Source organism: Streptopelia decaocto (genome assembly GCF_964273445.1).
Source record: "Streptopelia decaocto genome assembly, chromosome: 8".
Lineage (NCBI taxonomy): Eukaryota > Metazoa > Chordata > Aves > Columbiformes > Columbidae > Streptopelia > Streptopelia decaocto.
Window position 1 is genome coordinate 6904063 of NC_138662.1, and position 71630 is coordinate 6975692.

General features: G+C 41.7%; 1 protein-coding gene across 4 annotated transcripts; it reads left to right on the top strand.

The window, feature by feature from the left end:
- Window positions 1-2621: 2621 nt before the first annotated feature.
- Window positions 2622-51474, top strand: MAPKAPK3 (MAPK activated protein kinase 3). 4 transcript variants are annotated; one of them, XM_082059902.1, is made up of 12 exons: window positions 2622-2804; window positions 3625-3975; window positions 37179-37318; window positions 38157-38221; window positions 40351-40430; window positions 42101-42227; window positions 43725-43800; window positions 43978-44102; window positions 46170-46255; window positions 48861-48941; window positions 49455-49569; window positions 50439-50614. In XM_082059902.1, the coding sequence occupies exons 2-12, from the start codon at window positions 3751-3753 to the stop codon at window positions 50480-50482; spliced, it is 1164 nt and encodes a 387-aa protein (XP_081916028.1). In that variant the 5' UTR covers window positions 2622-2804; window positions 3625-3750; the 3' UTR covers window positions 50483-50614. The 4 variants fall into 4 exon arrangements, with proteins under 4 accessions (XP_081916028.1, XP_081916026.1, XP_081916027.1 ...); XM_082059900.1 differs by lacking the exon at window positions 49455-49569 and having other exon boundaries at window positions 50439-51474; XM_082059901.1 differs by lacking the exon at window positions 49455-49569 and having other exon boundaries at window positions 2622-2800; window positions 50439-51474.
- The last annotated feature ends 20156 nt before the right edge of the window (window positions 51475-71630 follow it).

Below are 71630 nucleotides of genomic sequence, written 5' to 3' on the forward strand. Positions count from 1 at the left end.
GGAAATAGTCCCAGGGGGCTGACTGCAGCCAGGGTGACCATGTTTGCCTTTAGGATGTCAGAGGTGTTGGCGTTACATGGTTAACCCAGCTGTTAGCTTCCAGATGTGTGCCTGGCCCCAACATACTTGTCCCTCCCCCAGAGCTTAACAGAGAAATTATAAAACCTTAAGCAGCTTAAAAGAAGGATATTGCACAAATTAATGTTCTTGGCTCTGTACAAACTGCATGTGGATCGCAAAGGCTGGGATTTACAAGTGCGGGCACTTCAGAGCGAGGACCCAACACAGTCCCCTAGGACACCGCACCAGGTCACTAGAGCAGTGATTTCACCTGTGCAGCACCCAAACAACAGTGCTGTGGGGCTGCCCAGCATGGGCGGAATAACACTGAATAAAAAGCATCAGCTAAACAAAATCAGGAGAGATGTCCGGTGGAAGAGACTGACAAATACAAGAGCACGGGATACTTCTGGCTGTTACTTACAGAATCAGATTGCCACCTTGTTACTTCTAAAAATCTTTGTTGCAGAGACTTTTAGATATTGAGGAATAGTGTCTTTGTCACTGGTTTTAAAGATTTTCTGCACATGATATTTGTGTTTTGCCTGGGGTAGAGATACACTTTGTGCTTGGACAGCCTATCTAAGACAAAAAATGAAGACAAAGAGCAAGGGAATATATTTATCGGCTTTTTGGTCCTCAGCCCTGGTCATCCTTGTGTGCAGTGAAGCTATTTGATACTCGGGCTGGTGCTGGAAAGGCTTTTTTGAGTTTATGGTGGGTGAAATGAGCAGAGGGTTGGTGTAAGGCCTTATTAATAATGATTCACTCTGGATTTTTAAAGTCTTTGCCCTGTTTAAACTTATTAAGGTTGCTGGTAAAACGGTAAACTTTGCTACAAGCATATATAGATAATATCAAGTAGTGAACCTGAGCAAGCATAGCTTTCAGAAAGATCTCATTTCAATCACTGGCTTGAAAAATGTCTTTTGTATTGTACTTGTTGAATTGTTCTCAGTGGGAGACTGTTCGTAAATGAGATGCGTAGAACCAACTAACTTCAAACAGAAGAATCTGCCTTATTCCCTTGTCTATCCTTTCTTTCCACGCAGAGGTTATTTAGTAGAAGCTCATTCTTGTAATAGTTAGAGTCATAATTTCTTAATGAAATTCCTTGCTTCTGACACAGTCTGTAAAAAATAGCAGTAGACATCTGTTTGGAATTTTTGCAACATTTAATATTTCCCAGAATAGTGCCATGAATTGCCTTCTGCTAGCTTTAATGTGCTAGCCGCTGTGGCAACTGCTTGCTTTGGTCAGGCATGGACTGTTGTGTTAGAGTTACATTAAAAGATCAGAAGTGGCGCTGGGGATGGAAGCTACAGATCCGTGGGAAGGAGTGTATTTCTCAAATTATAAATTACAGAAGAGAACTGAAAGCATCAGAAGTTTTCTTAGGGGTCTGGCCCGCAGTGACTGTGAGCTGGGAAGAGGAGTATAGTTACCTGTTGTGAGGGAGAAGGAAATTACCATCCAGGACAAATAAAAGAGCAAATACAGGCAGAAGCTGTGGGAAGGAAAGTAAGAGCAAGCTGCTGACTACAGAACAGTGTCACTGAGGGGCTGCTACCTGGGAGCTCAGTTACGTGTACGTTTCCCTGAGATTGCCGCAGCAGGAGGTGGTGCAGAGCCTAAGAAGGCGGGAAGCCAAACCTGAGAAGGAAAGGCTGGAAATAGCTGTGTTCCTCTGGGATTTGATTAGCCCAGAATAGGCAAACTGAATCAGGGGACCAGGCCCTTCAGCAACTGAACTGCTGGAAGCCCGGAAGGGAAACCTGAGGCAGAATAGCTGTAGTGTCACATCACACGGCAATATCCTGCAGACCTGCATCCCGCTAAGCTGAACTACTTTTTATCCCTTGGAGAAAGGACTCATTAGCCCTTTTAATTATTTTCCTAACCACTAGAACTCCAGATGCCATTATTTTATGTAAAATGACAAATGTATTTTTAACTTGAAAGCACGTGAACTTTAAGCTCTTTCCAGTGATACAAACACAGCTCCATTTCAAGGCATGACTCATCCTCATATGTAGGGAAAACTCAGCATTTCACATCCCTGTAACTACACTCTGTGCACCAGCGATGAGCGACAGTTGCTGTGGGAACCATCACTTTTAATACCCTGACTGTGCATACAGAAATGCAACGAAATACCGACTGTTTATGTGGCAGAAAAGGTCGCCTTTAACATCAGCACCGACTATTTTGATAGCTGTAGCGCCTGTAGCAGCCTGTCCGGTATCGAGTCCCAAATGCCCTGCTCCACAGCAATAGCCTGATTGTTTCAAACAGAGCGAACGTGTCGCTCCGTCACCCCCGAATCGGCGGCCGATCGTCCCCCGCCACCGCGCGGGCGCGCTGCGGCACAGCCCGCTCCCCACCGCCCCTCCAGCGGGGCCGCTTACCCCCATACATTAACGTGGCTGGTGCCTTAAAAACACCGCCCTGCGCAGGGGATGTTCCCCACCACCCGCGCGTCCTTGCTCGGGGCACCGCCTGCTCTGCCCCACGTAGCCGCAGGGGGGGATGAGGCAGCTCCGGCCGGGGCTTCCCGCTCCCCGTTCAGCCCATGCGGGGGTCGAGCCGGGCCGGGCCGGAGCCCGCCGCGGGCGGCTTCCCCTCGGCGCGGCAGGGGGAGGCGGCGCGCACCTGCCCAGGGCGGCGGGGCGGGCTCAGGCAGACGCCGCCTTCCGGGACTCCGCACCGGGAAGCCTCGGCTGGGGCCGCGCCGCCACAGGCAGGTAACCGTCCTCCGCCGGGGGAGCCCCCTGCTACCACCCCGGCCGTCCCCCCGCTGCCGTCACCCCTGCGGCCCGCCTCGCCTCGCCGCGCCTCACCGCGGGGTTTTCCCGCCTCGGGGCTTCCCCGCCCGCTGCCTCGCCTCGCGGCGGGGGGCTGAGGAAGCCGCCCCGCTCCCCTCGCTGAGGGGGCTGCGCCCTCGCCTGGGGCGGCTGCCGGCGGGGCCGGGCTCGGGCCTGGCGGCGTCCCCCGGCCTGAGGAGCGGCCCTCGGCCTCCCCGCGGCGCTTCGCCCGCTCGTGGCTCAGTGTGTTATCGGGTTCGGAGGCCCCGGGGCAGTTTGGTAAGCGCTGGCCCAGCGTCAGGTCCGATGCCCGCCCAGGCAATGCCCTCTGCGGTCTAATCCAAATGTGCGTGGTTCTCTTGTGTAACCTGGAGTGTCAGGATGAGGCAGGGAAAGGTGGAGACTTCTACATAAAACGTTGAGGCAACAAGTTGTTGATGGGGGTTTATAAGGTTCTTGAAGCAGAGTCTATCTCTGTTCTGCTGGACAGAGCTTAGATGAGTAAGACTTTAGTCCAAGACTCAACACAGGCACTTGTTGCAATAAAAGCAATAATTTAGAACTGCGGTCTGATAGCTATGTACATTGAAACTGTGGTGACTGGTGTGTAACACGAAACAAAATGTGCTTTCCTGAGCACCTCATCCCCTTTTGGCCTCTCCAGGGCCTGGTCATCTTGTTAAGAAAGGGAGAAAAGTGTTTAGGGGGGAGGACGATTAGTTCACATCAATTACTAATACTCGTTTACATTTTTACTCAGGACTAAATGGCAAGCAAATGGACTGTTTGAAGCACTGGGTTTGATCGCCTAAGAGGAGGGACTTTGCAGAGGATACCCCACAGGGAATCTCTTGGGTGTCTCTCTCCTCTCAGACCCTTCCCTGATATGGAACAAGGTGAAGGTGAACAGGAATCGCAGCCAGAGAGTCACGAGGATAGCAAGAGCAGCGTGAAATCCTTGCCTGGAGGAGCAGCCCATGTCAAACTAGAGATAAAAAAACACGCAGTTACAGATGACTACAAGCTCTCCAAACGGGTGCTAGGGTTAGGAATCAACGGCAAAGTGCTGGAGTGTTTCAACAAGCAGACAGGCCAGAAATGTGCTTTGAAGGTATGCAGGCTTTTTTTTTTTCCCTCCTTATTTATAGTTTGGAGGCCAGAGTTCGTTTCCAAAGTCCTGTAAAAGCTACTTGTTCTGTTGCTTATGTTTCACAAAGAGTGCTGCATGAAGAATTTGAATATGTGGAAATGTTTGCTGTTACTTACAACACTGTAGTCCAAACATGATTCTTTTCCAGAATATTCTGCATGACTTTCCAAAAGAATGTTACCAGCTGTGAAATTCTCGTGTTCACATTTAAAAGACAAAAAAGCAGGGGAGAGAACAGTGTTTTGATGTGTTCTGTGAGAAATCTTGCTAGATTTTGAATGAACATATTATGCAATAATTGGGAAGGAAGCCGTTTTGGTTTTTGCACAATGAAATGGGCCTAAACTGGGAACTGTTTAAGTGTTCATTGGTCTTGAGGCTTTCCTCCCTTTGAAAACTTTCCTTAAGGGGCATTTCTAGTTGTTTACTCACTTATTCTCCTATTTATTTTTGCAATCCATTTACTGAAGGGTATTACCTCGGAAAGCACTGATTACACCACTATTGGCAAGTAAGTTTAGTAGATATTTATGGTTATAAGTGCCACTTAAATAGATGGAGCAATAACCATTCATTAGAGAACATAAAGATTACCTGTCTTTTGCTCTGCAGCTTTTAAACGTGAAGATTTCCCTGATGCTTTTAAACAACATTGTTAGAGAAAAGCAGCTCAAATGAGAACCAGGATGGTTCTGTATGGTAAGACTGGAAATCAGCTGAAGTAATTGTCATGAGAATTACTTAAGAAAGTTACTGAGTCCTTGCTGATGTTAATCTGATTAGTTGGGATGTCTAGAGGGCTTTCAGGTACCCTTCCTTTTCTTATACCTCACACTCCACATTTGCTGACAGCAGGACAAATCTGCTTGTGGTCAGCTGGAAGGTCTGCCAAGTTCTGGATGTGGTCTCACCAAACTAGAACTGCTGTCCCCAGCAAAGCCTTTGTGTTTTGATAGAGCAGACTGGAAATATCTGGTAACTTCGTGTATTGAAAAGATTTTTAATAGAGAAACTAGAAAAGCCTATCATATAATAACATGCCAATTAATTCACGTTTCCAGTGCTCTCATTTTCTTTATCACACTGTTTTTTTTTGTATTAACTTCATGTAGCTGACTCACAGAAGTCTATCCTGGGGAAAGTGGAGGTTTTGGCAGACAGACTGGAAGCACTGGGGTTTTGCGCATGCACAGGGCAGGGTTAGGTTTTTGTAACTCTGAGGTGATTCATTAATTAGATCCTTCTGAAGTGCTATCAACATCAATTTCTATTGTATTGTGCTGAAGGATAACAGTTAATACTGAAGCTGCTCTGCTGGTTCTGAAGAGTTCAGCAGCATTGTTGCTGATTGTATACCGTTCATACTTCAAAGGTTTCACAGTTGTAAGGGCTGGAAGCATTTTAAAATTGAAGCTGCTGTTCCAGAGCACAATCCAGTGACAACAAGTGTGTTTCAAAGCAAATTTTGTAGCTCTGGATTCAGATAGGAGATACATTCTTATGGGTACTAACATCTGTAGGATATTTTTTAAATTCAGCGCTCAGAGTTGGGGAAAGGGAGAAGAGAGAGAAAGTCGCTGTGTCCTGACAGAAGGTCCTTGGCCTGATGAGGAGGAGGAACCTATACTAAATCCTCTAATACCAGTTTCTGTTTAGCACTGGTTGATTTGCCTGATTTTCTCAGAACTTTTTTATTAATGACCAAAGCACTACCTTCCTTCCCAAGGTGGAGTTTTATCAGTAATGGCTAATGTATCACTGAAATTACATTATATATGTGTTTGTCATCTTCTGCCCTTCTTTCCTCCCCCAGCTGTGGAATGTGTGTACTTTTCTTCTGAAAGGGACAGAAATATTAAGATGTTTATGAGTTCTCTAGGGAGTCTAAATGGCAGATAATAGTTTGCTGCTTGCGTGTATGTATTTCTCATCATTATTAGTTTAAGTGCGGAATAAAAAGTTAAATCTGCAATTAAGTAAAACTAGCAGCAGCCCAGAGAGAATCCTCTGTTCTCTCCAAAGATGGTCTAATGAGAAGATTACCCAACAAGGAAGTGTAAAAATGGTGTTTGGTTAATTGGCAGGAATAGAAAGGTCTTTCCCTAGCCCTGAAGATATTTGCAAGGATTAAAATATTCAGAGGAAGGTTTTTCTGCTTGCTCTTCTGAAACCTGAACTGGGCCATGCAAGTCTCAAACCTGCTCCAGATGAGACTTCGGAACAAACCATCCCGTCAAAACAGGGAAAATGGACAAGAAACCTGGGGGAAAAGCTGTTGATAAACAGCTTCAGTGCAGCATTCTCTATGTAGGGACAACAGGGCCTTGGTATTTCTGCTTTGCCACTGCTCATACTTCCCAGGTGTGATGGCAGGGTTACCAGTCACTTTGAGGAATAGAAAGTGGAGGCTGATGAAGCTGTCACAGAAAAAGCAACTGGTCTGACAGGTAAAGAGAAATGTGAAGACTTAATTGCAAGTTGAACAGGAAAAAAGGAATGGTGGAGTATTTTTGTTTGTGTGGGGGTTTTCTTTTGTTTTTTGGTGGGGGTTGTGGTTTTGGTGTTTGTGTGGGGGTTTTTTTGTTTGTGTTTGGTTTTGTTTTGTTTTGTTTTTTTCTGTTTTTTCCTCGGGGTTGCTTGTGCGGAATAAATTGAGATCTATGTGTATTTGTGGACAAATACTTCAGGCATGAGTGTGCTCACTGTAACCTACTTCTGGGAAAGGTATAACATCACTCCTGCTGCTGAAGATAAAGCATAATAGTCTGTTCCCCTTCACACCAAACTTGCCCATTAAAGCAGCTTCTGACTTGGCAGATGGCACTGCTTTCTGCCTGCAGGTTTTCTTTTATATGGGAACAACGCCAGCACAGCCAGGATCTGGATAGAAATTACTCAATGGAAGGAATTTTAACTGAGGTACTCAAAAGGGCTCAAACAGGCAGAAACATTCATCCCCAGAGCCATGTGTCAGTCAAGCACTACATACAGTAATTGGGAGGTCCCCCTTTTCGTCTTTAGTCTGTATCTGTAATTGGCACTGGTTAGAATTTCACTAATCATTTTACAGTGGGAAAACAGAAGACATTCTCTCAGAGATACTGCAGAACTTCGGTTATTTTCTTGAAGTATGATGTGGCTTAGTTTACTCCGTTTGGCACGGCGATTTGCTGCGGCGTGCTGTCAGCTTTGTTCCTGTTAGATTGAAATGCCACACGTGTTGCTGTCCTGCTCCAGAAAATTTAATCTGGTTACTCGCTTAGACACATAATGATGTTTTGGCCTGGACAGCACCGTTTCCAAATAGTCAGAATGCAGGAATTTAGAAAAGCAGAAGCATAAACGAAACTGCTGTGCAGGACTGTTCCCTTCTAGAAGACAACTATGTTTTGGTCTCTGCCTTGCAAACAGGAAACCTTCTCAGATCTCTTTGATCCAGAAATAGCAGTCAAGTGAAGTCTAGTCACTCTTCTATTTTTATCTCTTCTTTGCCAGCCTGCCCCCTTCTGTTTGCTTTACCTTTTGGGGCTAAAATATCTTTAACATTGTCATCAGTCCGAGTGTTCTCTACTGTTTTTCACAGTCCTCCAATTTTTTTTTAGGGAGAGGAGGAGAGCAAAATAGCTGACTATCCGTGAGGATAAATGTAGACTCTTGGGACTTGCTTCCCATTAAAAAAAATCCCATATACATTTCCTTGTTTTTTCTTCCTTTTTTTTTTTTTTTTTTTATTTTTGGCACAAATTCGCAGTAAATGTTGTCAAAATAATGTTTCAGTGCATTTGATGACCTACTTTATTTTTATGAAAGATGATAAAAAGAGCTCAGAGTTGGGATCAAGAAAAGAGTGCTAGAGAGCATCCTCCTGGGGTATTGGGACTCGTCTACCTCTGCAGCTTCAGGATTTTGGTGGATATTTCAGATGTAAAAACAGTGTTACATGTTGTTGGCATACTATTCACCTTCAGTAAACATATGTTGCTTCTTTCCAGGAGAAGAAAAGGAAGGACAATTCAGGCATAGCAGCAAAGCAAAGACCCTTGGCACTTCAGTAAAGCAAAGTACATTGATTATGAGTGTATTGGTAGTTTTGCTGTGAAAACCCTCCTGAATAACAGAGCAGCAGTTGCAAAGTGCTGCTCCCCTGAGCACTGTGCACCTGAGCCCTGTACTGCAGCTGCCCTCCTGTCATCTGGAACTTCTAGGTTAAGGCCGAGTGTGTGTGAATGGACCTGCTAGTTCGTAGGTCTTACCATGTAGAATAAAAAGGGAGTTAAGCCATGACGCGCCTCATGGAAAATGTCCTGTGCTGCCAAGTGCCAACAATGAGTGTTCATGACTTGCTGATTTGAAGACAAATAGGTGAAGCCTGGAAGTTAAATAAAGCAAAAAGCAAACACAAAAATGAACAGGCTCCTTGCCTTTTAGATTTAAGGAACTTTTGGTGAATGATATAAAAACTGTAGAGTAGGAGGCTCTACTGTTATCCATAAGAGTATTAGTATAATTTTGTGCTCAGAAGGAAGGAAAGCAGCTAATGGAGAAAGAAACTTTGCAAAAAAGTCGTTTTTGAAATGGTTCTTTGAAACCACGCATAGGGCTGTATAGGCAGCGTTGTTCTGCTTTCTGAAGTGGAGTTGCTGTGGAGAAAGATAGTCATTCTGCATCACCTTAATTTCATTTAGTCTTGAGCTACATTTCTGATTACATTTAATAGTACATCTCATAAGCTAATTGCTGGGTAGTCTGTTTTGAGTTAGTATACCCTGAAGTCAGGTTGTGATTGCTCACAAACAGGAGGCTGTACAGTCCAAAGTATTTGTTTTGAAAGTTACTTAAATAGCTGGTACTTGAAAAATACCATATTTATTGCCTGAAATAAGATGATGATCAAGGAAAAAAATGCAGCAGTGGAGAAGGCAATGCATACAGTGCAAGTATGGCTATTTTCAGCTGATGATTGATCACAGAATAGGAAACTTTAATAAGCCTCTTAGATGCTATAGATTGTGATTTTAGAAGAGAATAAAATGCCAGATTAGGAGTGAAACATTTCAATATTTTTAGAATAAGAAGGAATAATGTTGTACTAAGCTAGAACTGTGGTGGGAATTCAGGGGGACTAAGTGTAATTGTTGGTTATGTTTTGTGCAGGATGAAGGAGCTCTTGCTTTACTGCAGTGATTGTACGCTTCAGGAGGAAATAAGCACTTTCTAGTGAAGTATTCTGTAGTTCCCTCTTACCTAGCTATTTATACTAGTTTATCTCATGCTACAGTAAATTTGGTGTCAGTAACACAGCTGAGTATGAGTAATAAAGCAATGTGTTGCAGATCAAAGCCAGATACAGCGTAGAATGAATATGAGTTCAGAAAAGTTCTGGCAGCCCCCAGTGTATGGAGAAGTACCTAAAATATGGATAGCATGAGACTGGTCCTTGAATTTTATCCTTCAGTACCAATCTTGGTAAGTATTACGTAAATATGCATAAAATACCTAAAATAACATTCAGTCGATTAAAAAGTGGGTCGTTTCTACTGCTTCAAGAATTGTTTTTAGACCAGTGAGTCATTCAAGACCTCAGTCTTTCAGCAATTCATACATATGTGGGCCAGAATGGCACCTTCCGGAGTGTCGGTTGGACTACTTAATTTACAAAAGGTGGAATTTATCAATTTACTTTGAAGGTCTGACATTCTTAACTGGTCTGCTCCCTACAATACAGCAGGACACAGGACCTGCTCCTTAAATACAGCAAATAAAAGAAGGGGGAGGTGGTTGGTCCAAAATAATAAAACCACGTGTAGTAAATTTTTACTAGTTTCAGTGGCAGTTTGTTAAGGCTATAAAGTTCAAACAGTATGGCAAATGCGATTACCCATTAAGTCATCTTGAAAAAAAACACAAAACTACGTTGATGCTGCTTCGCACCTTCCGTGTTCTCTTCCAGTCTACTAGCAAGCTGGCACAAGCCGTTTCCCTGCCTTGTGTAGCAGCAAAGTTCAGGAAGATCAAAGTTCCCCTGCCCTCACCTAGGTTCAAAGTTCTGAGAAAGTATAACAGATACATGTCTTATTTCAACTGTGAGGAAGGTACTTAAAGGGAGAGCACGTGTGCGTGTTGGTCAGACATGACTAATCACTCGACACCCTCTTTGGACCAGAAGACCCTTCTCTTTGTCTCTCCCTCTTCCCTTTAGAGTTTAAATCCTTTTATTAAAGTAAAACCTTGCTGATTCATGCTAGCTGGGAGTCTCATTACAGATAACTGGATTTTGCAAATCAGCGTTAGTGCAAGGGAATTGCAAGCAAGAATTTTAAAGTTCATTTACAAGACATTTACCTCATTTACCTATGGTAATACCATCTAGAGCAGGGCTGTCAAACTCATTTTCAGCGGGGACCACATCAGCCTCGTGGTTGCCGTCAAAGGGGCGAATGCAATTTTAGGCCTATATAAATGTAGGAGTAGTTACATTCGCCCCTTTGAAGGCAACCACGAGGCTGATGTGGCCCCCGCTGAAAATGAGTTTGACAGCCCTGCTCTAGGGAGATGCCCAAACCGGAAAAACCTAATGACATGTTCTATGATTCGAGAAGAATCAGGGCCACACCTGATTCTTGGCTTACATGTGTCTTTTTTTCCTTAGTGTATTTTTCCTTGTCTGTGGTAGCTCCCTGTGTAAGAACAGCCTGGTCTGAGAATAAACGACTTTTTGTGATAGCTTGCTGCCAGTTAAGTCTCAACAGAAAAAGGTATTATCTTCATACTGTGATAAATTGGTGGGAAGCATAGAGAAGGAAGATGTCACTGTCATTAGGAGAAAGAGCCAAAGTGAATTTGCAAAAGTTAACAGATGAATCTCTTGCAGATGAAGTCTGCTTTGTGTATACAGTGATTTTTTTTTTTTTTAAAGATGCAATCACTGATTTATTTATGTAATCATATGTAGCATTTTGCAGACCTAAATGTTTTTGCAGTTGCTAATTGCTTGACCCTCAAAAAGTTCTAATTTATCATATGATGTGTGCGTATTTCCTTGTTATGGAATTTTTCCACATTAAATATGCCTTTAGAATGCCAGACTTGTAGGATGGTGTGTAATATTCTAATAGCAACAGTACAGCTTTCTGCACAGCTATCCCCAGTTCTTTGGGTACCGTGAAGTTTGAACTATTTGCATTATGGCTCTTAAACTGTAGAAGGACATGGTGACATTCATGAAATGGAAGATGGCAGAGATGTGGCCAGCATTGGAGCTGGAGAGTAAATGACCTGTTTAATTAATTAGAAAACTATGAGAACTTCTTTCCATTATCACCAGTGAAAGCTGCTGGTGTGGTCTGTCCGGATTAGAGTCTATAGACTGCGTGGATTGTGATATTTTACACAGGCTTCCTAAGTACTTAAGATGATTCAAAGCTCCGTAAATGAGATTAAGCTGTAATGCTCCAGAATTTTAATACTTCAGGAGTGATGGGGGAGAGGATTCTTGTTCAGCATGTAAATCACGCGTGGCCTCCTAGTTCCTGAGTCTTTGTAGTATATGGCATTTTGCACTGAAGCTTTCATGGCCTGTTTTAAGAGAAAAAGCAAATACTAAATTTGTGTAAAATTAACTTTTCCTCTAGAAAAGTTTACTTGCTGAACTTTTAAAATAATCCTGAATGTGCCATCTTTACAAGTAATTTCAGATGTTTTGGCTAAGGAGCCGGTCTTATTAAAGTTGCACCATTCACAAATCTTACGTCTTGCCAGTTCAGACTCTGTCTCATCTCCATGGGCTTTTTCTCAGGATTATTTATTTTTTCTTGAATACTCTGTTAAGTATGCTGGTGTTCCAAGTGACAGCCCCTAAGGCAGCTCCTGGGATCTGAGTCAGCCAGGGCTGAGCACAGATTTATTAAGCCCATTGTAAGGGGAGAGCTCAGAAAAACTTTTTGTGTTTGTTTTTTTTGGACAGCACTTCTAAAATATATAAACTGGAAATGGCAGGGTGTGGAGTGACTCATGTTCTTCATCCACAGAACTTTCTTGTGTGGTGAAATTTTGGCTGGGGTGAGTAGTTTGCCTAGGTGTGAATCAGCCACAAGCCTTTATGAAAGCACTTGAGCAGTGATTTGTAACTGCAGTTGGTTTCTGTTATGCTGTGGGGTTGATTTGGGTTTTGTTTTCGAAGGAGAGCAGTTGAAAACTAGATAGGGAGCAGCCGCCTCACACACCTGTGTCCTGTGTGGGACTCCTGTGTACTCCTTAGCACCAAATCTACCACATATTTCAGGGATGAAGAGTCCTTAAAATGCCATTTGTAGTGCCACAAGGCCTGATGTTTGGTCCTGCCGTAGCTCTAATGACAAGAAATACTCTCCTTTGCTTGCTTCGTTTTTAACCAAAAATGTATGTATGTATTTTTCTCGTAAAGGATTAATTTCTCTCAGGGCCCTATTCCATTTTCCCACATGTTGCTTTTAGTCAATGTGGCATTGTCAGAAGCAGACTGGTTTCCACAGCAACGGAGTTGTGAACACCAAAGATGTCAGCGCTCCAAGGTAGGGAGGGGAGGGGGCTGCATTTTCTGGCTCAGCTGCCTCCCCATGGTAGAGGCCCTTGCTGCAGCCACTACAGTACAATGACTCCATTGTCTTTGTGAAGAGTAAAAGCCTTCCATTTTGTTCTACTCTTTGCTTTCCAATTAATGTACAGTCAAAATTTGACACTTGGGCGGGCAACGAGACTTGATGGTTCCTTGATGCTTAGAAGCTTCCTGTTCTTCCAAGCCCTGTGTTCTGAAAGGTGCTGCCCTGGTGTCTGTTTTTTAAAGATCATTTCTGTGAACAGAATAGCACTTGTATACATGCAAAACCTGTAGCAGTGAGTTTGCGATAAAGGAGAGTAGAGCACTATTCTTTTTGACTCGTGTTCAGTGTCTGCTTATGGATGAGAACATGAAAAATGATCAGTCCTTTTACCTTGTCCAGTAATGTGAAACTTGCTCCAATTAAACTGCTAGCATGGGTTTTCTGAGGCACTCATCCCCTTAGGGTGGGAAATAAGCCTTGCTCCTACTGACCTTGGAAAATTGCATTATTTTAAAGTATTTTCTAATACATAGTTAACCTGTGAAATTCATTTGCCTCAGGAGGTGCCTGGTACTGATGCTGAGAAGATCTTGAGAGGAAAAAAGTGCTTCTCTGTGCATCGAAGGTGTGAAGAAACACTCTAGTTTCGATATACAACACGAATTTGGCTGTGGTCTTCTATAGGCTGTTGTTACAACTTATAATTACAAAACTGTCAGAATAAGTAATTAAACTTTGAGCTTCAATAGGCATCTTATTGCTTGTGTTAAGTGTATTGCTGGTGCAGGTGTAGAAGGAGAGGGAGGTGGAGCTTCGGTCTCAGCTTTGCAGCTGGTTGTGGCTCTGGGTAATGCCCACCACTTGCATAATAGCTTCATGTAAAAATGTGTCATCCTGGGCAAGTTGTTCTTGTCTAAACTAGGGTGTAAACTTAAAGTGAAATTGATTTTTCGGAAGGGCTATTTATATATATATATATTTTTCCTTGTCTCTTACGAAGGGCAGGGCAGAAAAGCCCTTTTACCAGACTTGGCCCATGGAAATGCAAACAGTGCAATGTTGTTGAAACTTCAGGCACCTTCTGCTGCTTATTTTCACCTTTAATACAAATTATGTTAAAAAGCAGCTGCTGGAGGCACTTAAAAGCAGAAGCTGAAGCTTTAGAGAGAAAAAAAAAAAGCTCAAAATCTCTGAAAGGCAGAGTGTTGTCTACTGGAATTAGGTGTTTTGTTGGGTTTACCAAATTTAGTTGGGTGTTTTTTCAGTTGATTTTCTTGGTTTGGAAACCTACAGAGTATCGTCTCACAGGATTTCCAGCACCAGAGTACAGGGAAACAGACTGACAAAGTGAGAGTGGTGAATGAGGAGAGGTCAATTAATTTAGAAACAGTCTCACTTCTGGTGGATTGGTATCAAGTGGAATTTTCCTCCAGTCTCTCAGCTCTGTAATAGCTTTTTCCTGTTGCTGAGATGCTGTGATTAAAGGCCTCTTGAGGGCAGAGGGAGTGTGAGAGTGACTTTTAGTTCCAGTTGCATTTCAGAAATCCTGATTGCCAGGCACACCTCTGTGTTGGCAGGTGAGTGTGAGTGTCTTGACTTGGGCAGTTACTGTTGAGAAATGGGATATGACACTCAAGATCTACAAAATCCAACCTCTTACTGCAGTAGGAAGGAGGAGAAAACAGTGATGTACATTATTGATAAATGACTTTATACAAAAGCAATTAATTCTGAGTCTTTGCCACCTCTCTGCTGTCTGAATCACTGTTGTGGAGGTGTGAGGGAGGGTGAATGATTGCAGTGTTGTGTGTTTGTGCACAAAAGCCAAGTCTCATGGGGGAAATATGGAGAAAGGTGTCACAATTGTTGGTTCAATAAAACATCCAACACAGCAATAATAAATTTTTGTTAAATCAAAATACCCCAGATTGGTCGTTGGTATCTGTGACAGTCTTGATTTTTGTCACTATGAGCCAATAACTGTGTAGGACTGTGTAATTTAAAAACTAGAGCACCGTGCATCCTACAGGCAAAGAAGTGTTTGCAGGAGGGCAGTTTCGGAGAAGAAGAGTGGTTTGAGCTGGGAGCCTGGGCGGTCAGTGTGAGCAGGGGCGGTGGGATGGGAGAGCACCTGGGACACTACTGGATGGGGAGTTTCTCGTATCATCTGTCCCATCTATCCCAAGCATTAAAAGTTCTGAGGAGGCTGGTGTTCCCTGGTTTTGTTTATGTAAGCCTTTGAACATCTGAGCCCATTCAGTGTGCTATGACTTGGTATTGTGTCCTGAACAACTGTTTTCTTAGGCAAGTCATGTGTGTTCCAGATCTGATTTCTTCATTTCTGCTTTTGGAGGGTGCTCTGACTCTGCAAACCGAAACAGTAATTTCTGTCTTAAAATTGATCTACTGAGCTGTGTTTGAGCAAGTTAAAATAGAGATGACTTGGTAGGGGACGGTATTGTTGATATCACAGCTGGTCACCAAGTTCTCATGTGTACAACACACCACCTACATCACTGAGGAACATTGCACCGTTTCATATTAAAAATGAATAACGCTTATGTGTTCCATCTTCACTGGTTTCCTGCTGTGTAGGGGATTACCAGGAGACAACTGCCTGTCATTTCTCCCTGCTTTATGTGCACAAGAGCATTAAATGCTCATTCTCTTTGGTTGAGATTAGCACTGTTAGTATATTATTTAAATGAATCAAGGTTCCGTTTTATGATTGCTTCTTATTACCCAAAGGTTATTCACCTTCTCTGAAGAACAACATCTTTCACAGCTCCCTGGAACCTCAGTTTTTTCATAAGAGTTCACCAGGGTAGAGCTCCCTCAGTTTCAACTATGTAACTTGAAACAATTCAGAGGAAGAATGACTTTTCTAAGGTGGTGACCCTGTTGAGAAATCAGGCTGAACTGAGTTGTCTTAAGCTGTCCAAGCTTTCAAATAATACTTTAACTTTAATTAAAAAATAAATTAACTTTAATCAAGATAGCTTACACTGTCATAGCACATTTGATCTAAATCTGCAAGTTATTCATCTAAATACCCTATACTTTTGGACTGTAGTGAGTCTTTAGATTCCTATGCATGTTTTGTTGCATGGTCATATAGAAGTCTTGGCGGATGTTTTGCGTCTCAGCTTGCATCTGCATGGAGTGATTGGTGTTCCTGCTACAAAACTCATGGGGATTTTCTTCTTTTCTATTTGCTTTTTAAAAACGGGTTAATTAAATTTATAAAGCATTTTCCTAAACAAATAAATAGAATCCTATGCAGATTCTGAGCTGTGTGTGTTAGTATGTATTAGTCACTAATTACTGCCACTGAGACATCAGGAATAATGATCTCCTTTCCAGTTCAGTATGACTGATTACCATTAATGGTTTGTAGCTGACTGCTTGTTTTGTAGGGAATATTTCTAGGGAGTCCACAATCGGTATTCCTGGGACCTCTGACATCCTCCTCCATGCTTGGGAGAACTTCATCTGCAAACACTCATGGTTTTGTGCTTTCCGTCAGTTTATTCCACGCTTTTTAACTTTTTTCTTCTGTGTAATCAGGGCAGAAGTCGATTCTCTTCTCTTCCACCCCCACCTTTTTCTGCTATTCATTCTCTGGAAGGATTACATTTTAACTGCTAAATGTCAGTAAATGTCATTTTTTTCTTCCACCCCAAAACTTCCATTTTATTATTAAAAATTATATGAGGGGAAAGTAATCCAAGACCTAACTTTTTGAAATTTTTCCCCTTTTCTTCTCTGGGATCCGTTTAGCATTGCATAAAGAAAATATAGAAACTATACTTCTGATATTTCTGCAGTATGATTAAATGTGTTGTTAATCTTTCTCCAAAATACTAAACTTGGAGTTTTCAGTGTCTAATTTTTCATTTAATAAGGCATACCATTTAAGAAGGTGAAAGTGAAATTTCTTTAATAGTTGAAATGTTCCCCCATTAGTTTTTATCGATTCCTAATTTATTTCTTTTTTTGCTAGTTATATAGAAATAGAAGCTCTGGTATATGATTTGCATGTTTTTCTGAAATCATAGTGCTTGTTAGCTCAAAATAAAATACATTGTTTTGCCCTTTGCATGTTTGTATATGTCTTTGCTTGAGAACATGAGAGGCAAAATTTATATTTTTTAGAAAAAGGGGAACAAATAAACATTAATTACTTGGAACTGTAGCTCACTAGAGGCTTGTTAGCAACCACAAATATACAACCAAATCAAACTTGTAGGATGAGTAACTAAAACAAAAACATTAGATTCCTTTCTGCCTTTTTATCTGAAAAGTCTGTTGGAGTTTGGCTTGAATTAAGAATTGAGTTTTGGCCTTATATTTGTTTTCTCACTGACTGTGAAAATAGAAGTCAGTAAGCATTGCCATTTTCAGGAAATATTCAGGCTTCCATGCATGATAGAAATCAAGGATGTAGAAAAAAGTAGCCCCAAAATAGATGGCATGATACTTCTACAGTTCAATATAACTGCACTGTAACTGTGCTTCTGGTGACCCTACAGTAACCCAAGTTTCTGTAATTTAACATCAGGCCCGTGAAGTCTGTGTTCCGATTTCAACACTTGCATTTTCCTGTCTGCGCACTCAGGATCATAATTTGCATCTTAAAATCTGCCAGATGTGTGAGGAGAAAAATTTGGATGTATGAGGATTTAACTCAGCAGAATATACCAAATTTTACCTAGTTACTTTGATTTAAGCGCTCCTATGGGAGACTTGGAGAAGCTATGAGGTGTGTTTACCCTATACTTATACTATTTGGCCAAAGTACCATTTGCATGCAATTGTTACTTTTACATGCAATTTTAAAAGGCCTTTAAAAGGCTGTCCCCTGTGCCCGCTCCCTGGGGGCTGCAGGACAGTGTGTGTGTCACACAGAGCTGGCCTGGGCTCAGCGGCACAGTCCCTGCCCCAGAACACCTCCTGGGAACGACAGGCTTTGGTTACATCAGCACACTCCGGATGTGTGTGTCTGCTCTCCCAATGCACGTTTTCCTTCATACACAGTCAGATAAATCTTCCAGGGTGGCATCTCCTCTGCCACCTCCCAAATGGCTTCTCTGGTGAGGTGACCCAGGTACAAGGGCAGGAACAGGGAAGTTGATAAGGGTGATATGGGATGATGACCCCACAGATAAGGATGTGCCCGAGTCAAGCTCTTAGTGTGAGGCTTGTGACCTCCAGATGAATACAGGCCTCACAGACTGTAGTCTTCTGTAACCTGAAGTTACAGCATCACATTCTGTGCCAGCACTAAGGATTTATGTAGTGTCTGTAGCTGATGGGGAAAACATGAGCCAACTGTTAGCAGTGCCTTCCAGAAAGCCTGGCTGCTCCAAGAGCTGCTTCTGTGTGTTGTACATCAGCCTGCATCCCCATTCTTGCTGTTGCTGTTGAATTGGGGTCTCTCTGCTGGAGGAAGAAATACAAGCATTAAAAAAACCTAGCACAGAATTGGCCAAATACTCTCAGACTTCTTTAGCTTGACTGTGTTTATTTAAAAGTCTGTTCCATTCTTAAAATGTAATTTGTTGTTAGTTGCTCCAAAAGTAAGGAAGATTGAAATAAGTATCTCCTAACTTCAGCCATTTTATTGTTAGTTTGAAATGGGCGAATAGGAGGCAGCAAATTACTTATCCATAGACTTTGTACAGTAGAGCAGTAAGGCATGCAAGTGATCCAGTACAGCCCAGTGGAACTGAGGAAAATAAAAACAACTAATAAGTATACAGAGGTTGAAACACACGAGATAATGACCATTGCAGAAAGAGGAGAGCAATTGGATAAATGAGTCTAAGAATTATTTATTTTATGATTTTAATTAAAATAAACAAAGATCAGAATGGTAGAAATTTATTTTTTTTTTCTTTTTAAAGTGGCACAATTTTGTGCAGTATAACACTGAAATAAAGATGATGCCAAGTTTTGGTCATTGAATTCAGTAGGCATTAATAAAGTTAGTCTTTTATTCAAGTCTTTAGTTCTTTGCTATTCCCAGTCATCTTAGAAAAATGAGGCTGAATTTGAACAGAGCAAATGATGAAGTTAAAGATGCTGATGGTTGTGTTAAGTTTTTGATTCCTCTGGTTTCATAAATGATTTTCAAGTAGAGGTAAAATTTGCAGAATAATATCAGAGTGAACTAATCAATATGATGTTACAAAATCAGAATGAAGTGGAAGATGTAGCTCTCCAGAAGCAGACAGAAGTAAAATGTTGAGAATGATGCAGACTTACACTTACACTTGAGTACAAGTTTATTCCTTTTGGGGCTTAATTAATGACAGCATAGCAGCATATAAACAAACATGCAGCTGCACTGGGAGACCCTCAGTTACATTTGGTGCATCAGGTTTCATCTGATTTGCTACAATAGTGCTGGTGTGTGAAGTGCGTAGTGTGGATGGGACTGCTGCTTGCACCCTGCAAGTTTCAGCATCGTGACAGATCCTGCTTATTAAGAAAGACAGGGAAACATCAACTATCTGAATTGTTCCAAGCGTAGATCATTCTGGATAAATGGGAGTTTGCAAGGGTGAGCAATGATGAAAGCTGAACATATATGATCTGAAGACAGCATCAGGAAAAGGCATCTCGGATAAAATACTGATTACATTTTTTGATGTAATTAGTTTTTCAGGCAGTATCAGAGTTAATTGCGGAGAGAAACAAAAATAACCACCGAAGTCCTTATCCTTGCTCAGGCAACATATCTGTTAAGAGAGCTGTTTATCTTAGTGAAGACATCAGGACTGTGACTAATGTGATCAATCTCGTGTAAAAAGGAAAAAATAGCTGTCAGGAAAAATGATGCTATTGTGAGGTCAATGCTGTGCGTGCTCTTAGCAGGGAACTCTTCTGTGCCTCTGGAAAGACCCGGCACTGGGCTGGAGACAGCCCTGGCCTGCGGGCTGCGCTGGTGGCTCAGCGTCCTGCTGGGGTTGCCTTGATCTGCACGGCCTCTCTCATCTTCATATTCCAGCAGACTTGAGGGATGGTATTTCCTATGCTGAACAGAAGTAGTTTTGCAAGAGTCATTTCGGCAGAAAATTTTCAACCCTTTCCAGTAATAAGACTAGAGGAAACAATTGTTTTGCCCTCATAAAATATAAATTATGTTTCTAGTGATTTGACTGTTACTTGGATTTTATTGAGGGGTGATTTTCTTTTTTTTTTCCCTAGGAATGCCTTGCCCTGTCACCCTAAAAATCATCCCAAGTTCAGCCTAATTCTAAGTCTTTAATGGACAGTAGAGTTGTGTTCAGTTTTAGCAGTTGACTTTCCCAAAGGTGTGTTTGCACTGGGCATGCCACAGACTGCAGCAGAGCCGGGATTTTCCAGGGTTTGAGTCGCTGTGCTACTGAAATCTATCCCAGGTCTGGACACAGGTACTAAGAGAAGCAATCTCTAGTGTGGCCTTTGGCTCTCTCACTGTCTCCAAAAGCACAGCGGAACAGAGATCTGCTGGGTACCAGCAAAGAGAACGGGGAGCAGAGAAAGTGGGGCCTGGATGTGGTAGAGAAGGAGATCTGAGGAGGCATTGCTGGAGGAGCAGCCCGGGACAGGCTGGATGCAGAGACAGGAGCAGTAAGATGATGGATGGGGAGCAGAGGGTCAAGGCTGAGTTTGAACGAGGGGCCCCAACAGGCAGAGACAGGGAGCTGCGGGTTGGAGAATGGGGAGAGGAAAGAAAAGTAGCTGGAGTCTGGAATTTGGGGTAAAGAAATGGAAGACCACAAGAACCAAGGAGGAGCTAACTCTGGTGTGCTATAAGAGTTTCAAGGGGTTGGAAAATAATTTGTTGGCCCATGAGGCTTGGGATGGGACAGGATGAAGGCAAAGGGTCAGAGGTGGAGATAGGACCAGCAGGAGGGTTTGTTTTTGCAGGAGATAAATAGAAAGCTGTCTAGCACAGTGCTTACCCCTCCAGGCAGGACTGCATCCCAGAATCTCCTAGTTTCCTTGTTTCTCTCCAGGCATCGAGTAGCTGTAAAACTCATTGGTATAAACGTTTTACACCCTCTTGTTTATCTACAGTTGTTATATTCTATGTTATTGTCAGTTACTACTTCTTTAGCTAACTGGCAGAGGTCTGTGCAGTACATGGTGTGCTGTTACCCTGCAGATAAGTCATGAGGGATATCAGTATGAAGATGTGTAAGGGGATTTGTTATTTTCAGGGTTGTTTTGCTATTGTTGAAAAAAAAAAGCACACCACAAAAACTAGACAATGTCACATACACACAACTTCTTTCTAAAGTAGCAGTTTTGAATTGGAAAATTGAGCATTCACATATAGTAAATGTCAGGATCCTTGCTATGTATACGTTCTGACTATCTTGCACTCGGTATTTGCTGCTGTACATCAGCCTTTTTTAGTGCACAGGCAAAATTATTTGATTGCTACATGATTGGTTTCAGTAGCGGTTTCGTTGTCATTGTTCAGCACATGGATCATGCTTCTTTACATCAGGTTATTCTAGACCTACTCTGAAAACAGGCTTTTTCATTTCTTCCTGGTTGTGATTTGTGGTGTCTTCACTGTAATGCCTGGATCACTGTTACTTTCACAATATTGCTTTAAATAAATTTTTATTGTCCCTACTCCACATATGGGGAGGAGAGGAATAAGGTAGCCTTTTGAGAGTCAAGTTATCCACTGAATTATGGGATCTCCATTTGAAATATCTGGGATGAGGGTGGTTTGTTTTTTGGATCCCTCTCTGCTATTCCTCAATGTACTTAGTAGCAGATTGCACTTGGAATTTAAGCCAAGCTTTTTAAACCCAAGCTCTGTTACAGCTGGGGATACCCAGCAGTTTTGCAAATGAGACCGCAGTTCTGGCTTGTAAGAAAGGAGGTACAGGCAGTTAGTGGCTACTGGTTTGGCTCAGTGGGCTTCCCGAGCATTGCAGAAGACATCAGAAAGGGACAAAAGTAGAATCCAGATTTTTGAGAGTGGTGTTCAGCTGTGGTAACCACAAGACCATTCCTACGTTACATTTTCTAGTTTATATGTAAAATGCAGAGGAGGTGGGAGAGGCTACAGATAGCAGTTCCTGTAACTTTGCCATCCTGATGTCCATCCCAGTCAGGTTCAGGTTGTGCTCTGACTGTTCTAAGCATGAAATTGAAGAGAGAGGAATAGTGTATAATAATATTGTGTTTAATACATTACATAGGAAGAGAGCAATATTCAGTTACTCAGGCACCTTAATCATGGAATTAAATAATGTTAGAAGGACTGAAATGGCAAGTTTAGTTGTATTATGAAATCTGTATTTTGTTTTTGTTAATTACCACAGAGGCCTGTTGATAGCAGGAAGAAGATAGGCTAATGTTTTGTTGTTGTTTTTTTTTATCTGCAACATTTGATTTATTACGTATTTATTGAGGAGGTATTAAATGGTTCAGAGAAAACAATTTAGAGAAACAACAGAATGATGAAATTGCTAAGTTATGCTATATGCACAGAATTTATATTATCAGGATTTATCACAGCCTCTGTCATCTCTTTGTTGGAGATTCTCAAGCAGTTTGTGCCAAAAGCCCCCTGTTGCAGTAAAATAGGAGGAAAGTGACATCCAGAGAGAGTTTTTGTCCAAAGAGAAGTGTCTGACCTAGAAAAGGATCAGAGATCCCCCAGCACAGTCCCTTAATGGCAGGAGCATAGCATCTTAAGCATGCCATAGCAGTTCATATAGGCAATGCGTATGTAAATTATTCTGTCAGAAAAATCTGTAGTGTAACCTTACAGGCACTTTCCAGGGCCATAAGCTGCAGCAAACTTGCAGTCTGTGCAACTTGTAAAGACTGTATCACACAGCAGCTCTCAATAAACACTTCTTGGAAATTCAGCTGCTAGTAGGGTTATTTTTACTTCTACTATCAATCACTTCCAATAAAGCATCACTATTCTTCCTCGCTTTCACTGAAGTCTTTTCAGTGAAAACTGTAACCTGGGCCTTGCCTGCTTTACTGCTGATTTTTTTTTGGTCAGGAATGTGCAAAGAGGAGGATTCAGCTTTCATTTCTTTTTCTTCACTTTGTTTTACAAAAGTTACCTCATTTGCCTAAACTGGATCAGAACTTCTTTTCCAGGTGCTTCGAGCAGTTAAAACCAACATTGCAAATGGTCCTGGTAGGAAAATAAGCTATATAGGGTGCATTTTCCCTTGGAATTTTTAGTGGCATGGCTTTGACAGTTTAGCCATGTAGGAGAATATTAATGTATCTGCAAAATCCAAGCATCGCTTGGAGTTTTGAAACCTACAGCCCTGTGTGTTCCGAGCAGTGAAAACAGTCCGTATAAGGGTATTACAGGAGAGACAGGAGGCTTGACAGAGGGAGGGAAGACACAGGATCGTTGTGCATGTGATGTCTGCTTTCTTTCATGTCTTAAATTGGTAGGACTACCACAGCGAGCTTCTGTGCTAACTCAACCCAGATAATGTAAACTTGAATACAGGATGTCTGAGCTAAAGGTACAATAAATAATAAACACACACTGAACATAATAGATTATTGATAATACGGAAATCTATGGCAACAGTATTTACAGGCTAACAGCACAGAGATTGCCAAAGATAGGAAGAGAAGTGTGACTGTACACTGGCTGTCCTGAATTTTGGGACAGGCAATAACAAATGTTTTTCAGAAGGTTTGTGTAGTCAAAGGAAAAGATGTTATCAGATGTGGACTAGATAAAATCTGGACTGAGGAGTAGCGCAAGAATCTACAACACTGTATTTATAATCTGTAAATCTCTAATCTTTAAATTTGATAGTATCTTTGCAGAATGTAACCTTCAAAGTTCACCTTTGAAGTGCCAGAGAACACTGCTGGATCCTGGGATTTAAATATCTTTCTCTCTTTGGCTTCTGCCAGGTATTTGGTGCATTTTGTGCCTTTTGAAAGGTATGTAAGAAACCTGGATGGCTGCATCTATGACCGAGCAAAGCTGTTGCACGTCTTGCAAAACAACAGATTCCTGGCCAAGGCCTGTGGGGTTGTCAAGGGGAACAGAGCTCAAAGTGAGGTAGCATTTATTGACAAGCTTCCAAAGACATGGAGACTTTGCAGCTTTAAAAGTTGCAGTCAGGTCTTTTTTGGACAGACCAAGAGGTGGGATCATGGGTTGTGGCTGAATGTCACAATTCCAAGTTGCCAAATATGTCTCTAAAGGAGGATGGTGAGCTCTGTTGGTCGCTTCGTTTGATGTACATTCTTGGATTGTTTTTTGTTCAGTTTAGCTTCCTTAAATATTTGTTTAATTAAAATCTGAAGTTGTATGCTTTGTAACATTTAATCAGGTTTGTAACTGCTGAGTGAGTATGGGTCTCTCTTCAGCTATCTTTTAGGTTGGTTGCCTTATTCTTTTTTTCTTTTTGACTATTGTGGTGTAGCCAGAATTGAGGTCACCAAAAATATGCATGTGCTTAGTCATTTGAGTAAGCATCCAGACTTCAGTCGTGTTTCTGCAGCCGAGCCTTATTCCATCTTTCTCAAAAGGCAAGAGAATTTTTCTTTCTGATGCAGAGGCTGAAACCGCCTTTATTAGAAATTGCCTTGGTAAGCTTGTTGCAGAGTTATGAAAAGGCTTCACTTTCGTATTCCAAGTCCCAAGTTCTCGTGGTCTTTTCACCTAAGGCTCACAGGGATAAATGAGTGAGACAGGCATAGGTATTTATGGAACAGTCCTTTGGGAAATGAGCAATAATATTTTTCCAGTAGTGCTTGCTGTGTCCGTGTATGTTCTGGAAATGAGGTGCAGCTATCACATGGCATCCCCAGAGACCCTGTGGGAGTCCTGGTGTGCAGCTCTCCAGTTCTGCCAGCATTTCTGAAACTTGTCTTGGGGGTGTCTTGTTTTCTCAGACTCTTCTGAATCCCCCTTGTGCTGCATGTAATGAGTGCATGTACCCCTGAGCAGGTTTCCTGGCTAAGGCTCACCTTTTCCTTTCTTTTGTGATAATTCTTTTCAGAAATACTTCCCTTAAAACTGAACAGGAAATGGTATTTTGACTGCATGAAAACTTTATCAAATACAAAAATGTGTATTCCCCGCATTTAGAAACACCCAGGAACCTTTAAAACTCTTATGAGAAGTGAGAATAGCCAAACCCATCCCAAAATAGACAGTGGTTCCCACTCAGATGGGATCTGAGAAATTCAGGGGCTTGTCCCTGCTTTGCTAACTTGTGTTGCAGTAGTGGAAGCAACAGTGGAAGACATAGCACAATGTAGGCAAGTAGAGGGTTCTCTGTAAGAGCTCACATCATGAAGTGGAAGACCCTGATCTACTTCAGGCAGAGCGAGGATCTGGAAGTAGATTTCTGCACCCAAATGTAATAGGCAAATCAGCTGTTGGTTATCTGATAGGTAACTGCAGGGTCTCTCCATGGTTTTGAATGGTGATTTTGTCCAGGACCTAAGAATGCTTTTCTACCCATCTGTTGTATATTTTCATGTGGAAACTTTTCATTTTGACTAAAATAGTTCTAATCTTGCAGTTGGGAGATACAGCTAGTGATGGATTGTGAGTTCTGGTAGAGCACATTCAAAATACCACAGCTTCTTAGTTTAGAATAGTCAACTGCTAAGAAGAAACCGAAACTTTGGGAGCTTTAAGGTTGGATGCGTTAATGTTTGAAAAGTCACCAGATTCTGCAGTAGTTGGTGTCATCATTTAGTATTAAGAAGTGTTTTGAAAGTGATCGCATTTGACCCGGTTGGGCTTGTAATGCATAGTTGTGTGATGAGAACGATATATCACTGTCTGGATGTTCTTTCACCAGACCTTCAGGGAATTCTCCTTCACCCAGAATGGGAGTCAAGAAGCTTGTGGTGGTGGGGATGCTGGGGTGCTCTTTTGAGCTGGGCTCTTGCTGGTTGTGAGCAGCCCTTTTAACTTCCATTGGTAACTAATGGGAGGCAGGATGACTGCAACTGTGCCTGTGAATTTGGACAAATAACCCCCTGCTTCATCTTATGACTCATGATTATCAAATGGTAAAGACAAACCAAGAGATGGTTTCTAAATGTTTTCAAAGTGGCCACTGCTTGGAAAAGTGTTATGTGACCATATAGAAATAAATACACAAGCATTTTTGATGATAAGGGAAGGATTAACCCCTGAAAGTTGAAATCGCCACCGCCTGACAGGTCTTGGACAGAACCCTGCATATTAAGCACGTATCATCTAGGTTTTATGGAGTGCTGCACGATATTCAAAATCTGCAAATTTCTCTTACCCTTCCTGTCTCCACTTGGGGATCTGTCTTCCCAGCTGATGGGAAGAGCGTCACAGCTGAGCGCCTTCTCCCCTGCTCTGCTGAGAGACCAGCCGCTGCACAGCTCGCTCAAGCTGTTTCTCTGTTAACCTGGCTTTAGTGCGGGTATATCTTCCCGATTCCCTGATGTGTCATGTCTAGGAGAATTACACCGGATGGCACATTGCTTCTGTGAAATCATCACCTCAGAAGTCATTAACACCTTTGTGGGGCAACTGTTTCCATGGTACTAACGTTAGTTGGAATCTGGCAGGTGACTTCAGGCCAGAAAGACCTTCTGAGTCCCTTTTCTCTGGTGCCCCAGCTTTCTCACTCCCCCCTCCCCTTTGCTCAAGGCTGGAGTTCTCTCTTTCAAGCACACAGACTTGTGGAAATGAGCCAACATTGCAGTGTAGCACAAGCAGATACCGCTGCAGGGAGAGGACGGGAAAGGACAGTGTCTTACGAGAGGGAAACAGATGCGTGTTTCAGCTGGGAAAGATGAAAAGGATTGAAATTCTTGGAATCTTTTTTTTTTTTCTTCCAGCAGTGCTTTTGCTACCTCTCATTTTTCTGGCCCCTCTGCAGTCCTCAGCATGGTGCTGCTTTAGCCGAGACATACAACCATTAGACTTCAGATATTATTGGGATCCTCTTTTGCGTGTGTAGTCATGTGCATGTGCAGCCATCACAACACAGGAGCAGAGAGGAAATCTATTCAGGAATGTGAAACAAATGCTCTTAATTTTGGCAAAAAGAATCCTCTCATTTGAGCTGCTCTGTTATATATACCTTTGTGGTGTCTGACTGCTTTCTCATCTGCTTGCAGGCAATGTGAAGCAGTTGTATCTAATATCTGTCAAAGAAATGGAACATGGATGTTGGGGGGGGAGCCCTCTGCTCCCACCCCTCACTCCACAGCATGTCCTCATACAGGGAAGATCTCTAAAGGGAGGCTAGGTGGCTAAAACTGAAATAAAGTGGGCAGCAAAATGGAAGGATGTTCCCTGCTATCTGGAGCCTAGGGGAAATACAGTTTGCTGCCTGGAGTAGCTGGGAGCCCTGACTCGTCAGGGCAGAAATTCTCAGCTGTTGATGGAGCCCCCAGGAGTCTGGTGCTCGACCAGACAGGATGACAGTCTGGATGGGCTGGGCAAATAACAGGTTTGGATGAAGAAGGGGAGCTGTGGCTCAGTAGGGTTTTAGATTAGAAGAGTGGGGCATTTATGTGGCATGGGGACCTTCCTTTAAAGGCAGCTTGCATGGTTTCTCTTGCAGGTTTCTGAAAGGGAAGGACTGTTAGGCTGTGCGGGAACTGGCAGCTCCCAGTTGTGTTCTAGGAAATGCGTGTTTTCCAGCATCCTGGATATTACAGAGCGATTAATCAAGTACTGAGCACTGTAAGGCATTAGCTGCTCCAGGAGTGTGCTGTGGGGCTCCGGAGAAAAGTCATGTTTTTGATTGTTAGATTCTGATGCTGTTTTGGCCAAACCAAGCTGTAACCCTGGGTGGCTAAGCTAGTGCACCAGCAAAATGAATCAATGAGAATTGCAACATAAATAACAGTTTTACTGCCCTGTCACTTGCTTATGTTGACTCCATCTGTTGAATTCCCACTTCCCCCAGTTTATTTCTTTGCTTTCCTTTCCTATGTAATAGTTCAGTTGGCTTTAGAATATATATTCAGACAAAATAAGCACAAGAAGTCTTGGGAAAGCAATTTACTTTCCTCTTTCTCTTAATGGCTCCCATTGCATTTCTAGCCTTTGCTGAATGCTGCATGGTTTTGTTTCCATTCAGAGTCACACCGTCCCTGTCATATCTTTGCTGTATACAGTAAGCAGTTCCAAGGATCTTCATGCCTGATGGACCTTTAAACCATCAGCCACTGAGCTATCTACTGAGTTGTGACTTAGATACAGATCTTTGCTTGAAAATACCAACAGCAGAGCTTGTACAAACATGAATGTGAAAACATATATAGCAGTGATTTGAAGCACTAGAGAAATCTTACAGATGCCGTTGCTGAAGGTTTTAGGCCTTTGTTTTATTTTTGGAAAACAAGTCAAGTTCCCACAGGTGACAGCTTTCAGGAATGAATGTTTGTCGTTGCGGTGGTCAGAGTCACTACAGTTAGAGTCCCAAGAACTTGGTGAAATCTCAGTGTGTCTTCTGTGAGGAACATGAGGTACAGTTGGTGACAGTGCCACTGATGTCTGGGACTTAGCAAGTCTCCCCTTAAAGTATTGTGTAAAAGAAGGAGATGAGCCCTTGGGAGTGGGAGAAGGAAGATTTGAGAGTTCTTGGTTTATTTCTGGGTTCTTGTGTTTGGATGATGTAGTAACACGAGATAGATGGTGCAACAGAAGAGGGAGATGATGTGACAGAAAGCACTAGTGTGGGTGTAGAGAAAGGAAATGTGGAAGAAGAGGAAGAACAGCAGTATATGAGAAAGAACTGTCCTGGAGTGGCACAGTGCCAAGCTCTGCGTGCATGGATGACAATCTCAAATTCATTTGGAAGGGGAGGGGGAGTCAGCTAAAAGGGAGTTTAAGTATGTGGGCAGTGATATGAGAGGACAATATCTTCATTCTGAATTCTGCTGCCAAATGGTGGGGCCATAGAGGAGCACACGGCTGCAGTTGTGAGGAGAAGCTCATTGAGGTATTAACTGTCAAAAAGTGGGGCTGGGGTGCAGAGCAGTGTGAAAACACAGGTGCCTACAGCATGAATCCAGCATGTGCCCTGAAGAGCCTCTCTGTGTTGGGGAAGGATGTCAAACCCTTCCTGGGAGTTCTTGAGTGATTTAATCCTTATGACTCTAGTCACACATGCAAGAAATATAAAGAAATGCTGGGGGGGCAGCACAAGTTCCTCTTGGAGCTTCTGTTATCTGAGGTTAATGAGATTAAATGTGTTGCTAATTTTTTCTTCTGCCTTGTTCAGTATTATCACTTCTGTGTTAATTCTGATATTGCTTATTAGCTGAAGACTAGGAAAGGGAACACCAGACAGATCTTCTCAGTATTTCTTTTTTCTGGCCTGTGCCTTCTGCAGCACCCTGTTCCAGCAGAAGTGTGCCATGCCTCCCTGGTCTCGGTACCATTGTCCTGCTGTCCCACACAGCTGTACAGGTGGGTTTCATTTCAGTTAGCACTGAAATGGACATTTAGGACTCTGAATAACATCTGTGATGTTTGCTCTTTCCCCTTTTTCCTGTGGAAAATATGTGTAGAGTGCAATGACCATTTCTACCAGAGTAACTAGGTATGTTGTTGGGGGGGGGGTTTGTGTTTTTTGTTTTGTTTTTAAAGAAAAACAAGAGTGTAAGTCTATATATATAACAAGAATCTATATTATTGGGAAGAGGATTGTTGGGGTGGCTAGGATTGAACTTGGCAACTGTGACTGTCAATATTGGGAAGCATGTGAGAGGGTTGCATCCTGGCAGTCACACGTTCCATCCCATTTCGTGGCCATGAAAAGTGCTAGTCCATTTTTTAGATGAATTGCTGCATCACAGTCACTGCACAGGAGAAAGGCAAAGGCAAGGAAATACAACTGACATTTGTAAAAACAACTGGGAGAGTTTTTTGTGATGGCGATAGTTCTTGTGGAAATCTGTGTCTCAGAGCAGCCCCCGGACAGCTCTGACTCCTGTGCAGACAAGGTGGATCCTCAGTGGTGGAAATTTCACTATGGCAGGGGTAGCAAAACTGTTGGCTGTAGTGTATATCCTAGAGCTTTAAGTGATCTTTTGTATGTTTTGATTCAAGCATGGAAAGGTGTTAGACACTTAGAAGATTAAGATTATGGTCTTGGATCTGTTTTAGTGTTGTGTGAGTAGCTGAAGTCGAAGCAGAGAGACAGTTTGGGCTCCTGATCTGAGGACATGCTATGGCGTTTTTTGTACTGCTGGAATTTTCTTAAACAGCAAAGTTTCACAAGCAAGCTCTATTACTTTTGACAAGCCAAGGATGGAGATATATGAATTACTGAAGCCAAGTCACCTGAATCCTTGTTATCAGAATTTATGAACTCATAGCTGGCAGGAGTGAAGTTTTTGACTTTTTTTTTTTCCTCCCTCTCTTTTTCTTTTCCTTTTCAGAGGCAAACTTCATATCAGGCACTAGAGTGCAACTGTAAAGTTAAAAGTGTCATAATTTTCAGCTAGAATTCTAGATTTCCTTTTCTCAACTCAGAAATTTAGGAATAGTAAAAATAGCGGTAGAGCTATAGATTAATTTAATCAGAATCCCAGTGTATTGTAGGTATTTATGCCATATGAGGTTTTGGGAAATTTGGCATTCTGCTGGTAACCTGAAGAGGCTCTAGGCAGAGCAATGTTGGCATGTCAGGCTGAACATCCTGCGGTTTAGGTGCTGCAGCTGCCGGGTGTCCTGTGCTGTGTGCACAGGGGCGTTACAGTCAAAATCCTGCTCCGAGGAAGGAGACCGTGGTTTTGGTGGTGAAGAGCATCTCCACTCAGAGCGAAGCCGCATCAAGGTCAGACAGAGCAATGACCAGCATTGAAAGAGCGTGAACACAAATTGCCTGTTCATCCTGCATTTCTGGCAAACCCTGCAGAGAGAGGAGGTTTTACAGTGAAGGGGTGGAGACACCTCGACAGCACTTCCCAATTTTTCATCTCAGATGGTCATAATATGCATATTAAAGAACCAAGGGAAGAAAGGATATTTGGTAGTGTCTGGGGTGTCCCCAGTTGCTGAATATTGACTGCAGCGAGTGAATGCAGTTGTCAGTGCTGGCGACACAGCAGGGTTGTGGCAGAAGTTGTCAGAAGGCAGAGAGAGGAGCTGATCTCCAGCTCTGCTTGTATAAACAAACATTTGAGGATGTTCCTGTCTAGTAACAGCATGTTAGTAGCTGTTGGTGATTTATATTTTATTTTAAAATACAGTTGCAATATTTTGAATAAAATAGAAGCTGCATGTAGCTGGTTTGTAGCCTGTCGTAACTGAGTATAACTGGAATCTTGAGGTGCTGGTATGAATTATTTTTCCATCCACACAGCATAGCAAGCACAGTATTAATATGCAAAGTAATATTATGGTTGTAGCAAAATGCACAGCGTGCTTTTTATTTAAATCTGTATATAGCCCATAGTGTTGAATGTACAGTCACGTACTTTTGGTACCACCATTCAATTAGATTAATGTAATATTATCAGAGGGTTTATCAGGAGAGTAGCTTTTCTTCATGGTCATTTTTTGCTCATTTTTGTGCCTGCCTTTTATGTTAACCCTGCCTGTGCAAGGGGATACCTTTGAAATGTATCCTGGCCTAACGCTTTGCCATTTCAGTTGTATTTGCTGTATCTGCACTAACACTTATAAACAATGACAGTTGACCTTTGAAGAGTCAATGGCTAGATGCATGTGTAATTAGAGAATTAATAGTGGTATGTCTCATTTATTTACCTCAGGTTGTAAAGTCATATTGAGTGCTTGGCGGTGATTTGAATACTGCTACAAAAATGAAATTCAGAACTACAGCAAAGTTATTTTTGAGAGACCTAGTTGATTCACTGCAGTAGAGAGGCTTGGAGCAAAATAATATTAATGTGGTGTACACTCTCTGGGAATGGAGAAGCAGGAGTGCTCGGAGAGCTAACTACTTCAAATTTGCTGTATGTCCAGTGTGCAAACTCTTACAAAAGAGCACATCTCTCTGTTAACCTGTTCTTTTTATCTTTGTCCATTCTACTCTTTCTCCTGTTTTACCTTTAAAATGTGTGCTTAAGAAATCTGAAGCCTCGTGTGTCAGCAGGAAATCGGTTTCAGAGTGTGACTCTGACACCAGACGCAGGCAGTGCTCTCTGAGTCCTCTTCCTTCTCATTTACACTGACAAGATACCAAAGATCTGTTGTAGCTTTTGCCATTTCAGAGGGTAAGCTGAGTAGAGATTGGAAGACTGGAGAGAAGTGGATAGAGAAGGGCCCCTCAGTGTGGACAGTAAAACCCTGTAGGTTTAGTGAAAGGATGAGATGGCACAGGCGGGAGTGTTGCAGAATCGTGCTGCTTGGCTGGTATTAGCTCAGGGCTGGCTGTCTACCTGAGACTGATGGAGGTGCCAGTTAACACCAGCTGTGGGAGCAGCTTGGACAGCTCTGCAGGAACCGAGATGACAGTTTGTTTCAATGAAGCCTCCAAGCAGATTTAATTTCTAGTAGCCTAAGCTGGATTTGAAATAAAAGCAGAAAAGTGAAACAATTAGTGATGACCCACCTGTGCCTACCCTGGTTTTATCGCTTCTCTATAGACTGAGTACTAAATAATTAGTGCAGAAATGTGTTCTATATTTTAAGGAAAAAGTTCAGTGCTTTCTTTGAGATTCGCATGTGTGGGTTTCCCTGTTTGCTGGGCTGCCATTGCAAAAAGACACATGGTGCTTGCTGCAGCCTGACTGGCGGCGCTGATGCGTGAAGAAGAAAACCTCGATAATTTCAATTCCTTCAGCGTTCTGACACGAAGGATGGCTTTATCCCTCATGAAGAGATCTGAAAACAGATAGAGATTGTTAACATCGAATTAATAGATGTAGTGCAAATAATCAGGATGTAATAAAAGACAAAATGTCCAAAGTCATAGTGATAGCTCTTTTTTCTTTTTTCCTCCTCTTCTTTTTTGTAGCATAGGGCAAGGAGGAGATGAAAGAAACATTATCCAAGCCTCCTTTTGCCATCAACCCCTCTTGAATAAAGAAAAGAGTGACTGGAAGAGTTGCTCTGGTGTTAGTTTCCGTGCATCAGCGTGAATTTAGATTCCAAGGCTTATTTCTAGGATTCAGCATTTTTGTAATGGCTACGTGCAGAGGAAAGAAAGCAAAAGAAGTTAGACATTTACCCACTCATGCCTGAACGGAGACTATTTTTCCCAGCTAGAAAAATAAATAAGGCTATATTTAAATGCCTGTATATCAGTATTATATGTTGAGGACCCTTAGGACTGAAAGTTTATGCTGGTCCCATTTCTGTTTTAATAGTGGGAAGCCCTCCTGTGAGGAAGATAGTATAGAGATTATAAAACTGATTGTTTATTGAAGGAAAGCTCAGGTTCTGGAATTGGCGCAAATAAGTAATAGGTGCTTGCAGTGTCGGATGCTGCTTTACTGTGACGTGCAGTAGGTGAGAACTGAGCCTGTAACAGGTCTAATCTAAGCACAACTGTTTGGAACTGGGAGGAATTGCTGAAGTTTAAAATAAAGAAAAAAGCATATGTGGGGGTCTTAATCCCATATGTAGGGAACAGACAGCAGGTGTAGTAGTAATCTGTGTCATCTGCTCGTGCATATTAAAGAGGTCACAATGAAGTCATTGCTTCCTGTCCGCAGCATGTTTCATACCCCTGCCCATGGATAACTTCTCTCTCTGTTATTACAGTTTCAGAGTCCAGAAAATCACTTGATGCTCCCTGGAGTCCTTAGAAGGCTCTTTCCTGTATAGATCAGACCATTAAGGTCTGAGGGTTCCAGCTGCCCTTCCTTCTTTACACACGACTGAATCAATGGAAAAGCAGTTACAAGATACTGTGTCACTTTTTAGTCTCCTTTTTTTTTTTCTTTTCTATTAAGAGATTCTACACAAGGAGAAATTTCCCAGAGCTGGCCTTCCAGGATGGAGTTTAGAATATGTTTTGTTTTGCAGGCGCTTGCTAACCTGAGTTACGCCGTTACCCAGAATTTCGAGGTCAGGCCTCGCTGCACCGCCAGGCGCTGAGTGAGCAGGGTGTCCCAGAGGGTCTCCTGACATCTGCCCTGTCGTTCCTCCGAAACAGGCCGAGTACAGCCTGTGATGCAGCTCCCTTCTCCCTCTGGCTTTTTCAGATATTGAGAAGAGTGTGAATCACTGGGTGTTAAGGCTCAAGAGCTCTTGTACTTTCTTGCTGTCCATTGCCCATTTTTGGTTATCTCCCTGTGAAGAGCTGTTAGTATTTGCTTCATCTGCTTCTTTCAAGCAGTGGTTTGGTAATGCTGAGCTCCAGCAAAGATACAGTTTTCTACTGTGCAGCTCCTGTTCTAAACTGTGGTGCCCAACCACACACATGAGCATCCCCTCACTGATATGCAAAGGCTGCTGTGCATTGTGCATTGGATCACTGATTTGTCTTCATGAAAAATTGGGAGATGGGTCATTTTTCTTGGGTTTGCCTTGTTTTGGAGTTCGGTTGGTTCATGATCCTGCCCACAGCCCATCGTGACAAGCTGTCACTCAGCTGGACTGTGTGGGAGCTCTAGGGGGCGGACGGGAGGCTCCTTGGGCTGATACTGTGTGACAAAGCTGCTTTTTCCTCAAACCAGTGCGAGCCAGCAGTGCTGGAAAACTTACCCGAAACTCTGGGTTTATTCACAGCTACCTCTGCGCTTTGATAGAATGTTAGGGGAACCTGTCACAGTCTTATCAAAGCTTTTGCAGCAATAGAAGCACAGTCTCTCTTCAGACTCAGGAAGATGGCAGAATGTCCATTTATGTTTTTTTCAAGTAGGCTTAGATTTTCAGTCTGTGCTTCTAAATCATCACCTGAATTTTTTAGAGGTTGGTGCTTTCAACCCTGCCTGGCTTTCATTTTACAGTTGTCTGCATCTCTAAGGTGTCTTAAAAGATATAGTTATGGCTTCCAGTTTTAGATAAAACGAAAAGATTCAGAAGGAGAAATCCAAAGGTTAACAGTTGGTAGATAGATGTAGCTTGGTATGTGTATCTGCTCTTTATTTTTGCATTTCCTTTTCTCTGCTTCTCCAGGTGTCATCTTGACATGAGTACATCTAAGCTTGGCACTAAAAACTATTTGAAACTTGCTTGTAGGGATGAAGAAAAGAAGCTACAGCGTTCTTGTGTGTATCAAAATGCCTTGTAAAAGCTCTTTAGAGACTGAGAATTCAATTCTGTGAAACAATTTTCATAAGTACTTGGTACAAACATGAAAAATAACATATCTGCACACTGTGCAAGCACAAGAGACACAGTTTATAGTGCAGTTAACATTAGTAAATAGAATGGTTATGTCTAATTAGTAGCGCAGGATAGGTTTTTGAAGGGTCCTGCTAAGAATTGGCATTAAACCAGTAACATCCAAGCAGTAAAGCTGTAACGCTTTTCTAAATGGCCTGGTTAGTCCTAAGGGTGTTTGGGCTTTATTGTTGCACACATAGTTTAATGAACTTTGAAGAGACCTCTAGGCAACAGCCCAAACTCAGAAGGGCAGAGGGGAAAATGCTGATAGACAGTCCTACTGAGCTGGAACACAGTGGCTGTGAAGGAAAAGGCGCTGAATGGGCTGATGGCTGAAAGAAGTAAAGCAACTGCACTTGGACTCGCTAATGGGCTTTTTGTCCAAATTGGAGCCATCTCTTTCTTTAGGAAGTTATTTGTGTTGGAAATCAGGCCATAGCCAGGCTGCAGCAGGAAGGAAGAGGCGGATGGTTAGTGATCTCACAAGGGTGTGCTCAGGGTGCAGAACGGCAGCTGTGGAAGAAGTAGGTTGGCTGCAAGGGCATTGAACTTGGCAAGAAAGCGTCTTCAGCTCCTTGCACTGCTGAAAATCTGGTGTCACACTGCAGCCTTTGGAGCAGAGCTGAGGGAGCCTGCAGGGTGGTCACGGCGGTGCGGCTCGCTGCCCGCTCCGCTGAGGAGCCAGCAGCCCTCCCGAGCCCGCTCATCCCCTCCTGCAGCCTCGCAGTGCTTCACAAAAACACAAAAATGTGCACTTGGCAGAGGAGTACCTGCCACCCTTTGCCTGTTCCCAGCCTGGAAAAGAAGCCTCTTACCTTCTGTCCCCAGCGGTTCCCGAGCGCTTCCCCAGCATTTCATAAAGTGTACAGGCCTTTCCTGCTGTGCTACTGTGTCTGTTTTGCTGAAAGAGATGTTTAAGCAGCAAAGAGGTGTAAGCTTGTTTTTTTGTTGGTTGGTTTTGTTGTTTTTTCCCCCAGAGGTGCAAGTTGTCTGTATTTGAGTCAATAAAGAAACCAGTATTTGTGTCTGCCTTCCTGTAACCTTTAAATTGTGCGTTTCCCTGTATTGAGAGGTGCCTGTGACACTATTTGTGCCTTAGCTTGGCAATTGGATGGAAAAGCAATCTCGTTTTCTGGGCTGATTCATAGGTCCCTAATGACAGGTTACATGTTAATACTTGTTTTCAGCAATTATCATGCAGTTGTGTTTTGACTGGGGCTTGATAGCAAACATGAGTGAGAAGAGCTTCAGGCTAAGGCCTGATATTGCAGCAGTGATACTACTTGTTTGCCTGTTTGAAAACAGTTCCCGCACAATTATTGTAGTTTTTTTCTAAGGCAAATAGGTCAGAGGTGATTGCTGTTTGCTTGCTTTTTTTATTCTGTTTCAATGCATTTGATAATCCTTTATATAGCATCAGTTTTGTTGCTGCTCCATAATTACGATTATTTCTATAGAGCGTAAAGTATCGAACGTGGATCACAGCCATATTGTGTAGGAACTGTATAAATGCAGTAAAGAGAGCGTCTCTGTCATAAAGTGTTAGTGGTGTCTGGAGAGACAAGGCAGAGAAGAAAAGCTGTGATTCAGCAGCGTGCCCGTTGCACAAAAGCTCAGTTGCAGAGTCAGATACAGAGCAGCTCTTCAAATGGGAAGGGACACATTTCTTGTGCACAAGGTTGCATGATCAGGAAAGATGAGCACTCACCTCCCTTCTAGAGATTAGCGCCTTTAAAATAAACTGGCCTTGCATGTGACAGAGAACGAAGTTCAGGCATCTAGATAGTCAAAGGTCCTTTTCTGACCCTGATGGGCTCAGAAATTTGCATAGCATTTAAGAAGCACACTCGGAGTCAGTGTGAAAGTCTTTATTGTTTTAAATCTTACTGAACTTCTAGGATTTGCATTGCACCTAGAAGTCTCTTTTCCCAGCAGGTGGGAGGGTTATTGTCCTTAGCAGAGGGATTTGTCCTCTGTTTGCAAGTACTGCAAAGAAGTAGGAAAAAAAAATTGCTTTTTCCCATCCAGAGGTGGGTGAGATAGGTCTGTCACCACCTCGGATTCAAAATCCCTCCTCACTTCCACTCGAGGTCCTTCCTGTTCCAAGGGACCAGTTATTTCTGTATTCCTCAATCTAGGAAGTTGAACAGCCAAGAGATGGCGAAAGTCTTTTAATGGATTGACATCCTTTGGCTGGAGAAAGTGCAAAGAGTAGCCTTTGCCATCACCTTTGAGCTCAAGTACACGTAGGTGCCAATTTAAAGCAGAATGACGCTGGGTCACTGACATTGCTCTCTCCTATTTCTTTACAGCTGCTGTATGACAACCCGAAAGCCCGTCAGGAGGTAGAATATCATTGGCGAGCATCAGGGTGTCCCCACATTGTCCATGTCCTGGATGTTTATGAGAATATACATCATGGAAAGAGATGCCTCCTCATTGTCATGGAATGGTATGGACCAGCAGCAGCCCCCACCAAGCATTGCTCTTTGATGGGATAGAGGGAGGGGGAGAATGTGTTGGCTTAGATGAGAGTTGGGCGAGTTTTCTCAGCAGTGTGATTTTAGTTTGCACAGCAAACCTTTAGCTGTCTTTGTGGAACTGGTAGGGAAGTGTATAGCTGCTCCAGCTGTCTTCTGTGATGGAAGAATGAGGAGCCTTAACCAGAAGATAAATTCACTTCATACTCCATGACAATTGTCCTCATTAAAGCACTGACTAATTAATACAATCTTGAAAGATATGTCTCTAGAAGTATGATGCACTTTGTGATTGGCTTCCAACTTCAGATGTAAATCCTATGATCTGATATGATCCTTTTTGTTACTATTTTGACTCATAACTTTTCCTATTCTCTCCTTGATCTGTAATACCACAGTTCTTGTCTTCTTCACTGGGGACAAATTAATAATCCTTTTCAGTATCTTTGCTTCCTTCTTTCTTTTTTCTTCATCTCCAGCCCTTACCTGAAACAAGATTACTGTCAGTCTCTTAGTGCCAGCATATCTGACTTCCCAACTAGGTGTTTCATGTTCCATGTGTACCCTGGTACATTAAACCAAAAGCATGAAAACTCCTTGATCTCGGTTTGTTTCCTGTTTATTCCATATCAGAATGGCTTTGTGCACAGATTCAAATGACTCTGATGTTTAGGAAGCACTGGCATAGGAGACCTGTAATATCTTCTAATCTGTTCCTGCCATGGCTCAGCGTGAATATATGGATGCACAGTCAGGTGTTAATTTGATCTTTTCATGTAATGTGGGGGTTTTTTGTGTTCTTTGTTTCAGCATGGAGGGAGGAGAGCTGTTTAGCAGGATCCAGGAGAGAGGAGATCAAGCTTTCACTGAGAGAGGTGAAAAGTTTTTTTAAAGTTTGTGAAAGATTGCTTTTCCCTTTCTCTGTCTCCTTGCTTAGTTCCCTTACAGGAATTTTTCTTTGATTTTTGTTTCTAATTTTTAATTATTTCTTTATTATTATTTTCTATCCAACTCTGTGTTAAATTTATTTTTTAAAGTTCCTGAAAATTGGAAATTACTAGAATTGGCCATGATCAGGCACAATGTGGAAGGTTTAGAGGAAAATTTTTCATACAAATCTGCTCAGCTTCTTCATTCCTGAACAACTGTAGCCGCTGTTACTCTAGTCCCTGCTCTCCTCCAGGCCACCTCTAACATGATCAGCGCAGCTCCTACTGTGATTTCTCTTCTGGCTGTCCCTCAAGCGGCATCATTGTGCACAGCTCTACTGTTAGATGATGAATACAACGAGCAGACCACATTTGATGAAACATCTCTTTTTTGAAGGCTTTAAAGTACTACTTGAAAGGAAGTGTTATTAGCCACACTGTAAACAAGCCTGCTCATCTATAATAGGCACTATGTGCAAGTTTAAAGACCTGAGTCAACGACAGAGCTTGCAATAAGATAGTCTTGCCATTTTTATTGTCTCTGCTATTTATTATTTGCAGAGTACCACAGGTGCGCTTCACTCTGGTTCTCCTTGCCCATTCACAACAGACGAGAGCTTGCTTCTGCTCAGGAGTCAAAATATTGGTGTTTGTAAGAAAATTTGTGAGAAAATGACTGGAAAAGTTTACACCTGAGCTTGTAAATCAGCGTGACTGTTTCGCAAGTCTGGTATAGAGGCCAGGCTTTTTTTTGTTCCTGTCTTTCCTAGCCTGAGATGAATCCTTGGAGTGCTGTGAGACTTATTTAAGGAAAACGAGCATTTTCAGGAACTTGATTTGTTCCTCTCTAAAATACAAGATTCCAGGGGGGAAACTGCTTCCATGATCATTAGTGACTCCACTCTGTTAAAACCATGATTTTTCTACATAAAATATTGTTAGATAACATTCTAAATACTTACTCAGAAATCATCTGGGAGTGTTAAACAAAAAAACACCCTCATGCTTTCCTGAGATAAATGAGCCCTGTTCCACTGGATTCCCCAGGTTCACTGGCTGTTTATATATCAGCCAGAACCTCCCATTAGGAGCCAGCGGTTTTGGCTGGGGCCAGGAAAGACGAGGTTGTGCATGGTTTTCCCTGAAGTAGATGAGTGTTTATGCCTTCTCATTGTCCTCGCCTGAGATTCTGTAATTTCAGTCTCAAGCCATGTGACAAAGGATTCCAGGTTACAGTACCAGAATTTCTACCTTCTCTCTCACTACTGCAGCTGAGGTTTCTACTTGTGCAGAAAGCAGAGGGTCAGGTTGAATTCACTAATTCTGTTTCATTGTCAATGGAGATGTAAAATGATGCTCACTTGGTACAATGGGAATGTCACTCCTCCTTGCTCTGAAACCGCTTCCAGACTTCAGGAGTACTCCTGTTGCAAGGCAGCTCACCAACCACTACAGTTTCCTATTGGGGGTTACGTTAAATTTTAGAAATGTATTGTTTCGAAGGTGGCAGTTTGGACTTTGCAGAATAGAACTGTTAATTTTTTTTTTTCTCCTGAGGAAAATGGGGAATGAAGATGTGACCTATCCTAAAATTACTATATGGTTATGTTGCTCTATTTTTAGAAAATCTGTTAGATCCTTCCCTTGCCCCTGAACTAGAAGCTGAAAGTTAAACTTCTGTCTCAGACAATCAAGGACACGTCCTGGACAGTCAGGGAAATGTCTCGGTTGGGGCCCCTTTCTCCACAGTCTTGCATGTTGCTTGTGTACCTGCTCTGTTCTTACTGCTTTTCTGGTGAGCAAGTTAAAGCACAATTTTACAAGCTCATAAAGAGCAGGAGTCTGAAGCACTGAGTTGCAGTGCCTGCTCAGGAGGAGGGCTGAGCAGCCGGGGAATTGAGGGGTATGGTTGCCTGCAAAACCAAAACACAGCTGTTAGGGCTAATTTTAGGTTTTCTAGTCTTGACGCTAGCCCTGTATTCCAGCAAGTTGTTTGTAAGTCATAAGCATTCCCAAGCATGTCCCTGAGTTACAGTGGGAATGTTAATGTGACCTTTCTTTCAAATTGTATTTAGAGGCTGCTGAGATAATGAGAGACATCGGAACAGCCATCCAGTATCTGCATTCAATGAACATTGCCCATAGAGATGTCAAGGTGAGGCCTGAAGGTGTGTGGGCAGGGTAAAACCAGCATAAAGCAGAAAAAAATATGGGCGGTGGTGGTTTAAATAGAACTAGGAGTACAATCAGATGGTCGAAGTGTTCCTATTCCTCTGCTAGTGTGAGGAAGGAACTGTTCACAACTAGTTTGCAACTAGTCACACATCAGAATATTAATGTGTCCTGATGACTTCCAGTTGTGTATGAAATGCAGAAGAATCTGGTGATAGTCAGATGGTTAATTAAAGAGGTACTACCAGCTTGCAATCCAGTTAATTAACAGGAAAATAACACTGCCTGAACTGAACTTATACTAGATGCTATACCTCTAAGTACAGTCATTGCCAGATATTAGATGTTTTCACAATCATAATTGCCTAAAAAACAAAAACACCACCACCAAACTCCCCATCAGAAACAGGAGAAACTGCATATATGGGAATTCCATGCATCTAATCCACTTTAATGGTATATGTAAACATTTGGGAAAATGGGAAGCTCTCAGTTACTACAGTGTGTTTTATTAGATAAAGTTTGTACCCAAATCTTGTTGCAGAGATTTGACAGGGTTTGTAGTATTGTATTTTGTTTTCCTTCTATAAAGCATACAGCACAAGGGGAGACAAGGTAGCTGCACCGAGGCGTTTCTGGCACAGCCATATGGCAGCGACAGAGTGTGGGGAGAGCAGGTCACGTAATGACAGACTGAGGCGTCTGATTGATTCTGCAACTCTGAGCTTGTGAATTTTCTACAGATGCTTTTGTGTGGTTGGCTGGAGGGAAAACTGCCATTGCTTGGTATCACTGATGCTTGAGGGTTCTTTAGGTAGGAACTGGAGACTGACTTAACAGTTCAGAGACTAAAAATCTATTCACTTTTGTGGAGCTGTGTGCCAATACCTATCATCAGCACAGATACTGAAGTGCTTAGCCCCAAACACCACCTACACACACTCAGTGAACCAACATAGAAATAGTTCAAATTGCTTAATAGATCCTAAACCCTGTTTTCTTTCAAGTCATTTCTTCTGTATGTCCCCTAACCCTGGCATGAGAGAGGGCATAGCTTCCTTAGGACTGAGAAATGGGAAAACATGTTTAAACAATTGCAGATTCTGCCATTGTCCCTGTGCACAAGAGCTTGTACTTCCCTCTGTGCCACTTCTGGTTTTGGAGAGCCTTCGTGGAGTGTGGAGCAAGAGTGGAATGAACTCAGGTTTCAGGAGACAGAGGTGGGGAGCAGGGAGGGGACTGTGTCTGTATCAGTTAATTCTGCTGGACTTTTGTCAGCTCATGGAGGCTGGAGCTGGTGACTCTTCTTGTCTTCCACCTCAGCTACCTGAACAGAGTGTTGAGCACGCAGAACAAGCCCAGTAAGTGCAGTGGACTAGAGAGAGGTTCAAGAAGCCAGACTTGACACCCGGTGGACCTGATGAGAGTCTTGTGATTTCCTCTCTTAACCACCATGTTGAGAAAGATTTTGATCCTTAGGCTGGGCAAAAACGCTGGGACGGAATGTTCTGCATGGCATGATGGGGATGTGAGAGAACTAAGAAGACTCAGATGTTAGTGGTGATCCAGGCAAATATGAATGGCTTGACCTTTCAGCTCGTTAGAGACATTGCTTTATTGTCCACTTTATCCTTTCTCTTGGTGGTCTTTCAGCCTGAAAACTTGCTTTACACCTCTAAAGAGAAGGATACTGTACTCAAACTCACAGACTTCGGCTTTGCCAAAGAAACCACTGTACAAAATGCGCTGCAGACCCCCTGTTACACTCCTTATTATGTGGGTAAGTTGTCCAAGATGCATTTCTTCTGTTTCAATCTTTCATCCCTCTTATAATGGGCCTGTGGATGGTAGGAACAGATGGGAAATCTTCTATTGTGGATGTAATGCAAAGAGGTAGCCTGCAGAATTTAAACTGGCATCCAACCCAGAACTAGGTTCTGGTTCTGCACTACTGGTTCTTGTACAGTTCAGTGCTCCTGCTTTTGTCTTTGGTTGCAGAAGAAACAGCCTTAAGAGGGGATGCAAATGAGGATCAAGGAGAGAGAACATGTTGCTTCTGATTACACTTGAAGTAATCCTGATGTTTCCTCTGAATGATGCAATAAAAGCCATAATTTGAATGCAGCTTCATGATTATTTGGGTGTTTCCTTGCAAAACTTCCCTTAGCTTAACTAATGCAATAAGAGAACAAGGGTAGTGTCACCTCAGCTACAAAGCTTCTTAAAGCTGGCAAATAGAGGAATTAGTAATAAAACATAAATGTGACTTCATCACAGCTGAATTTGTGCCTGCATTTTGTCCACAGGCGGAGCACAGTGCAATGAATGCCATAGTAGACTGTCCTTTATGTACTTATTTTAGAGTACATCCCTTTTGGTCTTTGGGCTAATAGTCATTCACCATATGGTCTGACTTGAGGCAGTCCGTGCTTGGAAATTCTTTGGAGAAAAAAGGGCTTACTTTTTTGGAAGAACTAATTGTCTTCTATGATGTACGTTTTTACAGGTTTTTTTGTATTGAAAGATACTGTTATTCGTTGTTAGCAGAGAGTTACGATAGAGGGTTTTTTCTTTTTTTCTGATGATTTCTTCTATATTTTTGTAAGCTGGAATAAGCGTTCAAAAGTTAAGGAATTTAGGCATATATGTTTTTATGCCTTTATATTTGTATATAAACAGGCTGACATTTCCCTTCTCAACACCTTTTTATAAGCCAGCGTGATTGCTCATATGCATAGAGAATAATTTTCCTTACAAAAATAAAGCTACCTGCCCCGGGGCAGGGTGAAAAAGTCTCTTCTAAATGTATCTCTCTATAATTTTGTTACTTAGTGAAAAAATGTAATGCTCTGGAGGCCAAAGGAAAATACATCGCTCTGTAGTTGCTGGAGCTAAACACACTCTACCCAGGTACTGATCAAAATTTTATCACAGCTCAAGTAGGTCCTTTCTGTTCTGATTTCTGGAACATTATACTCCTGCCTCTTTCAGTGCAGTGTCTCCCTGTACACATTTAGCTGTAGCTCCTCCTGCTTTTTGATAATCTTAGTACACTCTTGAGCAGAGAGACATTAAGGTGAACAGTAGGGCATTTCGCCAGCTCCTTTCTTAAAGCCACATTAGTTGTGTTTAGGAACTTGTCAATAGAAAATACTACCCAGTTCCTGCAGTGAGTTGCATTTTTTTAATGTCTCCGGTATTTGTTGTTGAAGTGTGCTGCTTGGAGATGAAAGGAATACCTGGTACTCTGTTAATTTCTGGTTTTAATTTTCATCAGCCCCAGAAGTCCTTGGTCCTGAGAAGTATGACAAATCATGCGACATGTGGTCGTTGGGTGTCATCACATATATTCTGTAAGTATTTGGAAAGAGGCTTGAGCAGAAAAAGGACGCATCTTATTAAATCTGCACTTAGAAATAATTAGTCAGTAGGATCATGTAACTTGCAGAAGAGTGTAAGTTTGTATGGGACTTTTTAAGAGATGAAAGGCCTTTCCTAGTTATAAGAGTTCTTTTGTCTGCTCTTAACAGCCTGTGTGGGTTCCCTCCATTCTACTCAAACACTGGTCAAGCCATTTCTCCAGGGATGAAGAGAAGAATTCGGATGGGGCAGTATGGGTTTCCCAATCCAGAGTGGGCTGAAGTATCAGAGGAAGGTAACAATGCTCACTGCTACTGATGAGTGTGTGCATGGTGTGCAGTGGTAGAGTGCTTATAAGAGACTATTTCGAAAGCCCGTCATGCCTTATTTTCCTTTTTTAATTTTTTTTAGAATTTAAATTATTTTTTGTACTGTGATACAGAGAACAACTTGAAACTCAGACACTACCCAGCAACCTAAGTACTACAGAAAGTAAAGGACTACTGAAAACTTTCTTTCAAATTCCAACTAGTGCTAGTGAATGCCAGGATTAAACCCTCCGGAAACAAAAGTCTTTAATCCGGAGAAAGGAGGCTGCCGGGACAGCGGCAACGCAAGCTGAGTTGGAAGAAAGGCAAACTCTATCTTAAGAACTCGTTCAGTCTTTGCCCTCCTTGGTGCTGCAGCCAGCAAGGATGGCAACTGTTCATGCTTGCTCTTTGTGATGGGGGAACTTGACAGCCACCACTTAAATCAAGGTCAACAATTTATTTTGTATAAGTCATTGACCAAAAGCTGCTGCTGTTCAACTGTGACCTGAACAGGCTCAAACCAGTGTCGTGATAGTGGATGGTTTTGATTCCCTCGTGTTCTGACAGTCTCATAAGCTGGAAGCCTCACCTGCCTGTCATATTAGAGAGAAAGGTCAGCAGCCTCTGGCCACATGTTTTTTAATTTTTTTCCAACTAGCCTTTTATATTGTGGTTGCCAGTATCCCGTGATTGTCTGCTGTTTAGCAATAACAAATTATCGTTGGATATTACTGTGATCTGTGGCATTTTAACCCCTCACTGGATCTCATAGCTGCCTGTGCAGCACAGACTCTTGAACATTAATAAGGAAGATGTTTTACTTATGGGTTTCTGGCTTCATATTTTGTCTGCCTTCGGTCTCGTTCATATTACAGCAGTTATTAAAATGTTGGGGGAGCTTGGTGAGAGCACATGTGCTTGGAAAATTTGTAGGGTTTCTGAATGCTTACCTGAAGGAAGATAGGTGCCCTCTACCTTTGAACTTATTAAATGAACTAGTTCAAGTGTATTCTTTTAGGCTGCTCAGGCACCTTCAGCAGAGTGCTTCTTTTTGCCCTCCTTTGTTCTTGTCATGGTTTTCTTTATCTAAGTATTCTGTAATTGCACCATCTATGGAGGCTTCCTTTAAATTCCCCTCCATCTTCCTGTAATCACCTGAACAGGCTCTTTATGTGGTCCCCTCCTTGTGATTCCTTGTACATTTTACACTCCAGATAATTTCTTCTGTAAACCTCCTTTACAGCCTCCCTCAACAAACTGAAATCTCAACTTGTACCTCTGGCAGCTGCTTACAATCATTTAGTCATCTTGCATTTGAAGTTTCTAAAAGAGAACTCTTATTCAAAATTTTTTCTATATTCTCCCCCCCAAAAAAAAGTGTAAGTCTTTCTAAATAATGTCCCTTACATGTAGTGTTTCCTGTCTGTCTGCCTGCATTCATGGAACTCTTGTTTAGACTTTCTTCATCTCATGTCTGCGTTACTTAGTACTCTTGCTTGGGCAGATACCATGTTCACAGAAAGCTGCTGCAAAGTCTGTTTTTGCAATTGATTTCCTTGACTTTGTTGTCCTTTCAGTGGCCTCTCCATTGTCAAATGAAAGTTTCTTGTTTGTTTTTTTTTTCCTGCAACCTGTGCTAGTTTTTGTCTTCTATCATTTCTCAAAACATCAGCTTATGCATTCATTCAGCCCATAATGCCAAGCTTGTCGCCATCTTTCAGACAGGCAGCTTGGCAGCTTTCTGTTCTGTTTCCTCATCTGCAAGTTCTTGCTCTGAGAACAGTTGGTCTGAGGATGTAGACGGCATAGCTGGAATCCCAAGTCCTTTGTCTTTCCTTCTTACCTCTTGTTTCAGGTGATTTCATGTTCTGCCTCTTTAAATGTAATAACCTACCCCACTGTACATGACTTCTTAACATGGTAACAGCAACAGGGAGGTGTTTTGAGTCCTCCAAAATTACCTTTCTTCATTCAGCAGGTCTTTGTGTTCTCAAAGCTATTTGGGAATACAGTAGTAGACTGCAACATGCCATGTTGGTCCTGTTTTTCAGCCAAACAGCTGATTCGCCATTTACTGAAGACTGACCCAACAGAGAGGATGACAGTTTCTCAATTTATGAATCACCCTTGGATTAATGTGAGTTTCATATCTCTTTTCACAAGGTGAATTCTTACATGTAGAACTTACATATAGCTCCACATAGCACAGCAAGAGAAGGATGATGATTACTGTTAATAACTTAATTAACCTACTGTGCCCTCTGCAGTGGGTCAGCTGCCTGTAGTACCACAATTCTTCTTGGTGTTACCAGAGGACACACCAAGAGAGACACCCACAATAGTGTCCTTGGAAGCAAAAGCCGAAGGTATCTATATCTTCTGTGAGCTGGCAGTCACTGTTGACTCTGCACCATATGCATATGTTACTCTCTTTAAAAATATAAAAATAATCTGTATGTACTTACTTAATCAGTACAGGATTTAAAGAGATCTATTATTAGCGGTCTCAGGCACCAATGTGCATAGCTGTGTCAGTGTGAACACAGCCCTGTGCTTAGTGGGAATTCTCATCCTTGGCAGAGTTTGGAAATGCATGAGGGAGGAGCAAGGGTCTCCCTTTAGTGCCCTGGGAGATGTTCCCAGATAGGCTCATGCACAAAGCTATTAATGGTCCCAGTTCAGGTTTCATTCTATAAGTTGGTTAAATTTATTTTTCCTTAAAAAATATTTTTGAGGAAAAAGAAAAAAATACTCTAATAATACAGTATTAATTATTTCAAACAAGAGACAAGAATCCCAGGAGTTATCAGGCTGAGTTTCAGGGTATCATCTCTGCTCTGCAGGTGTCACTCAATTGATTATACTTCTCGCATTTGTGACTAAAATACCAGTCTTGGTTTTTTTGCTGCCCAAAAAATCACCAGCCAGGAACGTGTACTATAGAATGCCCTTTTCTCCCATAGTGCTTTCTCTGTCTATGCTGAGCCTCAGAGGAAGGAGCAGAAACAGAGGCAGAAACTAGTAGTCAGCATTTCTGTAATGCCTGTTTGGAGATCTGAGAGCCCTCAAAATCGTGTAGAAATGTAGCTGTATAATATCCAGATGAAGTAGATAGGTGTCTTCATTTAGAGTTGGGAAAGCTGAGAAATTAATGTTACAAAGAATCTGTAGAACTGGGACAGAACCTAGACAATGTCTTTAAGTCTTTTTTTTTAACCAAATAAAAATGTAGTCACTGCTCAGAATAAATACTTCCAGCTTTAAGTGTGTGAAGACCCAAGAAGGAGGTGTTCCAGGAGTCAGCAGGTGATGAATTTCACAGAATGAGTGCCTAATAGCTAAGGAGGCTGCCACCCAGAGCGATACATGGTACTTGAAATGTGCATATAACCAATTAATAAGGAGGAGATTAGAGACAAGATCTATAGACTCTGCTGCACCAAAGAGCCGTGTGAGAATACTGTTCCTGGAAGAATGCTCTAGGAGCTGCAGATCGGCATTTTTTTCTGCTGAACCTATTGTTCCCGTGAGGCAGAGGGAGAGGGAAAGAGCAACATAGTGAATGTCTATGTTCTTCCTTTTCTTTTTGTAAATTCTTAAGTGAGAAGAGGAGATGTGTCTCAGAAGCAGTGGAGGAGGGCGTTTGTCTCTCTGCTTTTTTTCTTTTTTCTTCTTTATTAGGTGGATGGCAGATGTATTATTGCGGACTATGCAAAAATTATCAGTTTAGGTGGAGCACATAATCCTCTAGTTAGATTGAAGATAAGACGTATTTAACAGGAGGTCGCTCACGTCAGATAGGAGGGCACCTTCAACATCTGTTCAAGGACAGCACTAAAACCAGTCTGCTGGTTTTCCATTTCTCTCCTCCCAGTTGTACTTGGTAAAACTATACCCTGGCCAGTGTATGTCCTTTTCCAGAGGATGCAGAAGTCATGATTGCTGCTGCTGTAACCACTGCAGTGGTGCTGTTAGCTCCGTGGGGTATGAGCACTGCTTCCATTGTAATGCATATTTTACAATGACATACACAGGCATCTCCTTAGACTTTGTTGCCATGCAGCCGTGTCTGGTGTCAGATGCCACAGCAGACAGCAGGTTTGGATAGAAAGCCTAAGGAAGGTAGAATATCCAAGTGAAAGTATAGCTGGGGCTGTGAATTGGCAAGGAATATCATGATTCTTGCTGAATTTAGCTAAGGAACTGTGCTTTGTGCTTTAGAAGTTGTACCTTATTCTGATTTAAAATACCTACTGATCTTTCATGGCAAGATCTCTATTTTATACAGAAGAGAATCTCAAGCAATGCACTGTCTTCTGAACAATCTGATAAACGGTAATCTCAGTTAATGATTATTTACAAGAAAATTTCTCCTACATCAAATCCTAGAAGATAAAAGTCAAATTAACCACTATAAAACACAGACTAATGAACAGAGCAATGACAGTTCAAATCTAAAATGTACACACAAATTTATCCAGCATGGGATTATTGTTTGCACTGGAAGGGAACAGAGTGAAAGAAACTCAGCACTGATTTTATTATTTAAAGATGCTGTCACGTGAGCATCTTCAAGCTCACACATGGATTAGCTTGTGGAGTGCCTGGAAGCACAAATAATGAGGGCCACCAAAGGACATTAGATAAAATTTTATGCCCTCCATATACTTATAAGAGCAAGCAGTCACTTCCCGAATGTGATTTTGCAGAACATGTCTTTTGGTATTTTTGCCTTTTGTCAGAGGTCAATGTCAGTGCCACCGACTCCTCTTCATACTGCTCGGGTCCTGCAAGAAGATAAAGACCACTGGGATGAAGTTAAAGTGAGTCAATCATAGTTCAGATTTCTTTAAATCAAATCTGATAAGAGATTAAATGGGCTGTTTTCTCTGCATATGTGTATTTCCTTGGAGATTATGGCTATTTTGAATACAAGCATGTTAAACAAGGGAAGCATAAACAGTCCCGGTTAGAACAGTAGTGTATGTGTTTAAGAAAGAAGAATGCTATTTGAGCGTCATCCAAAAGCCATACAGCTGTGCCAGATACCAGCATAGATGATGTTTATGATCAAAGTTGTTAATGATGCTTCCTGCTGAGCCACTGCATGTAACCAGAGGAGAAGGGACAGTGCTGAGGGAACTTGACGTTCATTATAGTGAAGTGAAGAATTTGATTAAAAAGTAGGGGGATGGGGTGGGAGGGTTGAGCTGCATTCTGGTTTTCTACTCTGTTCTTCTATTGTAAAACAACATCAAGTGATTTTAGCCTTGTCTTGTTGTGACATTTGGCAGTGGGAGATAAAAATGTATCTGTCTTTCCCTTAATCTAACCAGGTGCCTCACCTACTGTTCGTACTGATGACAGTTGAATGCTTCCTGCAAAGTGAAACTATAGGGCAGACTAAAAGTTGTTTGCAAGCCTTAACTCATTCCTGCTGGCCTTTATCAGGTTGGCATGCTTTTACAATTAATTCCAATTTTTTTTTTGCACTTGCAATACGTGGCATTTTGATAATTGCAGCATTCCTTTAGTGTGTTTTGCTGATTACTGATTTAAGTTACTGATGTACAGTCTCAGCTGTTGAACTATTTAATGATAAAAATTTTGTAGAATCTAGGCAACATTTGCTTCCTGAGTCAAAGAGATCAAACAGATAGTTTCACTTGGCATTTTTCATTTCCATGTTCCTGAGAACTTCTTATGCTTGTGCTTTGTATAGGTCCCAGAGGTATTCCCTTGGGCCACTGGCATTCCCATAATATTTAATAATTTTTCATTTCCTGAACTAAATGCATAGACATTCATCTACTTAAGCAAATTTTTTGCTCACAGCATTATTAAAAAGTTCAAAATTTGCCTGCATATAAATGTTACTAAGGAAGCATGTGAATTTGAAGCACATATTTTTAAACCAACTTTGTGTGGACTCTCTGCTAGTTCCTGCTGCCATAGTTGGTCCCGGAGCAAGGCAGGCAGTGTGCTCAGCCGGGTGTCAGGAGCCCGGGCAAGGGAGCTGTTGAAGGCCCAGGGCCAGCCAGTAAGACATGCTGGGCATAGGGATGTGGGGGAATTTAGGCCAGTGGAGTGTGGTCCTGCATGCCCACGTTGGAAACACTCTGTGAATAGTTCCTCCTGAATGAGTCTGTGAGTAGAACGAAGCCTTTAGTCATAGTCCAGTGCAGCAGAAAGGGCTCAGCTATTTCTGGCCACAGCGTAGCAGAGGGTTCCTTTCTATACGTTCATCTCCAGGCTAGAGAGCGGGGTGGCTGTGTGCTCTCTGTCTCAGGGTTTTCAGTAAATTGCTTCCTTGTTTTCAGGAGGAGATGACCAGCGCTTTGGCTACCATGAGGGTGGACTATGATCAGGTGAAAATTAAAGACTTGAAAACATCCAGCAACCGCCTCCTGAACAAACGCCGCAAGAAGCAGAAGCAGGCAGGCACCTCTTCTGCAGCCCCAGGGTGCAATAACCAATGAGAAGAGAAGCCAAGGACCTGTGGGTAGAGGGTAAAAGTTAAAATGAACAATTTAAAATCAGTATGATCAACCCTGTCCCTACCACAAAGGCAATGAGACCGTGAAGAAGCTATGCTGCAAAGAGGGAGCAGTGTGAAAGATTACATTTTTATAACTTGAATCAGGGCTTTGTTTTTAAAGGCTAATGTATATGGCATGATTCTGTTGCATATTGCTAGGGAAAGTACAGTAATACTAGAAGTGTTACGGGTGTTTGTTTTGGCTTTAGCTGTATCGGAGGAAGGGAGAGAACAGGCGGCAGTCTCAGCATACTAATGCACTGAGGCTTTTACAGCCATCTACAAGAGTAACTTCTGTACCATTTTAAACTTGGGAGTAGAAAATATGCCAGGTGTTCTGCTAGGAGTGTTTTATTAGTTCAAACATGAGTACTGAGAAAGGAGAAAAATGTCACTGCTCTTTATACGAGTAGCACAGGTGCATGTCTATTTTGGATGCATCGGGACAGCATTTCATGTTAGAACTGGTAAGAATAGTCAATATTTCCAAACTTACCTCCTATAGTTACAGAATATCACCTGAAGAGTAGACGGTTATTCCTGTTACAGGAAAAATCATCCATACATTTCCATTTTCATAAAGCCTTCATGTAGTCCTATGTGAAGATTTGGGTTGTTCTGGATTCTTATTGATAACATGTAAATTTTCTAAATTGTAACCATTATATTGTGTCTATGCCACTGTCACATCCCTCTCTTGTAATGTTTTTAGTTTAAATGGTGCTTTATGTGAAGAGTTTTAATAAGGATTTAGTTAGTTGAAAGCATCCTGCAGAGAATATTGCTGTTCCTCTTGGATCCACAACATCTAGGGTGTGCAACTGGGCATGCAGTTGTATACAAGAGACTGCTCTAGAAGAGAGACTTCTGAAGTTCGGGAAGAAGTGGCAAGCGCGTGTTCTCGGAATGGACCCCGTTGTCTGCCAGCATCCCTTCTGGTAACTATCTCCAGATCCCATGCCTGGGATGTGCTGATCACAGCAAATTTTGGTGTGCTGGGGTTGGATTGTTTCCTGGAGTCCGGGAGGGAGAAGATGCTGTTTTATTTGCCGTGTTCTGTCAGTGTTTCTGGATCCAAAGATTTTCACCCCCTAAGGGAGATTACCTATAAGTATATCCAACCATTGGTTTTTTTTTTTGTTTCCTGTTTGAATTTCTGTTTAATGGGATCCTAGCCTTGGTTTGCTAATTTGTTTTCCTTTGCAATCAAAATATTTCCTCTCACTGTATTTTGGGCTTTGTTTGGTTTTGTTCTATATTGTTTTTGATTAGTTGAGGTGAATCAAATATTTGAGAAAGTATTATCAGAGTCTAGGATGAAAATTATGTGCTTCCAGTGATGCAGGCAAAAATGACTTTGTGGTAGGCACACATTGCTGGTGTGTTAACAGGCTCAGAAGAATGTTCAAAGACAAAAAGGAAAGCAAGGCTCTCCAGAGAGGACCCGAACCGTCAAATCTGACTGCCACACAGGTCTTGTTATCTCTAGCAAAGATCAGCTCTAGGTTTTGGGCCTTGTCTGGGGAGCCCTGTTCCCCTTCTCCATAGTATTGGATGAGACCTCTGTTCTTTGTGAACTGGTCCTAGGGTTTTCTAAACTGATTTTAATAAATCAATGTTATAACATTCCTCTGGTCATCCCTGTTTTTGTCGAGGTGTTGCAGAGTTTGTATTGCTTTGCAAGGTACTTCTGTGTTGAAGGTGATGGGAAAAGGGAGAAGGAAAACGTTCAGTGATGTCTACATTCAAAGGCTACACAACTTGAAGCATTTTCTAAGATTCCGAGAGTTTGTTTTTAAACATCCATTTCTTCAAAGAGATATTTTTAAATTATTTCATGTTTATCTAGGTATCTCTAGGATTATAGCATGTCTTGTATATATTTATTTGATCTTATTATGCCTATGAATTACAAAAATATTATTCACTACCTGTAAATGATAATACAGCTAATGAAGAGCTGTGATGTGTTCAGGGTGCAACAGTTGGGATTAGAACTAAATCCAAGTTTTTGTCTCTTTATTCAAATTTTTTGAGGGTGCTGTGTACGTCACTCCTACCTTCCCATCTCTGTGTCCCATCATGGTGAGATTATACATGCTCCCACCTGTGTACAATGTGGTGATGTCCTGGCTGCCTTGACTGGAGTGATATTGAAACTATTGCAGTTCACATTTTTGCTTCTGTCTTGCCCGAAGTTTGAGCAGGAGCTCTTAATTTGTAGCTGGTTCCTTCTTGCTTGTCAGTTCAGTCTGGAGCCTGGAGACATGTACCTGTTCTGAGCTGTTTTCTATGGGGAACTGTAAAGCACGTTGGGACTTGATTCCTTCCTGTGGGGTTCCAGGCTTTACCGCACGGGAGTGATGAACTGATGCACTCGGCCACAGCACCTTCAGCTTTCAGGCCCTGTATAGTAGGACAACACCATCTGGTTACATTTGGACTAACAGTTGTTGTGATCTAGCCCACAGCGATGACATCCAGGAGAACCGTAAAGCCTGGTAGGATCCCAAGGAGGGGCTCAAACTGGCAGACATGGAGGTGTATGCAAGTATTATTTGGAAGTGTTGGTGCTTATTTTACAGAAGCAAGGAGGCAGCTCCTTGGGAGCTGGGAAGCAGCCGCCGCGTGTACCGACCCTCGCGCACCATCCCGAGAGCCCTCGTCTGCTTTGAACCGTGTCGGAGTCAGCCAGAGTTCTCAGAATCTGCCAGGGACCAGGTTTGGGGGCTGTGCTTGTCACCGCTCTCCAGGGTGCAGCCTTTCCCCAGCAGTGCCGGGGTGCCTATAGGGACACATACATCACTTCTGTAGGCGCTCTTTGGCCCCGGCGCCGCGGCGCCCCCTCCTGGCCGCACGGCGCCTGCAGCTGCTGGGCTGCACCAGGGACACTGGGCTCTCCCCGGAGCTGCGGTCATTCCAGCCGAAACCTGCGGCATCGCATGGGCTGTGTCACACCGACGTTCCTGCCAAGGCCCGCAGGGAGCACTGCCTGTTGCTAGCACGTGTGCTGTGCCCTGCAGGAGCCTCTGACGAGATTCATGTGTACGTTTTGCAGAAGATCTTCGTCCTTTCTGGCTGCCAGCTCTGTTATAAGAAGGACCCTCTTTCTAGCTGCATTCACACACATTATAAAGAACTCTGGTGTGCTAGTGGTGGTATTTGGTCTTGTCACTTCCCCCAGCAATATAGTATAATAGTCTCTTTAAAACCTGCCGCTTAGGACCCAAATTTATAGCCTGTTTTTAGAAAGGATAGGCTATTATAGAACTGATTATGCATTTGCATATTCATCAGCCATATAGAGGAGGTAAAGAGCTGAGAAGGGAAAGAAGAAATGAATGGTCAATAGAGAAGGCTTCAAGGAGCACACAGATTAAAAGGTCTATTTATTTTTTACAGCAGAAGCTAAAAAAGGGCTGTGCACAATTCCCCACCCCCATTCCTTTTCATAGCAATTGCTTATGGGCCACTGCCTCCTCTTGTATTTCTCTGCACTGCACTCCTCTTATACGCACACGTTCTTGCTCACTGGTAAGTGCACTTTCTCTGATTCACACACAAGTGTGTACACAAGCACAGCTAAAATTTCCTCCCTCACTTTTACATTCATCACACTACATACGTCCATACCTCTTTGACAACATGTGCCATATGATGAGCCTTTTTTTGACGTGGTACAATTAAAAACTAACGTAAATGGTAAGCTCTTGGCCCACTTCTGTGTTTTCTATTTGTCAAAACCCAGCATGCAGTCCTGGGATTTTCTCTCTTTAACACTCCAGTGCCTAGGGTCTAGAGGCCCAATTATGTAACTGTTTCTGACTTGTCTGACATGAGGGATAATGAGAATGCTACATACTCAGTTTGATCTAATTTCCCGTCCTCTTTTCAATTCAGACGTTATTTTGCCCGTGTTCAGACAAAGGCGCTTTTGAGAAAAGGAAGATTTAGTGAGGAGGAGAGAACTGAAGCTTTTAATTACTTGCACGTAATCATAAGTATATGTACTGTTTTAAACCTGTGTTCAAAGGTAGGAAATAGATGTTAATCTATGTCCAGCTGCTTAGATATATTCGCATGCTTAGTCTGAGGTTGAAGCCAGCCGTGGAGCCAGCTCAGCTGTACTGAATGGGGTGAACACTTGCCCTGAGGGCATACCCACGCACCCCAGCTCAACGGTCAGTGCCCTTTCACACCAACAAACCACAGGGACAAAGGGAATGATGGCAAGCAGGGAATGAATTTATACGTGGGAGAACTCCTTCCAAGAGTATGTGTTTTGGAGGGTTTTTTGTGGAAATACCAGAATTCCCTTTTTCCTAGGTTCCAGTATATCCCTTGCTCACCTGGCTGTTCTCAGTAGTGGAGCTGACATAGTTGAGAATGAACATAGTTAATTCTCTTTTAGAGAGCCTAAACAGAATGAAGACAAGGAAGGGAACTTGGAAGACAGAGAACACATACTCTGAACCGCAAAGAAGAAAAAGAAAAGAAGAAAGTTAAAAATTCTTGCGGGCTAACAAGCAAGTTTACTGCAGATACATACTTAAATGCATCTCGCATCTGGAAAGCTAAGGTTAGAGTAATCTAACACTTGCTAGTTAATAACATTTGCTGAAAAAATGTTCCACTGAAATCTTTGCACTGGGTAAGAACATGCTTTTTGAGTATTAAGTACAGCTTTAAAATAGGTTTATTTTTTTAGTCTGTGTGGTTAGAAAAATTTAACGGGGCAAAGGAAGTAGAATGGGGGATGATCTGTTGAAGAATAGGGTAAGAAATGTCTGCTGTTATATTCTACTCCAACTTATTTTTTTACTGCTACCTCTGTACAGACATAGCAGGGTAGGTTCAGCTTTTCTTTAGTCTTTTTTACCACTGGAGGAGGAAGATGTTCCTGCCCTCTAGGGAAATGTGAAAGATAACCCTGTGACGGTAGCTGATCACCTGTATTGGTAAATTTGTGAATGATACCTAGAGCATTAACTTTATTTCAAAATTTCCTGCCTCATGAATCTATCAGGTGCCAGGATCTCATAGGTCTGCTCTGGCTGCATAAAGGCACAAAGCATCATCATCAGTGGTTTTCCTCATACTGCTTGAGGCTGCAAACAGAAGCAATTGCTGAGGTGCACTGCAGTTGTCTTAGCTTCCAGGGGCCAGAAGAGGAAAAAGGCAGCTTTCTAATAGCTGGAGAGGACATGAAGGGCCAGGCTGTTTTTTCTCTGAGGAGGGGTGGTACTCGAAGATAAAATACAGGTATTTTGCCCTCGCTTCAGTTCAGCTTCCAGATCTGATAATAAACATGTTTTAGCTGTGTGGGGCTGCAGGACCAAATTACCAGCAAAGTCTCTGCTGTGTTGACAGCATGTTGGTTTTTCCACTGTTAGCCACTGAAATGTACTTGTATGGTCCATGGTTGGAAACCCTCTAGGACTCTTGGTCCTGGGGCTGCGCTGAAGCTGAATAATTCAAAAAAGGAGGAGTTGCATAATTTTCTTCCATGTTAAGCTTCCAAATTTATTTCTGTTGAATTTTACTGCATTCAAGTTAATTACCCATATTGCGAGCGTAACAACTGTTTCTTATTGCACCTTCTTTATTTGTTAACAGTGAGCATAAGTGCTTCCTTTTAGGGGGTGTGTATTTTTGTCTTTTTTTGTCTTAGGAGATTTAGTGCAGTTTTGAAATCAAATTACAAGGTTATTTTGCCTAATGTTGTTCTCCCCAAATTTCCAGGCTAATCCATTTGGGAAACATGAAAGATGTTCTCAAGAGATTTCTTATTGCTTAGCTACTGAAACACCTGCTAAAGCTGAGCTCTTTAAAAAAAAGGAAAATTATTTAAATGTGAAAAAGAGTGGGTTGATCTGGAAAAGAAACTTCTCAAAAGACTAAAATTAGAATGGAATGTGTTAGAAGAGAAATACTGGTGGAGGAGGAGGACTAAGGGTTTTTAGAATAAGAATGCTACCATTTGAGTAACGATGAAGGAAATTCTGGCCAGGATATTGGCTGCTGCTCCAACCCAGAGCAGTTCCTGAATTCAGAAATATGAAATTATGTTTCCCTGAAGATAGATATACAATACAGACTCAATTTTTTTTCTGAGATAGTCTAAACCAAGGCTCAACTTGATGTTTATAAATGAGACTTTCAAGTAAATGCTGCTAGTATATCAAATAAATGTCCCTTTTTTTAGAGCAACTTATAACTGAACAAATACACTTTGCGGATTAAGTTCTACTCTCCCAAAATTGCCCAAGTGAGCTCCTTTCTGCCTGCAGAAACCTTGTCGAGGTGAGGTTCACTTTCTTTTTTGCTTTCAGACATTTTGCATTTCTATTTTGAACTTCATCACCGTGTGTTTGACTTCTGTTTTGAGTAAAAATCTAATTAGTTGTCTCAAGGCTAAGATTCCATGATGCAGTGTTTTTTCTTTTTTGGCTCAATTACAGTTGTAGCACCTCTTCTTTTCTTTGTGAACTTCTTGTGGCGTAAAGTATTGGAAGATTTTTCAAGGAATGGCAGGAAACATGAAACAACATTGTATGTAAAATGGTAAGGAGGAAAGTTCCAAGCAATGCGTTATAGTAGGAAGAATATGTCTCTGAGGGTAATACAAGACCTCTGCAAAGAAGTGAACCCAACTAGAACTTAATGCTTTTTCTTGCTGTTTGAGAGTGGGCTGTGGGTATACTCTCCAGTGTTTACAAGTGTCTCCTTTAGAGGTAACTCAAAAGGACACTGGGCATCCCTCAGGGTCACAGGAGGCCCATCCTGGTGTGGCGAGCAGCTCCGCTGTGCCCGACTCACTGAGGCTTCTCCCAGAGCTGCTGCGCTTCCTCCATCAGCGTTTCTCATCCCCGGGTGCTGAGGGGATCGAGGGGTGTGAGCGGAGCCATTGGCCCTTTCGACTGCTGCACAGCATGTTTTAACCTCTTCTTTTTCTCTGCTTTATACAGAATAAACATGTTTACATTTATTAGGAAATTCTGTTACTTTAAAATCGTTTTCTCATGCAATTTAAGCTTTTTTCAGTCAGCTCTTTAAAGCATTGTGGTAGTGTCCTGGGTCATAGAACTGCTATTCCAGAATCTCTTGGTTGTACATTGTCTCACTGAGAAGTTGCCATTTAGAGCAGAAATACTTTTATTTCCTCGTCCTGGCTTTTAAGTCTTTGTGTGGAACACTTCATTTACCTACAAAGAGTAAAATGAGGTGGTTATCTAGTTATCTTTTAAATCCTTTGATTTTCTTCTCCTTAATTTTGTTAGTTTGATGTATTTTACACTGCTTGCAAGTCATGAGTATTTCCTTTAGAGAGACTTGCCTGCAATATTTCAGTTTCTTCCCTAAGCATTAAAAAAATTCTATAGAAGCTTTTTGCTGTAGGATATTTTAAATCTGAGAAGTAGGAAGGAATTGAATTTCTTGATTGAAAGTGACTCAGCTAGGTCTGCCTCCTTGTTTCGTAATAGATTCTCTGCATCCAGCTCAAACCTTGGCTGCCGCTCAGTAGAGATACCAAATGTTTTCTTGATTAATTTGTCATTCCTGCACAAAGTCAGTTTTTAAGCTGTTCCTCGAGGATCCTGGAACAACTACCTAGTAAGCAATCATTAGCTCCAAAAGTACATGACTGTGTCATAACGCATCTGGTACCTTCACTTGGAGCTTCCGTCATCTTAAGTTACAACAGTACATGCCTGGCTAACAGGAATTCAGTAATAAGTGATGATTTTAGCTTGTCAATATTGTTTGCTTTCATAGGATATCTACAGTCGTTTGCGCACATGCGTGCACACACATGCATCAAACCTTTTTTCCATAACTACAGTCTGATATGAAGAGTGACTTTATTTCTTTACAAAACCCAAATGGTAGTGGTGTTCTGTACTAACTAGATTAATTTCAAAGCCTTTATTTTAAGCCTGAAATTTTTCTTTGGAGGATTACTGAGATGCGTATTTCCCCTTGCAGTATATTTTGTTCCCAACTTCAGAAAATTACTTCCAGTTAATATTTGAAAGTTCATATTTGTTAAAGAAGAAAATTGATATTTGTGTACTGTGTATGATTGCATATGTTGAAGTAATAATGTGGAAGAATCTAATTAGTACTATCCAGGCAAGTGAAAACCTTGAGCTTGCTTGATTAGAATTAAGTACTGCGTACATGAAAGGAGAATTTTAATTCAAATTTCTATTAATCAGAAATACCATTCTGCCAAAATGATTTTTTAAAAAAGGTGCTAGTCTTCTGTTTGTATGATGATGATTTCCATGTCAAGAGTGATTTTGTGTGCTTACATCTTTCAAGTTATATATTCTCAAGGTAAGTACACATGAAAGTATTTCAAGTGTTATGGCCCAAATGCTTTGAGTTCAGAAGTACAATCAAATATATATTTCCATGTGTAGAGAGATATATGCTCTGCTGCGAAGCCTCAAAAATTCAGTCTGAGCTTTTTTTGTCAGGTTCAATTTTTTTTCTTCCCAGAGCATCATTAAAGTCAGATTCTCACTGCCAGTGAATGTTGTGTGGTTTGATGTCTCTGTCACCTGCCACTGGCCATTGCTTAGGCCAGAGAAGAGGAGAACAGTGGGGAAGAACCCTGGCTGGAATTGCCTGTTATTCCACAGGTGCAGAGAAGGCACAGCAGGTCAGCTGAAAGGATGTGGAGTTGCTTGTCCGTCTGTACGTATTGTTCAATATCTGTACCTCAGCTCTGTAGGAAACTTTAGTTTTGTGGGAAGCCGCCTGGCATATCATGTCCTATCATCCCGTCCCTGAGAGGGAGCCCAGTCCCGGTAGGCATATGTTGGAGAGCAGGTGCTAGCACAGAATGAGAGCTTGTCCTGTAATGGCAATGGTGAGCAGGAGTGAGCCGTGTGTGCTGCGGGCCGGACCTCTCAGGATCATGGCATCTGGAGGCAAGAACAGCATCCTCCAGGCAGGGTTCCCGGCAGCCCTGCCGCTGCTGCAGCGTGTGGCGGTGGAGGGGAGCACGGACTGACTGCCATGCCCTGCTGCCGAGCACCTCACTCACCACTCGTAAGTCATACTCTTTTTTTTATTATTTTTTTCTGTTTTTCCTGAACAAAAAAAAAATATTCTAAGAAGAAAACTGTGTTCTGTTGAAACAGCCTTACAGAGAGTTAGGGCAAGGCTATTTTATTTGCTGAATGCTATCTTTGGATTGATTTGTGTGTCACAAGGCATCAAGGAGCCTGGTAAATTAGTAACTCTGGATCTGAAATGCTGCCGGCCACAAAGATGTCAGCATGTTTGTTGTCAGGGCTCAGCCCAGGCTGTCTGCCTGTCTTTGTAAGTCCTGAGAAATCCAGGTTACACAAGTCAATATGTTGTGGCAGTGCTGTAGATCAGTGATGTCCAGTCTTTATGTCCAGCCCAGACAGCATGGACAACATATTCTCATCTATAAGGACACAGGGAGGTAGACAGCAATTTCTACAACACTGTTTGAACTTATTTTAGGCAGACACCTCTGTCTGTGTCTGATTGGCAGGGACAAAACCTCATATGCAACCAGTAGTCACAAAAGTGGAAATACACCATGCACATGATGGAGACGTGTACAAGCTGCTCTCCTCTTACACAATGGGAGCAAGAAAAGTCATCATGAAATGGGCAAATACTGAATTTCATGTTCTGTTGGACTGTGTGTTTAGCTCAGGGGTTGAATATCAACCCTCCTTGATATAGAAATTAATAGATTCTCTTTGAAAGCAGATCAGAGTGTGTTCAACTGTGCACTGAAGTGCAGAAATATAAATGTTAGACTAAATTCCAAAATCCAAGCATATGTAGCAACAAAGGGGAAAGAGCATGTAAAGTGCACAAGCAGACCTAGTGTCATTGCCTTATTTTGAAAATAATTCATAGTGATCCGAATGTTATTTAAATGCTTTCTGTGGGCATCAAATACTTGTTTTATGAAGAAACTCTGCAACATTCCTATCCTTGAAAGTTGAAAGGGACTTGTTAAACACATTATGGTGTTTGAAATTATATTCCTAAGGTTTAACTCTGTGTATGCTTTCAAGGGAGGCAAGAAAAAGTTGATACTGTGAATCTGAAAGGAACTGGAATGAAGTGTGGGCTGCACTGAGCATCAGTTCATCTGTGTCTGTCTCTGCAGCTGTAGGACTGCAAGGGAGAGTAAATCCCAGGCTTCTGTGACGGCAGAAGCGAGACTCTGAATTCCTGTAATTCCTGCATTGGAGGCAAAACTGAGTCTACAGTAATTTGTTTCTCATTTAGTCCCTCATCTTCTGTCTTTATTCATGTCACTGGAGACAGAATCACTCTGACAGCTCCGAAGGGGGCAGCAGGACATTTCGGGCAGCTGCCTGCCATGTTGCGACAAATGAAGAGCCCTGTCCATGCACACAGAACTGCAGAATTCGGCGCGTGTGCTGAGTTCCAGCACAGTGTCTGCAAGAGATCTGACCTTGTGCTGCTGGAGACAGGGCCCTGCGTCTGGCATCACAGCTGTTCCATGTTTCTTACTTTTTTTTAAATAACTTTTTAATAGGAGAGGTGTGGTCATGTAAGAGACTCCTGTGCTCTGATTTTTGACTTGCCTGTGTGTTCCTTTCCAGTTTTCCTGGACTTTCTGTCACATTTAGACTGTGGTTGGGAGTGAACATTCAGAGATCATCCTCTGACCATGTAGCGTAATCACTGGCAGACACAGGCAGCAGCTATTGACGAAGAGGAGATAATGTCCTTTTGAATGTCCCCAATTAGGATAATTCTGTTTTTTAGCTGTTCATTCATTAGCGGAGAAGCAAGCAGTGCAGACAGAAGGTTGTGAAGCAGGGTATTTATTCACTTGTTTTCTAGTCTTCTCTCTGGATTAATGAAATGACTCATAGACAGTAATAACAGGCTAAGAGAAAAAAAAAACAACTGGAGGTGGGACATGTGAGACCAAATCTCTCTGTCAGGACACCCACATCTCGCCATGCCTACATATGTGATTTGACTCCCTGTTAAACATGGAGATGGATCAGTTGTAGAGATAGACAAAACCCCCAGGGCAAAAGAATCAAATGGGCATCTTGTAAGTCCGGGTTGGTTTAAATACGTGTGAAAGAAAAGGATTGCTGATGAGAATGTAAGCAATTGCTTGTAAATGTTTCTGTGCAAAATTATTTTAAGTATTTTCCGTCCCTATCTGCCTGTTTGACAGGGGTGAACAGTGTTCCTTGCACAGGTGAGTAATACCTGGTGTATCTCTGCCTCTGTGTGCTGCCAAACATACTCTGTGCTTTTTCTAAATTGCCCATCCCATAATTGTGCTCCAACCTTTACCAGTCTTATGAAATGTGAGACAGCTCTGATTTCAAAGATACTGTAAGACTTGGAAAGGTTACGTGAATTTTGAGCAGAGAAGGAAACTGAACACAAACTGGATATCACAGATACACTTCCAACACCATCTCGTCCCTCTCTGCTGTAACCTCTGAAGGAACAGTCAAACCCATCTTTGTGAAGATCATATATCTGCTTTTGAATTGTTTACTAATAAAAATGTACAAGGTTTCCATATTAAAAGTTGTGTGAGTGGTGAAGCATAGGTATGTTTTAGCTTAGCAGCAGGATTTTTTGGCAAGGTTCAGCAAACTGCAAGCAGGACACGAGGGGAATAACTGTGGACATCCTGAGAAGAATTAATTGGAGCATATACTATCAGGCAACTCTGACGTTGAAAAAAATAAACTGAGACACACTTATATGATACTTTCACATATAGAAAATACTACTCAGCATTTGTGTTAGATTCTGAATTGAAAATAATTTCAAATTGTGTTATCTAAGGGAAATAGAATGTATAATGCTGTCTTAAAGACCTCTTTGAATACGGCTGTTTGTCCATGGACGTACATATCACATGAAAACCTAAACCCCTCAGCCAGCTCCTACTCTGAAAACTGCTTGTTTTATAAATTATTAAAAAATTGATATATAACCAAGATGTTCTCGTACATATTGTTACTTTATTTAAGACTGTTTATTGGTAGTTTCTGTGTTGTTTCATTTTGAGAGGGGCCAGTATATCCAGGGTGGAGATTTAAGCCACACAAGGCAAAAAATGGAGATGAAGCTGGAGAAGGAAGAGGAACTTGTCAGAGCCTGTGGAGAAGTGGTGAGGATAATTAATCAGACAAATGGAGAGGGAGAGCAGGTGTGCAGAGGGAATAGTCTGATGGAACAAAAGGCAGTGGAATGAAAATGAATGTCAGAAGAGGTGAGTTTTTCTCTATTTTATAAATTATAAGCTGCAGCAACACAAGTTTTCCTTGTCAGCTTGAATTTTTATTTTTTAAAAAATAGCCTTACAAACATTAATCAAAGCAGTAGTATTTTAAATGTCTTTAGTAGCAAATTGTTAATTCAATATCAATAAATTGATTCAATACGGACCACTTAAACAGTGGGATATCAAGGCCACTCAAGCCTATGAATTCCAGCAAGTGACTAAAAATTTTATGTGAAAAAGTAGTACCTATAATATGGGTAAAGGAAATATATTAGGGATGCTAAACTGGGAAGAGAAACAGAAATGTAGGACAAGGGCAAAACGAATTTTCCCTTGACATGTTTGTAAACTAAACATTGCAGTATTTAGGTCAGTACCAAAGACAAAAAATACAGTTTATAAAGTAAAGTCAGACTGAGCATTTAAGGTTTGTATCCAAGCAGACAGTCTAAGGTCAATCCTCCCATTTCTCTGTACAACAAAGTAGTGTCACCTACTTCTCCAGGGCGCAGGAGTGTGGTTGAGAAGCCCAAAGACCATCAGAAATGGAAATTCATTCACTGCTTTTGCAAAGAGAAGCAGCTGCTGTCACTTACTGCTCTGAGATGGAAGGGAAACACTCTCTGATTCCATGTTTATTTTGCAGTCCCTGCACAGAGCTGAGGAGCCTATTGCTGCATTAAGGCTTTTCAGGTCCTGCCTGTGCTTACTCTCTTCTCGGGGCAGTACTGAAGAATTTTGCCCGCTGTGCTGTTTCGCTGTTCCCTGGAGGCTGGAAGGCTGGGAAGGCGTGAGCACATACAGAAGGTTTGCAGAGCAGATCAGAATGGTTGGCTTTCTTAGGTGATCGAAAGGAAAAATTTGGAGTGATTTGGAATGAATACGAAGAAACAGGAAGGAAAGAAACTTGAGGGATCCAAAGACCATGATCTTACAGATGTGCAAATGGGATCATCTCAGATGGAACACACCTGAGCTGATAATCTGTGGTGAGGCTGCCAAGGCTGATGTGAATGCCAGCTCCTCTTCTGGCAGCTGGTCTTTCTGACCCACCTGACTCAGAAATTCTAACTGTAATGATGGAGCAACAGCACAGCTGAAGAAATAAGGTTGTTGCTGAAGGAATAAGGTTCTTTAGCAGTAACTGTCTGAAATATCATCTTGGTCTACTCAGAGAATTAAAGTAGAAACAGAGACAGATGGACTAGTCTGTCTTGGGATGGTGTGGTACAGATTAGTGAATTTAGAGTACTGATTCAGATCATTTCTCCCTTTCATTTGATTGAAGTTGTGCCTTCACTATTAAAAAAATAATAATATTTTGAGCCAAGTGAACATCAGTGTCTAGTAATTGCAGTTTGATAGTGTGGTTTACTGTTGCCACAAAGATGATGGCATTTCATCAGGTCTCAGTAATGTGAAAGTCCAGGAACATTTTTCCTGTATTAAAAATAAACTAAAAATGTATTTAATCCATGTGAATTTAGTACCTGTGAAAGAAGCAGACTTGACAGCTCCAGTGACCGAACTCTTTATCCAACCGTGGCATCTGTAGTCATGACATCAGTGATACAGCACCTATATCATGTGCTCTCTATAGTGGCATTTAAAGTTCCCTTGTAGTGGGGTGACAACTGTTGGTGTAGTAGATTTGGGTCACATTCATTTTGCACTGCAGGAAATGCCCTTAATTCTAAAAATTTTTTCCCTTATTCATAAGCAAACCTATATATTGATTTTGCAGTCCAGTTCCATTAAAAAGTTTTATCAGTAGCTTTTAGATTAGCAATTTTATGTTAACTTTTTTATCCATACCTAGATATTTGGTACGTTTTTTAAAAATTTGTCTGGATAATTCTTTATGCTTTACCTGTAGGGCGTGCCCCCCTCAAAAAAATCCAAAACAAAATGTAAAGCTCCATGTAGATGCTGGTGGGCCATCTTTTTTCTACTTTCCCAAAAGAAAGTTGTCAGTTCCTTGTTACTGATCCAGCAAGTTGGGAGTGCAAATGTTTAAAGTAGTAACAAATCACTAATTTGAGTTAACAGGAACCCCCTGAAAAATCAGAATAAGTTAATGAGCAAAATAACTCCCATAGAGAAATCTGTTGTCTCTTTCCATACATGGTATTTACCCTAATCCAAGGTGTATTTCTTTTCACCTTCAGAGGTTTGAAAACTAAGAATCATCTTTTATCTGCTTGCTAAGGATAAAAATGTGCCTAGAATACTTTAGGGCTGCTGTGTTCCATAGGGTCCCTGTTGTGCTTTGTGTAATGTGCTCATAGCTCACCATGGGTATTCTTATATGACTTCATTTTTTGTGAAGCTTTCTTATTTTTAGAATAAGCTTATGCTCTGCTGCTGGGTACCAAATTTTCATGGATATGCAGATGGAAGAAAATTGCTACCATAAATCAATCTTAAAAGAAAGAAATTGTGAAAGTAGGGCAAGGTACCATCTTCAGATGTTAGGAGGAAAAAAAATATGGGGGATTTAAATGAATCTTAGACTAACTGGCTAACTGGTTGTGTGGGTAAAGTACCACTGTGATTTCTGTTCAGGGAATAGTATTTATGTGTAACGCCTTTCCATAGAGTGTATCAGTAAATTGCAAGTCAGGTTCAGTGCTGAGCAGTGACCGCACAGCCAGCATTGCAGGGGCAGCTGTGGCCAGCTGTGCAGAGCAGGTTCTGGCAGGCAGGTGTGTGCCGCTCCAACACAGCAAATCCTGCAGCAGCAGAGTGTCCCTGCCAGGAGGAGGGTGGACACACACATGTTCCCCCACTGAGGGGTTAGAAACAGGCTTGGGAGAGGTGGGGGAGCTGGGGAGGTGGTGATGCCGGCAGGGAGCACCGAGGGGAAGCACGGGGCATATTGGTGGTGATGGGGACTGTGAGAGCAATTCATTGGTGTTTGCAAGGACAGACTCCTGTGGCAGTCTCTTGCATTTGGTTCATACATAATGCATTGATATTTTTAGAGTGCAGTTGTAGTCAAGGACAAAATTAATTTTTTGTGATTTTATTTATTGTGGTTTTCATTTTATTTTGGGTTTATGTCTCAGTTGATTTGGGGTAAAATTACTGATGAAAGTAATATTTTAAAGTTAGTTCTTATGCCACATTTAAAAATATGAGTCTGTCATGCCTCTGTTGTTCTATCTGATTAGAATGGCTTTTCTTCCCTGGCCTGCTAGTGGAGTTCTATGTTACAGGCAATGCAGTGATGACCGGCCCGTAAAACATCATAGGACAGGCACTGGTAGCACACAAATCTTGTAAATAATATCTAATAAATCTGGGGGAGCAAAAAATGTTTGCTGAGTTTGTCTTGTAGATGTGAAGTCAAAGGCTCCTCACTGCTTGGTTCCTTCTTTTCCCTCTATATCAGAAAGGGAAGATTTATCTGCATACATACAAACGCTGAGCAGTGATCACCTAGAAACAGAAGATATTGCCAATTCCTCTTTCTCAAGCTTGTTTAACCAGGGAATCAAATGGAGAGTTGCATCACAGTCTGGTAGGTTGTGTTCCTACCCACAGGAAGGAAGACTTGCACTGATGAATGAGAACTATGTTGTGAGCAATAGAGAGATGACATCCCAAGTGCTTGCAATTCTCTAGAACTTGCACTATTCCTTAAAAAAACCCTTAAAAAACGCCCGGCAGTTGTGAGGGGCAGGTAATGAGATTTGTACAAACATGATGCTTGAGATCTTGAAGTTGGACTGAGAAATGTCTGTTGCGAACAAGTGCACAGATTTGGATAATGGCCAGTATATTTCTGTGTTGTTTTTCACAGGTTTCAGGTGTTTCTTTGTGCAACATGGGCAGTACTGTTCCTTTTAGCATCCTTTTTAACTTCCTCTGTTGTTGTAAGGTAAAATATTTGCTGAGTTTTCCTTTTTGTTTTATGGTAAAAATTTGCATCTCTAAGAATTTAGGAGTGTGGATTTTAGATTGTGTTGCATTTTTCTCACTAAAATATGGGAAACTGTGTGTTTGTATGAACATAGGCATACAAATGTACACATATTTAAATTTGGAGACTTGAATACTTGCTGTACCTATATGGGAATTGGCAGGAACTGAGTCAACAGCTGTTTAAGCAGGTGAGCGTTGTGTGTTCTATGTGCAGCAAAAGATGATGACTTCTGGGGCTGAAGCAAACTTGAGAAGTAGCCATAAAACACAACATCGCTTAATTTGGAGACTTTGTCACTGAGAACTCGGTAAGCCTTGTTCTTTTAGTTTAATTCTCTCTTGGTGAATTAAATTCCCCTGAAATAAGTGCGTGTAGGAACAATTCTGCTTAAAATTCATACAGTATTTTAATCTGGTTTAACTTGCTAGATAGACAACCAATAATTTTCTCCTTATCTTGAACAATTCTATATGTGGATAACACTGTAGGGTGAAACAAATAAGATAACTTTTTTATTTGACTGGTTTTGCTTTAAGATAAAAAACCAATTGTTATGAAAATACAGCATTCCAGCACCTTTTTGTGTCAGCTTTCTGAGTATTCCCTGTCAAGAGTATTAAAAGGAAATGATTATGGTTCCTTTTCTGCTTCTCTTTCAGTGATTATGTAGAGCTAGGAGATTATTATCTGGAAGATTCAGCTTGATAGCGATCCCTTCTTGTTAATCTGCTCTTCTTGAAAATTAATTATGATTAGGAAAGTAACCCTCTCTCATGAATAATAAAGACCAAAAGGTCACAAGTAGGTTACCTACAGACCTCTGTGTGGTCATTTCTTGTAGACAGTTATGGCTGGAAGGATTTTGCTGTTACATTTTTTTGGAATCTATTTTATTTGGCTTTTCTCTTATTGCTGCACCACAGCTCAAATAATCTGAAAATCTTTTCCACATTATTCTAATTATTCTTCTAAGTTTCTCTTCTCTTGCTCTTTTCTGTCCTCCTTCGTAATATCTGTCTCATCTTTATTAATAAGTGTTTTGTAACCTCAGAGTACTTTGAGGAACAGTAACTTGTTTATAGAGTTCCTACGAGGCAAGTTGTACACCAATGAGGAAAATGAAATTAGAAGAATTAAGTGCTTTGACTGGAGGGAGGTTTGGTGTGCAGACAAGGATTGGAAATCTGTTCCTAACTTTCTATTTTGTGATTCAGCTGGCACTTTCATCTTCTATCCTGCCATCTCATCTTGATTTTTCTGACCTGTATTCTTTTTTCTTTCCTTCCTGTGTAAATCTCTTTTGCATTCATTCACAAACAGCACCTCTGACCAGGACCTTTGCCAGATGACTTTGTACCAAACACAAGTCTGGTCTGGAAGGGGCTGATTGAGCACAGGAAGAGTGGTGGCAGTGACAATATTCAGTGAAAGCTGCTGGGAAATCCGCTGGAGCTGGACGCAGCCGCAGTTCTTAACTCGCTGATGAGCCTTTCCAGCAGCTTTGCTTAATGAGGACGTTTCCTGCAGCTGCTGTTGTGTGATGATGCTCAGCTCAGATCCTGCAGAACCACCAGATTTCCTGTCCCTGCGGGGACGGGCTCTCAGAAAAGAATCCTAAGGACTAAAAAACCTATTAGACTGCACTTCAACTGAGAGTTCAGGCATGTGTCCAGTGACAAATCTTCAGCTCTTTTTCTGCCCACTGTGCATTACATGGAGTTTTCACACTCAGGCTTGGGATTATTATATATATATATATATATTTTTTTTTTTTTTTTTAACTTCAGCATGTAACATTTTTATTTAAAAGTTAATGATTCTATTACCTATTGAAATCAACTAGTGATGTTAGTATCTGCTTATCCTTTCTTTCCCATAAGAAATTATGATTAAAGAGGTCCACTCTTGTATAATTTTTCTCTTGAAACCTTAAGAGTCTTTTTGGCTTACATCAAGGAAAGTAAGGCCTTGGGGTATTCAGAATTCCTTTATTCATGCTGGTTTCATTGCAATTTCAGAAATCTAAAATAGAGGTTCCTGATGAAATGTAGTTTCTCCCAAGTAGTTCCTGGAAAATCGTATGAGCTATCTTCCAGTTAAGTAGCACAAAGAGATAAAAGAAAACAGAAGTGTGGTTAAACGTTTCATTGATAAGTTGGGTTCCTTGGATGCTTCTTGTGGCATATATTCATGTAGCTTTGTACTCTGCATGTGTAAATTTGTACTTCTGTTTCTTTTTAAAGCAAACCTGAATCTCTGACACATTCTCTGGATAAAGAAATCTGACCAAGTTCCACTATTGTTTAGAAGATGACATTGAGTATTCCTTGAGCTCTAATCCCAGAATATTATATAGTACAACTTTATAAAGTTTGTATGAATACAAGAGAACGCTTGCTCTATAAATAACTGTTTTCTCTTTGGAAGCTGGGAAAAGAAAGCTGTATAGCTTCCTCTAGAATATAGGTTTTACTGATTCCTCGGTTTCTTGCATGGCACATTCAGAATATAAATGCGTATTAAAAGAAATAATCTACCAGCGTTCCTGAGAAATCATTACTTACAAAAGAAGGATAGGAGGAGGGGAAAGGTTTTGTAATTATATGTTGACCTCTGACTTCCTGAGAGAACTCCATGAGATGCAAAATAATTGCCTCCCTTTGGGATTAATAAACCCAGGTGTCTTTGTGGCCTCTGCAGTATCTGACCTCGGTGGATGTGCACACAGACACCATTAAGATCAGCGCAAAAAAGTGTTGAAACAGAAAGGGAGAGCAACAGTGGTGGGTGCCCCATGTGGCAGTGGTAGATCCAAGTTCTCCAGCTCTTCTGGGCTCCATGGACTTCAAACCTTTGTCACACGTTTGCCAGGAAAGTGCTCTTGTGGTGAGGTTAGAAATTTGCCAGTGGCTAGGAAAAAAAAATCAAAGATCTAGGGGGATGGAGAGAATGAATAAGAGGGAGAAAAGGTTTTATGGAGTAATAGGGAGGCCATTCATGCAAGGTTTCAGTTTCGGTTCCCAGGGCTGTTGGTATCTTCTGCCTTCTTTATTGGATAAAATACATAGCCGCTTTTCCACCATTAAAGCTAATTAGGGTTCATGCATCCCTTGACTGACATAGCTAATTGTTTCCAGTTCCAGCAGCAGCTCAGTTGTTAACACAGTGGGTAACTGTGCAGTGCAGGTGTGTCCTTAATCCACATCTCCCAAGCTGGAAAGGCGCGTTTGTAACTGGGTGTGTTAGACCGGGGACAGATGTGATCTGAGAAAACCTCTTCGGCCTTCAGTGTTGCTTGGCTCAAGTATTGTACTGCTCTGCGTATTATCTGTTGTGAAACCTGCTCCTAGGTGCCTGACTTTCTGTATGGTGCGGGAAGCTGTGTCCCTGCTGTGATGGTCAAAGGTGTGATGTCCCCCCACAGAGCTGTCTCTAGCTCTGGGTACTTTTATTAGCATCCCTCCTGCTGGTAGAGTAAAATTGTTAAATTATGTCTGCAGGAATTGAATTGTGGCTGCATTGTATACTACATAAATGCCTGAAGTGTGCAATTACCTAAGAATACATATATAATTTACCAAAAAAGTAATTTTATACTAAGACATCAGAAAAGTAGTTCTGTAAGCACTGGTATTAGTAAAAATGTTATCTTCCTATGTGTTCACACCTCACTTGTGTCACCACAGTATCTAATATGGTGCAGGTTCAAAACATAATTTTTCTTTGCCATGTGGTGTTTATCTGTTTATCAGACTCGCTCTGTTGCTAAGAAGGCTCGTACTTTAGTCTTTTCTCCTCTAACTGCCAGTTTTGTGAATTTATAGGATTGAGATGACTTCTCAAATCAACCAACAAGTTGTGGGTGGAACAAAAGGAAAAGATGAGATAGCACTGTTTCGAGCAAAATCTGTTTTCATGGTTCATTGTTTTGAGGGGAAAACAGACTAAAAATGCCTGACCATTTTTTTTCCATAACTTGAGATTTGAATAAGTTTGGGGTTGTGTTTGTGCTTGCTGCTCTGTTTCAATAAAAACCACAGAAAAGCACTTTTATCGTTTTAATGCTTAGGAGGCTCTGAATGTAAGACAAGTAAACTATGCCTAGTAAGAAACCACATGTTTGGGGTTTTTTTTCTTTCGAAATGATCCATTTGAAATTATGTTTTTCAAGCTCAAAAATGCATTTTTATCTTTCTACTGACATTGGTAATCATCTGACTTCTCTATCTCCCCTGGAAATTCTTTTATTATCTGAATGAATGTGAATATACACCAGCAAAGTTCATAAGTTACAGATACAGCAAATGGCTTTGGATTTTTGTGTTCATTCGTTTGGCCTGCTGAGGGTGGTACAACAGAATGGTTGGTTTACTCTGTGCAGTTTCTCAGAGTACAGACACCTATGACAACTAGAGTTTAACAAGTGTCATTTTCTTTCAAAATCTTCTTTATTTCACAAGATGCATGTCATTTATTTTTCTTAAAATTACCATGAAAAGTCAACTTCGAATCAAACTATTGAGGAGTTGTAACTTTGTAAGTCCCTTGATACCAAAATGCAGAAAGATGACTTGAAATGCTGGAGGAAATGCAAGTGGCACATAACTCACATTTTGCACCCATGTAAAGATGTACTAATTATGGGATACATCACATTTTATATAGCTTTTCTCTCAGGAACCCCAGAGGGTTTGCCAAGTGAAATATGAATTCCTACGTCAAATGCAAACACCTGCAAGGTGAATTGATGT

Bases quoted from the DNA above. Each gene is read 5' to 3' on its own strand.
- MAPKAPK3 (XM_082059900.1), top strand. From the start codon at position 3,751: ATGGAACAAGGTGAAGGTGAACAGGAATCGCAGCCAGAGAGTCACGAG. The intron at 43,801-43,977 runs GTAAGTATTTGG...TGCTCTTAACAG, and splicing joins GGTGTCATCACATATATTCT to CCTGTGTGGGTTCCCTCCAT. The intron at 44,103-46,169 runs GTAACAATGCTC...CCTGTTTTTCAG, and splicing joins GGCTGAAGTATCAGAGGAAG to CCAAACAGCTGATTCGCCAT.